The 60,948-nt window shown below is 33.3% G+C and overlaps 1 long non-coding RNA gene across 1 annotated transcript; it reads right to left on the bottom strand.

Annotated features, from left to right (window-relative positions):
- Positions 1-4,525: 4,525 nt before the first annotated feature.
- LOC129907053 (uncharacterized) lies at positions 4,526-10,521 on the bottom strand. Its single transcript, XR_008770947.1, has 5 exons — positions 9,882-10,521; positions 9,501-9,819; positions 9,237-9,444; positions 8,519-9,182; positions 4,526-8,461 (listed from the first exon to the last, which is right to left on the bottom strand). It is a non-coding gene; the product is annotated as an uncharacterized LOC129907053 (long non-coding RNA).
- Between the last annotated feature and the right edge of the window lie 50,427 nt (positions 10,522-60,948).

The following is a 60,948-nucleotide window of genomic DNA, read 5'->3' as shown; positions in this document are numbered from 1 at the left end:
ATATGAGAAAGTGGTCCAAAAAAGATGGTCCTCTGGGAAAGGTGGGTGTATCCGATGTGAAGTTGGCTAGGGATGGATTGAAGTTTTGTAACCATGATTCAAGCGTCTTACCGTTTAGGTTATGGGTGTGGTCCCCCCAATTGGTACTCCTAGCATTGAGGTCACCACCTATAATTGAACCATCAAATCTGTTGGAGAGGGCTTCAATAGCGTTGAGTTCTGAGGTAAATTGTGCAGGGGGGGTGTTCGAGGGGAAGTATACCGACCCTAGTAGAAGTGTTTTGGGTGAATTATCAATTTTCAGTTTGATGGTGACGAAAAGCGAAGGAAAATTTGTTGAGTGATAGTCCACCAGCTCGTATTCAATGTTATTTTTGATGAGCAGGGCTACCCCCTGGTGGTTGTCATTTCTTAAAGTGTGATAGTTTTGTATTTGTATTCTGTGTCTATTCGAGAAATGAGTTTCTTGAATAAACGCAAAAGAACAATTGCTAGCTTGGAGAATTTTTTGAAGTTCTATTCTCCGCGCTTGTGAAACTAAGGACGTAATGTTGAATTGTAGAATTTTTAACCACATCATTTGGAGCAGAAAAGGAGTTGGTTGACCAGGTCGAGGTACGCTATTCTTTTTTCCGCGAGGGAGCTGAAATTGTTTAGGTTAGACATGAACTTTTCAATATTCGAAATAAGTGTGTTCATGCCAATGCCAAAAAGGTCATTTGACAGTGACATGAATTGATCAATAGTGGATTGTCCTGTTTTTTTATTGGAGTAGTTCGGGAACATGGGTTCCACTCGGGGGGTGTTATTTTGGGTTGCTTTGAAATGGCTGGCATAAGAAATACCCGGTGCCACAGGGGCACCCCTGGAGATCGCGAGGGAGAGGCCTCTTGCGTCAGCTTTTTTAGCACTTGCTTCTTGCAGAAGGCGTTTTCTTCTGGAGTCATATTTTTTGTAGGACTCGCATCCTCTAAAGTTAGCTGGGTGGTCTGAGCCGCAGTTGACGCAAGTGGCCTTGCTCTCCCCCTTGTTCTCCACAGTGCAGGCGCCGGGCTGGTGGTTATTGGTGCATTTTACGCACCTGTATTGGTTTGCACAATTCTTTGCGAGATGGCCGAACTGTTGGCAGCGCCTGCACTGTAGGGCGCCCGTGTTTCCCTTTGGCTTCTCCCAGTGAACCCTGGTATTAAACAAATATTTGATTTTGAGGAGTTCCCCCATGCTGGTGCCTGGTGTTAACCGGACCAAAAAGAGATTATAGTTTATTTTCTTTTGCCTAGACCGAAGTGTTTCAAATATAGAAACCTTTTCCGCGAAAGGGACTCTCATTTTGAGCTCGTCCAAGATCTCGGATTCCAAATAATCTGAGGTGAGGCCCCTTAGGACCACGTTGGTGGTTCTGTCTTCCTTCAAAGTGAAGGAGTGTGCTTGGGCACTCTCTGTCTTTCTCATTAGATCCATAAGCTCCCTATGGACTTTTGCGTTATCGACGTACAGCCTACTGCTGTTCCCGCGATTCACTATCCTATACGCGAAGTTTACCGACTTTTCTCGGAAATCAAATAATAATTTTCTAGTGTCTACATTTTTCATTATAATTGGCGGACAGTACTTACTTGTATGTGGTATATCGCTAGGGATGCTTTCCTTTCCTAAGGTGTTGATTGGAGTATTGTTGGTACCGTCTTTGGTGCTTCCATCGGTGTTATTATTTTGTCCTGGGACATCTTCCTCCACGTTGCTGACTGCTGATTGTGATAATTGTCTCGTGATGTTGTGGTTGTGCGAGTTCTTTTTTAGCGTGTGGATTGTTATGTCCAGCAGGGGGGCGAATTGGTTTTGTGATGGAGCGCCAGTGTCCATGCCTTGGCGGGGTGATGGTGTTGCTGCCTTGTGCCTTTTATCCGGCATCTTCCATTCCTTTGTCAGGAGGTCGTCATCGATTTCGATTTGAAGGGCTCGGGTTGTGGCGCCATTGTTGGAGGTACCAGGATTTCCATCGTTTTGTTGCGAAGGTTGCTTTGGCGGGCGGCTGAGTACAACGAGTTGCTGCGCCACTTCCATCTCGATGGATTTGTTGATGGTGATTTTGGGCTGTTTTCGTTTTCTAATGTTAGAAGAGGTTTTGTTCATCTCTCCGGCTTGTGCCGTGTGGCATTTTTTGAACAAATAAATCAATTAAGATAGCAGGCAATTTAGATTGCTTTTGTTTTAAATATTTGATTATTTAAGTTTTTTGAGGGGTTTTTGTTTGGTTTTAAATGATTTTTATTTAGTTTTTCACAATAAAATTGCTGTGTTAAACACGTGTCTCAAAAAGCCGCCAAAAATCCAACTTCCATGAGAAAAAAGAAAGAAAATCAAAGTTGACATTTTGACACGTAACAACCGGTAGAAATGTGAACGGACCAACGGACCTTCAATAATTAAGAAACTACCTACCCTCTGAACACATCCCAAAATATCCCACTAGACTGGAAGTATGAAGCGACCCTCCTGGAAAGGAAGTTTCGAGAAGCAAAGACGAGAACCTTCGAAGACATTCTCGAATCTCGAAATTCTCAACATTCTCGAATCTCGAAATTCCGGTATAAAAGGGCAGCGTAGACATCGACCGGACTCAGTTTAATCTTGAAAGTGAAAGAGTACAGTACAAAGTGAAATAAAGTGTTGCGAATTGTTAGTAGTAAATAAAGTGATTTAAAAGTGTGTTTGTTTGAGCGAATAATAAAAGTAAATTGAGTTGAAATAAAGTGTGTTCTTATTTGAACGGAAATATAAGTGGAAATTAAATAAGTTTTATTGTGAACCCGGAATAAAACATTACAATATTTTTTTCCATGCCACCTGGCGAATTCCTTTTTTTCATATCCCGATAGCATGCTTTTCATTTTAGCTCATGTTATTTTTTCATGCAGTACTAAAATAAAAGCGGTTCGCACTATTTAATAGTGAACATTTTACAAATTTCACTTGGATTTGCAAAAGGGAAAGACCTTCTTTGAAGTATTTATTTCTTATATTGAAATTATTTTTAAGTTTTAAAATGTATTACAAAAATGAAACATGATTTGTTTGATTTTCAAGTCAAATTATAACGGTAACTACAGATTTTTACTACCATTTTTCTGTACAATGGGCTAAACGGGACAGCAAAATGCAGTCATAGTTGTTGTCGCATTTAACATGTAAATTGTTTAGCCCCGTCTGCTTTTTTGTCCAGTTTAACCAGGGCGTAGTGTTATTTTCTTCTTGCAGTCATTAGTTGTGTTTTTTGGCAAAGCAGTAGGATTCTCCAAATGTCAATATTAAAAAAAAGTTATTTGCACGTACCAAGATAAAGGAACAAATAAACAAAAATACTTCGTAAAATTCAATCCGCAGCTATACTTAGCTTCTATTCTTATCGGTAGTTGGGTCTTGTTTTTGTAATACGTGTAAACTTAAACTGCGGATACGGATAGCAATGCCAAAAAACACAGGTATTGATGAAATAGCTTTTTAGCATACATGTTTTTTAGTGTTGGATAGATCTTAAATCTGCGGTAAAAAAAATTAACATGAAAAGAAGCTTTTTGAATAAAACAGGTGGAGGGAGCATCAAAGATGTTCCAAATGACTTAAACGGTTTTGAGGAGCAAATTTTGGGTGTGATGGGAACCCATGCAGTGCACGGTGATTCAACGGCTGAAGAATCAGGCGTGGCTCCACTTGCTGTAAGTTTTTAAAAACTTTAATTTAATAAAAAGTAAATATTTTTTTTACAGGAATCTATGTTCTCCGTCGAGTTATTAGAAGATGACTTCTTAGTAGGCTTTTGTAGTTCGCGAACGCACTAGTTCAATGAACTAGTTCATCTTGGTAGACTAATGAACTTATTTCAATTACTTAGTTCAATTTAGTTCGCGATAAGCGAAAAAGATTTGTTTCAACAAACTAAATAGCAACCTAAAGCATTCGTAATATAACATTACAAAATAGCTTGCGCTCACCTTACATTACACAGGTCTACAAGATTTTTGGTGCCGAGACTAAGATATACTTTTCTTTAGGTTTTCGGTGTGCTGGATTCGAATCTGAAGTCAGAAATATCCTATCAGCTACCGTTTTTGAAATATTAGTGTTAGGAGATGTAAAAAAACTACTTTTGAGGTTATGCATGTGAAGAAATTTTTTTTTAATATAAATTATAACGGTTTCTATAAGAACTATTTTCCTTCTTTAAGTATCTTTTTAAATCTTTTCGATATCTATTTTATTGTTCGAGATATCGTCAGTTTTTTTGGCTTATTGTAATGTATCAAACAGATATCACGTTTTCATCTCCTTTTTGATAAAAACTCACTTACTTCATTTCAAAATATCTCTGGAAGTAAAAAAGATATTGCAAAAATTTAAACAGTTATTGAAAGAAGGAAAATAGTTCATATAGAAACCGTTATGGTCAAATTAAGGCATGACATCAAAAGTGGTAAAAAAAAACCTTTATTTTTGCATTTTCTAACGGTAATATTTCCAAAACGGGAGGTGATAGGATTTTCTTGACTTCAGAATCGAGTTCAGCACACCGAAAACCTATAGAAAAGTATATCTTAGTCTCGGCACCAAAAAAAAACAAATTAAATTTTGTTGACCAGTGTTATCATTTTTTTTTATATATTTTTTGGGCGAAAGGAAGTCTCATCTGTATAGGGAATTTTCAAATTTGGTCTTATACGGCGACAGCGCCCTTTTAACCCGAGAGACGTTTAAAGAAGGGGTGCAGAAACTAAAGTGCATATGAAATTGCATCCAATTCTTTGTTGATCGAAATCAGTTCTTCTGCTCTACCTCAAGATTTAGATGTAAAACAAAAGGTCGCTTGTGACATTATCAGCGTTTCTTCTTCAAGCACCCCTTACTCTTATTTCTGAGCAAGAACAAAAAACAAGTAGCATCTTGGTCCTTGCATTACTATGATTTCCATTTAATGAAAGCAAAACGTACTTCTTCTAGACTTTTATCAGAAAGCTCGACAAGTATATGAACGAAATTAAGAATTTTTATAGAAAATAAAAAATGTACATAATCTGTTATTTTTAGGTTGTATTTGTTTTATTATGTAGAATGCGTCAATTTTACATAAATTGGGATACAGTTTGTACAAACAAATTTTGTTTTTAATTCTAACAAAACCGGAGTGATTAAAATCAATTGAACTAAAATGAACTAGTTCAGAACTAGTTCATTAGCGTGATTTGGACTAAAGTGATCGATCACTCAAATGAACTAAAGTGCCCAACTCTACTTCTTAGAAGATATAACACTCGATGAGAGTAACTTGGAGGCACCACCAAAAGTACATATCTAAAGTTGAGCCAAAGTATCAAAACTTCTTAACCACCAAGTTCCTTAAAACCGAAGTCCACCGAAGCACCACCATCAGCTCGATTAAAGACTGGAATTGAAACAGCAAAGGAGATGCATGGTGCATTGGTAAAAGACATCAAACAAATACATACAAAAATCGCAACATGGAAAAAAAAATAGAAATCATTGAAAAGCAAAACAATGATTTGTTACAAAAAGTTGATTTATTAATTAATTTGTTCCGAACAGATGTTTAAATAAAAGATTTAAAACCAATATATATTTTTCATTAAATTTTTTTCGCGAAGTTTCGAGAATGGTCACTCTCTTCACCAAGTCCTTTAAATACAAATATTATATAGTGAATACAACTATCTTTAAACCCATAACAAATAATTTATTTACATATACTTACAATTGAACAATATTTGTTGAAAGACAAAAAAATTTTGATTTATACAAAAATAACGAAATATTTAATAGGAAAATTAACTCAAATATGTGCCCTTAATTATGAAAGTGGACTAAGTCACTCCTAAAAATGGCATCAAATCTAGCCTAAAAATAATTATTATTTAAGGGGTAAAGTTTATTTGAAAGCGAAATTGCAGCAAATAGACTTCTTTATTGCTCCTCTAGTGATTTCATAAAAGAAATTAATTAAATCGTTATAAGAAAATTATTATGTAAGTTTTTCTTCAAACAATGCAAAAAGTGACTTAGTCCACTTTCATAATCATAGGCACATATATAGTGTGTAGGGGAGATCGGGGCAGTTTTGAACACGGGGCACATTTGAACACTGCATATAAAATTTTAGCATATCAATCTTTTTTAGAAGTATTACGATATTTGAATTGAACCCGTCAACACGATTACCATAAATGTCAATGACTTTCCATCGTTATCTTGGCTGACTTTCAGATTTATAGGTGGAAGGTGATTTTTATAGTGGTTTTACATTATTTCAGTTTTTTAGTTGTAAGAGTTAAAAAAAAAATTGGTACGTAATTTTAAAACGCAATACAATTTTTGTTAATGGTTAATGAATTTTAAACTAATTGACGGTGAATTTTTGAATGAATATATTAATGTTAAATATTTATTCAACATTTTATGTCGTTCACACAGTTGGGGCAGTTTTGAACAAGTATGGTGGAGCACTTTTGAACATGTTCAAAACCGCTCCGAGCAGTTTGTATCAGACATTTTAAGGACACTTGAATGTGTTTTATTTAATAAATCGCAATGTTCTTATAAAAAAAAATAATGAAACTAGCATTTGTGGCCAAAATTAAAGAAAAAATGGGAATATGTACAACATAATTGAAGATTTAAAAAAATGCCTGAATTCTTCAAGTTCTGCTAGACTTTTATCGATGAGAACTCGATTATATACCGCTTAAGCGTTATAAAAATTAAAATCAAGCTACCTACACCAATTAATGCTCCTGGTACATGAAGAACATCCGCTTTGTTAACATTTAGATTTAATATTTAAATCTAAATGCGATTTAGATCGCAAATAAATCTATTTTACTCTGAGAAGCATAAATGGTATGAATACCATTTTTCTAAGATATATTTTAAATGAATTTTTCTTGGTTTTTGTTTTTCTTTTGAACTTATAAATGTGATAAACTGATAACTATAGTATACATTTTAATGTTATTTTTTCTGAGTTTTTATTATTTGTTGGTTAATTGGATATAATATAACAATCAATTTGGAGTTTTTGTATGTTCTTATTAAAAAAATAATAAAAAGTTAAGTATTATTTATTCATAACAACGAAACTAATACTGCTGGTCAAAAGTACCCATGTTCAAAACTGATCCATATATGGGGCACTTTTGAACATGAGCCTATATTTTTAAAACATCAAAATTCAATATAAATAATTTGTTTAACTAACCCAATGTTCTTTGAAATCGAAGTTCAATGTTACTGATCAATGTTAGTAAACTTTACAGATCAAGAAATTGAACATATTTCGTTCAAGCTTCGAGAGCAAAAAGTGTTCAAATGTGCCCCACTCTCCCTATCTATCAAAATTTTGTAATCAAAAAATTTTTGTCTCTCAACAAATATTGTTCAATAGTAAGTATTAATTAATTATATTTTATGGGTTTTAAGATAGTTGTATTCATTATATTATAATATTTGTATTTAAAGGACTTGATGAAGAGGATGACCTTTCTAGAAACACCGCCCAAAAAAATTCTATAAAAATTACCACATTAAATTGTTCAAGAATTTAAAATATTTTACGTTCCTATTTACTTTAGTATACCTAGTATTTATTTTATCATATGATTTAATTACTTACTTTATTTATTCTTTTCTCTTAATACAACATGCATTAAAAATGTATGTAAGAATTTTTCGTTTTCCTTTATATAATTTTAAATTTCACAACAACATTAATTCTGTGGCCACAACCAATAACCGCTTAAGTGAGCTAAGATAAAATTTTTTGAGAGGTCTTATGATGCTACCCAATGCTAAATCTACATCTTTTTAATTTTTTAACTATTGAAAACGATAGATTAAAACTATCTAGATCGAGTTAAGAAAAGATTGAGTTGTTTTTGAGGCAAATTTAAAAAATGCGGAGCATTATTGTAAAACCAAATTTTGTTTTTTTTTTCGACTTTAGCCGTTATTGATTGAGGCCACAGAATTATCCATTTAAATGGTTATATGTTTTTTTGTTAAACGATATATGTAAACCTAGAAATACTTCTTTTAATTCTCACGTATATTAACAGCCTCTCTTAGGAAAAGGTTTGGCTATTCAGGATCTCTTATATCTTCTTCTTTGTTGATAGGAATATCAAAAATAGAGTCATCGCTTATTCCGTGACCTCTTCTAAAGTTATGCAAAACACAAACAGCATTTATTATCGTTCCTGCATCCTGCGGCGATCTGAATAACGTGCGCTGAAGGCACCGGAACACTGACTTTATATTGCCATTCAAACGCTCGATGCAATTTCGTCCCTTTGCGTGTATTTTGTTGTAGTAAATTTCATCTCGGCTAGTTGCTGAGCGATATGGTGTCATTATCCATGGACGCAAAGGGTAACCAGAATCACCTTCAATTAAGATGCTGGAAATACACAAGATTAAGATTTAAGAAGTCTTTTACAACTAAGTCTTTAACAACCATGAATCGTGGTTGCGGCCGTTACTTTCATAACGTTGTTTCAGCAATGCATTTATCCTCGACGCTTCCCAAATGTAGGCGTCATGTGAAGCCCCACCAAACCTCGCAAATCCGCCCAGAATTTTCAGTTGGTAGTCGCATATATATTAGAAAAGAACAGATTAAAGTAAAAATTATTTTTATTCAAGTAATTTATTTAAAATTCCAACACCTCTGCTTAAAGGAATACTACTTTTTGAATAGAATTACTTATATGTTTAGAGGCGAGCTAGAAGAAATTTTATCTCGTTTCGAGTATAGATGTCTAAGTTGGTATTAAAAACAAATTGTCATTAAGAACGGAGTTTCATAAAGAATTTCCGAAATTTTCCACTACGGTCGTGTTTTGTGTAGAAAATCTATGCATCCTCTTTGAAACCATAATAAAAGTGATTGTGCTTCGACATGTGGACCAATCTTCGAAATTGATTATGATTTATCTATTAAGAATGCTAAAGATGTTAAATATTTGTTTATTGACATATTTTGCATCGTTTAAAAAGAAAATAAGCACAAAAGAGTAATTTTGGAAAAAAAACTTTGACCTCGGCAAGTATTCACTACAGCAAATGGTAATCAGCTTCAGGATCATTAGATACGGCCTTAGCACTGATGTGAATCAAATCTATAAGAAAACAATTAGTGTTTTTGCTACAAATTAAAAATCAATCCAATTTACATGTGAGAGTTGAAGGGGAATCGCTCCTCTAATTGCATCATCATAACATAGCAAAAAGAAAGGAATTATTTACATATCTGCGCAAACTCTGCAAGTAGTTTTTCATCCTTTCAAGTTTTAACTCCTTCATTGAGAGAAGTTTTCTCATTGCACATGGCAATGGAATTCATTACACAATGGATATGATCTTTTCGGTAAGTTTGTTTGCCTGCAAATAATCAGGGAATGTTTTCTCTTTGTATTTAAGGAATTCTTCACACTTACCATCTAAACCCATGCAATTTGTAAGGAATTTTATCAATATACGTTTCTCGACAATCGAGAGGTCTTCGTTGGTTGATGGTATTTCGTCGCCTTCTTCAGAGGAAGGAATATACCTATTTTGTTTTGTAAATGCAATTTCGTTGGTTGCGTGGTAATGTTGTTTGATAGGAATGATTGGAAGTTTTTCGGATTAAAGGAAGCCCAACAGTTGCCAAAGAAATCATTTGGATTGACATGAAGAAATGTTTTTGCAATACGACTTGCAGCAGCTGCTACTGCCAAAGTGCCAATCCGGAGATTCCTATATTGTTGTTTTTTGCTAAATGATAAAAATCGTGATTCGAGTGGGTTTTTGATATAAATTAAAAAATTGTTGCTTACCAGTTCCCAAAGCTGTTGGGTTTCCTTTAATGTACACATATGTACATATGTTTGTGTATTGTTATTATATATTTTATTTTTTCCACGTGCGTTGTCTTTCGAAGACGATTTGTGGCTGATACGACATGCACATGATGAAACCTACACTCCTTGGTTTAATCGCTTACTCTTTAACGCCCTTAGAACTTTTATAGGTACTCCATTCAGGGAAAAAAGTATTATTAGGATAAGCAAGGAGTTGATCTCGTATTATCCCTGTTCCATTGGGGGTGGTAGTTTACTCATGAGTAAATCTAGTACTACATACAATCAACACATGATCTGCTCGAGGAGATAGGGATGTGTAGTTGTTGTACTGGATTTCTACTCATGTACCACCTCCAATAGAGCAGCGCTAATGTGGGATCAACTCCTTGCTAATCCTAATAATACCTTTTTTCCTGAATGGAGTGTAAAAGGTTCCATAAAATGTTCTAAAGGCTTTCAAGAGTTAGCGATTAAACTTCAGCGACAAACAAATCATTGAGTGTAGGTACATACATCATGCCGTATCAGCCAAAAACCGACTTCGAAAGACGCACGTGAAAAAAAAAATAAAATATACAATAAATATACAAGTTTCAAGATAATATAACATAATTCTATTTAAAAAGTAGCGTATGTAGTTATACCTTTAAGCAGAGGCGTTGGAAAATGTATTTGATTTTTTAATTACATTAATAAAACTTACCAACTGAACGTTTTTTGAGTGATAATTTTTCCGGTTGAGGTAAGCACTTTCAATTTCTGCATTCGGCCTTTTGATGCGGATGTGGGTGCAATCCACCGCACCGATGGCTCCTGGAAATCCAGTTTCTTCAAAAACCTAAAACAAAATGTGCTAAGTATGGTTTTTAAACAAATGCAATATTTACCTTAGTTTAATGGCTTCGTTTTCTTCATCAGTTGGAAACTGGATCCACTTTGGCATCAATTTATTTTGTAGAACAGTGGACACCTCTTTTACTGATCGTGATACCATGGTTCGGCTAAGAGCAGCTGTAAAATCTTGCCCTACATCTCTTTGAAATGAACCCGTTGCAAAGAAATGCAGGGCGGTGCAAATCCTTAAAGGGATAGGCACAAAGGTTTTTCTCTGCCCTTTTGCCATATGAGGGCTCATTTCTTCGATTAGCTTAAAGGCACCGATAAACCGCACGAAATTGCTCATCCGGAATTTCGAACGGATCTTGAGCATCACGAAGACGCCGGCGCTCGATTCGCATAGCGTTTCGTCGAATGTACTCATCGTACATTACAATATGGTACATTTTTTTTATCACTGTTTTATGGTTATTTAACTATTAATTTATTAAAACACAACCAAATGTTTTAAAAATTAATATTTTTGAAATTTTAACAGAAATTTTTTGACATTTGGTTTCCTTTATTGAACTGGAATAAGAAATCTAGAGGGTGGCTTTTCACATCGAGATACAGATACAGTCTATTTTTCCAGATAGAGACACGGTTGGAATTTTTGTTTCACAATTTTTCGATGCGAAAAGTTCTCGACTAAGTTACTGCTCGCTTTCTTACGTTTCCCTACGTTTGTCAAAAATAGCGTACGTAGAAAAAGCGTCATTGTGAGAGATTACACAGATTTCGTATGGTTGAACTTTTGGCAGTTGTAAAATCGACCGCAAAGCGTGATTGTGTTTCTGCTTTGATGTATTTATTTTGACATTTCGTTTGAATGAATAGGGGGGTTCACATTAACCAACTTACCGGACAGACCAGCTGCCATTTGGTCTGATCTGATGCTGTTTTGATAATGGGTGCTTTCATAATTGCATGGTTGCTTTGTTTACATGCAGTCATTTGCGATCAGATTAATGTCAGAAAAACTATTTGCGCATGTATTTTACTTTGAATTTATGAACACTTTTTGTGATTTTCGTCATTTGTCAAAATTTTTAAGCTGCAATTTAGCCTCTTTTTCAAAATTAAGAATATATTATCTTAATTCCATCCTTTAAAAAAAAAAAACTTTTTTAAACATTTCTGTCAATGTTTACAAATTTATTATATCCAAGAAATTTGCGGCTATTTTTGTTATTTTGACTTGAACTTTGAATTTCCAATTAATATTTTGACATAATTGAGAAACAAAGAAAAGCTGTATCATCTTTTACGTCATGTTCCTTCTTTCTTTAAGTTTAAATTCATTGCGCATGAGAATTTTTTCATTTGCACATTTGCGCTGCAAATATTTGCGTTTTACATTTATGAGCACCTGACATTTGTCATTTGCATTAATGAAAGCTTTGCATTCGTCAGACTAGCGCAACCATGCATTTATGAAAGCGCCCAATGTGAACACGCATCCGACTGTCTGTCCGGTTTGCCGAATGGTTTTCAAAAAATTTTGATTTCTTGGTTGTCGGACGGACATGTTAGTCAATTGAACGACATATCTGTCTGGCAGACAGTGATAATCCATTCTCTTTAATTTGAGACAGAAAAGACAAAATATACATTAAAAATAAGCTGAAAAATGGGTTTTGATGAAAATTGTCTGATGAGTGTGAACGAAAAATATAATTCGGCCATCAGGCCAAATGACAATCGGTCTGTCCAGTAAGTTGGTCAATGTGAACCCCCCTAATTGTGAGGTTAGGTTTCATTGGAGTGTCCAGGAAAAAAAAGTATCACCTTAATGAATGATGATGAGCACATGAAATTTCACCACCTTAAAATAAGGTGATATCCGCTAAAAATAAGGTGATTCCACTTAAACTCAGTTAAATTTAATGTGAACTTCATCTTATTTTAATGTGAATGTTCATCTTAAAAAAAAAAAAACCGACCAAAAGTAAAAATTTTAAAATTATAGTCACACTTTAGCTTTACTTGCAGTTTATCATACCTACATATTTCCAACAGTGAGATAGCACAGTGGTAAGACACTGGCCTAGTAACCTAACAGTTGTAGATTTAATCCCTGGTGGCTGCCAGTTTTTTTTTTTAATTTGCGCATTCAAGAAATTAATGTGACTTATCACCTTAATTTAAGGCCATCTTAGCAAAAAACTATACAGAAATCCACTTAAATTAAGGTGCGATCCGCTTAATTCTATGTGGTACGCTGTTCGAGCTAAATTTTAGAAGAAATAAAATTCCCACACAATTTATCGATAATTTGTACGGGACTCATTTTATCTCGGCTAAAAAATTTCGATAATTTGTATGGGAGCTAAAATTTAGCGCGAGCAGCGTACCAGGCTTGGCTAACCAAAACGAAAAGTAAAAGAAACTTGCGTGTCATAAAATTTAAAAATAAAAAATAAAAAATAATTTATTATTTTCTTTGCAAAAACACAAAATATACATATTATGTGCATATTCCTTATGATTAAATTATGAACACAAAACTCCCATGTTTATAATTTTATTAAGTAAATAAATTTTGTTTACAGCAAAAAGACTTGCTGTATGAAATGTATGAAAAATTCCCACAAAATGTATTAAAATGACGTATGATAAATTTCTTTGAAACAGTATCATACAACATTGGAATACTTACAGTCAGAGATGGAAAAAATGCGATTTTTTTGATTTTCTACATTTGTTACGTCTGCTACATAAATGAGGTAGTAAACGTAGTTTAATGTAGTTAGCGTAGTTAAATGTAACAAACGTAGCGCTAGACGTCAAAATGTAGTTTGAAATGCCAATTTTACCACCAAATTGTCAAAGTGTTATTCAAACCGAAATACATAGCTGTGATAGTGTGAATTTGAATAGAATATTTGAAACCAGGTTGACTTGGGATGGTTTCTGTGAAAAGGTTTTACTTTACTAAACCTAATTCTCAAGAAAATACAGCAGCTGCCGTCCACTATTTTTCACTTGTTAATATTTTTGAAATTTAACGTTTTTTATATAGTTTTTACACGTAGCAAATGTAGGAAGTAAATGAAACAAATCAAGCGAGTAGTTTATTCGATTAACTACGCGTAGTTAACCGAGTAGATTACCTGACATAATCTACTCTGCCATCTCTGCTTACAGTCGATTCTCCGTTCATACACTGATGACAGTTCTTCATAACCCCTTCAAGCAAACGAGTCCGAATCGGATCCGAAGTGAGTCAGAGCTCGACTACGAAACGGGTCCCACGGCGGCTCGAATTGGTATCGAAATTATAATCACCGCGGAGCTGATTGCATATGTTGGTATTTTCACCACGATTTCTCCTTCGACCTTGTGTTCATACACAAAAAGTTGTAAATGTGTGAGTAAAATGGCGTGCCCAAATGGAGAAATCAAACAGAACTCCGTTTTCTTGCTTGAAGGGACATTTCTATGAAACAAAAATAATACATAGGAACTGTTAAAATCATACAATGTATGCAATGTATTATCTATGACATAGGCCCCAGGGCACTCTGAGTCCCCTTCAACCAAACTAGTCCGACCTCGGTCTGAAGTGAGTCCGAGCTCGACAACGAAACGGGCTCCATGGCAGCTCAAATAAGTATGGAAATTATAATCACCGCGGAGCCGATTGCATATGTGTTGGTGTGGTGAAAATCTTCACTCCGAGAAAACGAAGCCGAGTCGGAGCAGCGAAAACATTACAAAAAAAGGAAACAAAAAAGAAATGACGTTTCATATTTACTACCAAAAAAAGAACAAGATTTAGTTTTTGTTCACTAAAATTGTTTTATTTTATTTAACTTTCACAAACAAAATTTTTGGAACTATTTTCTGGATATATAGGCCAGCGGCAGGAGTCATTGATGTAATTCTACAAATTTTCTTTTTTCTCCGTTGAATGTTGTTCGTGGGTGGTGGTAGAAGATGATTTCCTACGAAAACACACAAAATAATTAATTAATAAAATTGCTGCGGAAGCACACTTAGGAACATTTCAGCGATGCATAAAAACACAAATAGACACGCCCACACGACTCGCCAGACTTACAAAAAGAAATAAAATGTTGTTCATTCAAAGCCTTCAATATAAAATGACACTTTGTTATTCTGTTCCCTCCCTTCAAGCAAGAAAATGGAGTTCTGTTTGATTTCTCCATTTGGACACTCCGTTTTATGCCGTGTGTGAATTGCGTTAAATAGTTAACCCCGTGTAAAATTTTTGACGCTATTGAGGTGAATACAAAAATTTCAGCTGTATGGTTTATTGTTTAATATTTTTCTCTGCCTTTTTTCTGCCTCTTTTCTGCCATGATACTCCTTTTTAATAAAAAAAAAAAACAAAACCATCTGCAAGAAAGATTTAACCAGGTCCCAGAGCCCATTAAATTTTTAACAGCTGAACATTTTTATTCACCTCAATAGTGTCGAAAATTTTACACGGGGTTTACTATATAACGCAATTCACACACGGCCTTACTCACACATAGACAACTTTTTGTGCATGAACACAAAAGTGAAGTAGAAACGTGTGGTGAAAAAAGTGCGAAGAGGAAAATTGACGAAGGAAAGACAAAAGCAACAGAATAACAAAGTGTCATATTCTTTTTTTAGCAAAGTCTGGCGTGTCGTGTGGTCGTGTCTATTTATTTTTTTAATTATTATAAATAATTTATGAAAGTTTTAATCCAAAAAAGGTATGCATCTCTGAAATGTTCCTAAGTGTGCTTCCGCAGCAATTTTATTAATTAATAATTTTGTGTGTTTTCTTCTAAAGCCTGACGCTACCACCACCCACGAACAACATTCAACAGAGAAAAAAAGAAAATTTGTAGAATTACATCAATGACTCCTGCCGCGAGCCTGTATCTCTAGAAAATAGTTCCAAAAATTTTGTTTGTGAAAGTTAAATAAAATAAAACAATTTTAGTGAAAAAAAAAATAAATATAGTTGTTTTTTAAGGTCGGAAATGTGAAACGTCATTCCTTTTTTGGTTCCTTTTTCTGGTAGGTTTTTGCTGCTCCGACTCGGGTACGACTTCAGCTCCGTTTTATCGGAGTGGAGATATTCACCACACCAATGCATATGCAATCGGCTCGGCGGTGATTATAATTTCCATACTAATTTGAGCCAGTGTGAAATCCGTTTCGTTGTCGAGCTCGGACTCACTTCGGAGCCGATTCTGACCGAGGTCGGACTGGTTTGCTTGAAGAGCTTTGTCTTTCTTTCGTCAATTTTACTTTTAGCACTTTTCACCACACGTTTCAACACGTGGGGTTCGCCGGGTTGACCTCAGGAAACGTCGGCAGGCCTCCCTGTTTTGAATGTTGTCGTTGCATTTGTCTTCTCCATGAGTTCTTAGGCCTGCCTCTTCTTCGCAATTGTTTTTGAGCTTCGTATGCAATCGCCTTTTGAACTGGGTTCTCAGGGTTTCTTCTTTTTAAATGACAGTACCAGCTTAAATGGTTATGCTGCATTTTATCCAAAATGGTATTTTTGACGTCAAGGCTTCCTCGGGTTTTGTTGCTTCTGATTCGATCAAGTTTTGTTACTCCTGCTGTCATGCGAAGCATCTTCATCTCAGCTGCTGTCAATTTACTCTCATAAGTTCTGTAAATTGTCCAACATATTGAACCCTATGTAAGTGCTGGACGAACAACTGCAGTATAGAGCTTTCCTTTCAGTTTAGGGAGCATTTTTCGGTCACAGAAGATGGCAGAGTTTCGCGCCACTTCATCCACACTACACTTATTCGGTGGTTGATGTCGTCATCACAAGATGCCTTGTTGTTGATCATAGATCCAAGATATATGATCTTTTCACACTTGGGTAGGATTGTTCCATTCAAATAGATGTCCAGAATAGGGCCGTCTGGATCAGAAAATGGACAGCCTAAAAATATTCTGTCTTTTTCGCGCTAATGCGGTATCCACTTCCCTCCAGAACGTCCACCCATACATCAATTGCTCGTAGCAAGGATGTTGGATCTTCACTTATGATGGCTCCATTATCAGCAAAGAATAACTGATTCACTTTCGGATCCGTCACTTTTCCTTCAAGCAGAAAGTCAAGGACTGTGATAAAGAGCAGAGGACTTAGGACGCTTCCCTTCGGTGACTCCTGCGGGGCATTTTCCCTTCGTTTTTAGTTTCTCGTCCATGATCATCCGCACGTAGGTTTCTGGAACCCCTCGCTGTCTCAAGGACACCCATATCAGATCTTGTGGTTGTCTATCGAATGCCTTTTCGAAATCAACTAGCACAATATGCAAATCCCTTGAGGAATCACGGTGTTTTTCCATTCGGATTCTTAAACTCAGTTTTTCATCTGTGGTTGATTTACCCAAGACAAACCCGCACAGGTCATCAGACCAGTCTCCCATCTTCTTCCAGAACTCAGAGGGTATTTCGTCTGGACCAATCGCTTTTCCTTTCCTGGAGTTTTTCACCGCCACGCTAACTTCTTCGACTGTAAGGTCGGGTACTTCTTCTAAATTAGGTTCAGCTGTTAGAAAGTATATCCTGGGAAATTGCTCATTTAGGAGTTCATCACAATACTGTCGCCACCTGTGAAGAATATTGTCGTCATTCACAAATAGTAGGCCTTGAGCATCGTTAATGAACTTTGATGAGCGGCAATTTTGAAGATGGCTGCACCCTTGTTCAGCTTAGCATGTCGCATTTCCTGGAGAGCCTGGTTTCCATCAGCAGCTGGATCAGATATTTCCCCAAGCTTGTGATACATGCTTTCCGTACTATCTGCTTAGTGCTGGGCGAATTTCTTTTTTGCTTCCTTCTTGTAGCGTTTGTAGTTTCATTTGGACCAAGCTTGGAAAGCGGTCTTTTTCCTTAATATTTTTTTTTTTTTTTTTTATAATGAGCGCGCACTAAAGGGGTTTTGGGTACCCTTATTATGTATATATACACAGTACGAGCTTTAGGAAAAGAGGAAGGGATGTAAAAGGAGATACCGATGCACATTGGTTTTAAAGTTCTGAACATTAAAATGGGAGGGAAAAACAGAGGCGGGTAATACATTCCACATTCTAGTAGTACGACTAAAGAAAGAATCTCTGTATTTGACGGTACGTCCGAAGTTGGGCTCAAGTGTAAACTGATGGGCATTCCTTGAAGTACGAGTATTACGGTTGAATTGTTTAAGGGGAGGAATGCAGCTAGCTATTTCATTAGAACATTTTTTAAAAAAGTACCTATAAAATAAGGACAGGCATGATACATTCCGGCGGTGCTCAAGAGGTGGGATTGTATCAGTACCTATCACCTATCATTTTAAAAGCTCTGTTTTGAATTCTATCCAAATAACTCAAGTGGGTCTTAGGAGCACCTGCCCAGATATGGGAATTATACTCGAGCTTTGGACGAATATATGCTTTATAGATTATAGCCAGATCAGAAGGGGTGAAATATTTCTTACATCTTCGGAGGAAACCTAAGCATTTCGCAGAGTTTTTGGCTACATCGAATATGTGCTCATTCCACAAAAGGTGGTTTGTAATGGACATACCTAGAATCGAAAGCTGATCAGTTTCCTCGATGCAAGTACCACTCATGGATAGTGGCAAAGGGGGAAGGTTTCGTTTTAAAGATAGTAAGCAGCATTGTGTTTTAGAAGCATTAAATTCTACGCGGTTTCTTATTCCCCATTGGACAATGCATTCAAGATCAGAATTTAATGAGCTTATCATATTTTGCCGTTGGAGTTCCACATCCGAAGGACATGGGTGTGAATCATCAAACGAATATGAAAAGCTGAGGCTACTATCATCTGCGAAACAATTTAATGGATTAGAAGTTTCAGAGAGCAAATCATTAATGAAAATGAGAAAGAGAGTCGGAGACAAAACGGAGCCCTGGGGCACACCAGCGTTTATATTATGGGTTTCAGACTTGAATCCATCCAAAACGACTTGAATTGAACGGTTCGAAAGGTAATTTCTAATCCAACGAAGAAGAGATTCATCAATACCGAATGCAAGCATTTTCGATAAGAGAGCTTGATGTCAAACTCTATCAAATGCCTTTGAAATATCAAGCGCAACAATCTTACTTTCTCCAAAACGATGTAAAGATTTGTTCCACTGATCGGTGAGATAAACCATCAAATCACCAGTGGATCTATTGCTACGAAAGCCATACTGCCGGTCATTAAGAAGCTTCCGTTCTTCAAGATATTTCTTAAGCTGGAAATTAATCAGCGTTTCCATGACCTTGGAAAGAAGGGACGTAAGTGCAATCGGACGATAGTTCGAGGGTGAAGAAGATTCGCCTTTTTTAGGGACAGGCTGGACAAATGCTGTTCTCCATCCACTCGGAAAGAGACCTGTAGATTAGGACAGATGGAAAAGCTTACGCAGTGGTTTTGCCAGCGTAGAAGAACACCTCTTCAGAACTATGGGAGGGATACTATCCGGGCCAGCGGATTTGTGTATGTCAAGGTCTTTAAGAACTCTTGCCACTGCACGAGTACGAAAAAAGATAGGTCCCATAAAACTATTTACTCGCTCAAGTGAAGGGGGAGTCATGACACTTTCTGTTAACGTTGAATTGGCAGCGAACTGCCTGACGAGAAGGTTGGCTTTCTCAAGAGAACTAACAAAAGGAGTGTCGTTGTAAACGAGCGTTGGAACCGAAGATGTTGTAGAGTTTCGAATATTTTTCACAAATGACCAAAAATTTTTACTACCTGTGGGACACTGTAGTATTTTTTGTCTTAATTTTTGCTCATGCAAAAATTTTATTCGTCGAATATGGGCGTTGCTGGCCTTTCTAGCTTGTTTAAATCTTATCTGATTTTCCTCAGTGGGGTTGGCTTTATAATGACGGAACATTACCTCTTTTTCCCTGATAACCTCTTTACAGCTCGAATCAAACCACGAATTCTCTTTTGGTTTGATTGTTTTAGCCCTATTCAGGATAAAATGTCTCATTCCGGAGAGAATTAAGTTTGTGATCATATCTGTACTGGAATCAACGTCACTATCGAGGAAACATAGCGACCAGTTAAAGTTTTTGAAAAAAGCGTTGAGACCCTCCGAGTTGGCTTTCTCATATTGCCAAACAGTTCTCTTAGGAGTTTTTTCTTTAACTGGATTTTTTTGACAAGAGAAATTCGCAGATATGACACAATGATCTGATGTGCCTAGAGGCAATAATACACTTACAGTGTATTTATCAGGGTCAGAGGTAAGAAACAAGTCTAGAGTATTTTCAGCCCGACCAGCAACGTCCGAAATTCGAGTCGGCTCGTTAACTAGTTGAGTTAAGTGGTTTAACTCAGCAAAAATCTCAACATACCTTCCTTCGGGTGTTGTCTGGCCCGAAAAGCGAAGCCAAGAAGAATTGTGTACATTGAAATCGCCCGTAATGACGATTTCAGTGCGAGGGTGAAGGGTAACAATCCTTTGAATGGAGTCGGATAGAGCATCAAATTCATTAGAAGTTGAATTACTATCCAGATTTGGACTTCGATAAATGAAACATGTCGTCGCCTCAATAAAATAATGTCGTATGTTACATTCGGCTACTTTTGGGAAAACGCAATCAAAGTTCAGAATTTTTTTTCTCGAAAACTGTACGGTGAATTTTTTTAAAAATATCATGGTATATACAGAAAACATTTGCCTATTGAATTGCGTTAGAATTATTTCAATATTCCAATCCAGAAACAAATAATAGTCAATTTTGTCCAATATGCCGTTGTCGTATGTAACGTTTTCACAGAAAAAATTTGTTAGTCAAACACATACGACAAATTCATGACACATCCCTTCAAGCAAACAGGTCCGACCTCGGTCCGAATCCGCTCCGCCTGGGGCGGAGCTGAGTCCGACTTCGGATCAGAAACTGGTCCGAAGGCGGCTCAAATTAGTATGGAAATTATAATCACCGCGAAGTCGATTGGATATGTATTGGTGTGGTGAAAATCTCCATTCCGAGAAAATGGAGCCGAAGGCGGACGTGAGTCGGAGCAGCGAAAACCTACCAGAAAGAGGAATAAAAAAGGGATGAAGTATCGCATTTGCGACCAAAAAAAGAACAAGATTTATTTTTTTTTTTTCACTGAAACTGTTTTATTTTTTATTTAATTTTGGCAAACGAAATTTTCACAATATAAAATACAATACATTTTTTTCATTTTATTTTATTTGTTGTTGCTGCTGTTGTTGGTGTTTTTTTAGATGCCCAATCGCATGTTTCACCTTCTGCCTTTTTCTTCATCATTAGAGATTACATCTACAACACAAGCAGAAACACATCACTTTAATCCAAACATTTTGAGCGATATATACAACATACCTTTTTTTGTTTCCATATTGTTAATAGTTTGATATAATTGTTTATAATTATACTTATATTTTATTAACAACGACACGAGACACGACGCGACTAAACACTTCAAAAAAAAAATATCAAAATGACGCTTTTGCTCTTCCCTTCAAGCAAACAGGTCCGACCTCGGTCCGAATCCGCTCCGCCTGAGGCGGAGCTGAGTCCAACTTCGGATCAGAAACTGGTCCGAAGGCGGCTCAAATTAGTATGGAAATTATAATCACCGCGAAGTCGATTGCATATGTATTGGTGTGGTGAAAATCTCCATTCCGAGAAAACGGAGCCGAAGGCGGACCTGAGCCGGAGCAGCGAAAACCTACCAGAAAGAGGAATAAGAAAGGGATGACATTTCGCATTTGCGACCAAAAAAAGAACAAGATTTATTTTTTTTTCACTGAAACTGTTTTATTTTTTATTTTATTTTGGCAAACGAAATTTTCACAATAAATACAATATAAAATACAATACATTTTTTTTCATTTTATTTCATTTGATGCTGCTGCTGTTGTTGGTGTTTTTTTAGATACCCAATCGCATGTTTCACCTTCTAGATTTTTCTTCATCATTAGAGATTACATCTACAACACAAGAAGAAACAACATTTTAACCCAAACACTTTGAGCGATATATACAACATACCTTTTTTTGTTTCCATATTGTTTATAATTTGATATTGTTTATAATTATACTAATATTATAATAACAACGACACGAGACACGACGCGACGCGACTATACACTTCAACGAAACATAACAAAATGACGCTTTTGCTCTTGTTGGCTATGTCTGTTTCACTTTTTTTTCCATTTCTCACTTTCCACCACGATTCTCGTTCGACTTTGTGTTCATACACAAAAAGTTGCAAGTGTGTGAGTGCAACCCCCCTTTTCTCGGTCGGAGGTCGGACTGTCTTTTCTGGACTCCGTTTTCTTGCTTGAAGGGTTGTTGGCTATGTCTGTCTACTTTTTTTTCCTTTTCTCAGTTTTCACCACGATTCTCTTATGTGTTCATACACAAAAAGTTGCAAGTGTGTGAGTGCAACCCCGCTTTTCTCGGTCGGAGGTCGGACTGTCTTTTCTGGACTCCGTTTTCTTGCTTGAAGGGATACGACAAAAAATAAACAAAGTTTAATCCTACACTTGTTTACGACATACGACATTTTCGATGCGAAAAAAAAGCACATAGAACAAGGTTTTTTTCTTTTTAAACGGTTTACGTTAATTTATTATTTTAAAATAGAGCAACTTAACTCTTAATTCTTAAAATATATTTTTTTTTGTTTAAACAAAAGAAAAAAACTTAAAATAAAATTTAAATCACAGAAAAAGTATTATTTTTATGCCATTCCATTCGCATTTTTAGGACATTTTCATGTTATTATCCAGTCTATCTCGTTGAAGAAGCAATCTTTTTTCTTGAAACTTGGTAGGTCTTAAGGGCACATTATAAAGTTGAAGTTCTAGAAGTTTCAAGAAAAACGAATTCAAAATAGCTAAATTATTAACAGACAAAGACGGTAACGGAGAAGATTTGTACGCGTCTTCTCCGTTACCGCTTTATCTGTGAATAATTTGGCTACGTTAAATTAGTTTTTCGTGAAACTTCTAGAACATCAACTTTATCATGAGCCTTTAACACCTACCAAGTTTCAAGAAAAAAGGTTGCTTCTTCAACGAGATAGACTGAAAACAAAGTCAATGTTTGTGTCTTCTCCGTGTGGAATGGCCGTTCTTAAAATACCTATACTTTATTTTGTCCAAACAGAAAAAAACTTAAATCACATTTAATTCATAGAAAAAATAAAACATTTTTATGTTATTTTTGAACAATTTTTAGAATTAGAATGGTAGATTCCGATCGTTGGGTTGATTATTTTTAGATGTGGATGGAGTATAGACATAAGAATATCATGTGCAGCTTCATAAAAATTTCGGAGGGCCGAGTTTTCATTTTGATTTTCTAACTAGTACGTGGGATCGCCGTTATCTTCATTGTCTACTGAAAAGTCCTTGTCACTGGATTCAGAGCACTCATTGGGCGAACCTAATGGATCGACATCGAGGAATTCAATATTTCGTTGCTCATGCTAAATAAAATAAAATCATAAAACCACTTTTTAAGCATTTAGTATGCATTATCATATTACGCATAAAGCACCTCCGATAAACTTGGCGCAGGTGACTCGTCAGCCCTGCTCGACATCTTGATTGCGACTGAAATTACACTCGTCTGTGTATTTCCTTATGGGACATACGACAAACGTTTACCGAAATTCCAGTAAAATATTGTCGTATGTGTAGCAAAAATAGCACATACTACAATTATTTACCGAACGAAGAAAACACAGATTTTGTATGAAAAAATTGTAGTATGTGATAATTTTTGTCGTATGTGCACGTTTTCAGTGCACTTACGACAAATAGATACTGAAAATGTTTGTTAACCTACACATACGACAAAATGCATACTGATTATCTCGGAAACGAAGGCAGATATCGAAAAACGGATTTCACAGAATGAAAGAGAAAAAATCAATTAGCAAAACTGCATTCAAATCTCAAAACCTCAATTTTGCACATACGACAATATTTTATTGAGGCGACGATGTATGGATGATGCGCTTGTTAATTGTAAATTTGAACCACATGAAGTTAAAATTAGTGTTAATGCACTGACCGTATTGTGGTTGAAGTTGATAGGCAACATCATTTCGAATATAAATGGCGAGACCGTGGTGAGAAAAGAATAATGGCACCAAGCAATACCCATTAAGATTGAATTCAGAACATTCTGAATTTTCACTTATCTGGGTCTCACCTAGTGCCAAAACAGCTGGCCTGTTTTGCACAGTATAAATGTACACATCGCAAAAATTCGATCTAAGCCCACGAATGTTGGCATAGTCGACCCTGAAATTACCTACCATTTAAATACACTAAAACTTCAAAAAACCTTATCCGACAATTACCTATATTGAATGTCTTACATAAATTCCAATTTGAGCTTCAACAAAACAAATTGTCACTAGTGTTATGCCTTAGTGACAATTTGTATCGATCCGCCCCTGGTTATTTATTAACACATACAATAATCTGTCTGGAGACGAACTGATAACGATTGCGGCATTATGAGAAGAAGCTCCACTCACAATACCACAATCATTAAGCTAATTCGACTGCGAGAATGATGGGGGAAGGAAAAGAAGGAAAACTCGTTATGCACATGCACTGAAGACTATTATTTAGAGGCGCGAGACTTTTTTTTTGTGATTTGGCGATGCTACGGTTGTTGTTGTTATTGTATTTGCATTTTGTTTGGTATTATATTATTTGGTTAGGGACGGTGAACTATTGTTTGTTTGTTTTTTTTTTTTTTCTTATTGCGGGAGAGGTACTGAGTGTTGTTGTTGTTTGTTATTGCACTTTTTATGAATATATTTTATATGCACACCGCGAGGTTATTTTTTTTTTTGGTTTAATTTATGTATTTATATTTTTGATTTAAATGGGCTATTGTTTTTTTTTTTATTTTTTTTATAATTATTTGTTGTAAACAGAATAAAAACAAAAATGACAGGAACTATGTAAAAAATAATTAAAAACACAACGAGAACACTCTTTTCCGACGGGACGAGACTTTCACACGTGCGTTGCCGATGGGAGGCAAATCGGCACCAAAATATCACTGATTTGACTTCATCGCTCCACCACCATGTTTATTTTTCCCGTTAGCAGTTTCCTTTAGATGTTCCTAACAGTGACCTCGCCTTCACCAAGCAAGTTCTTTGCAGAGAGTCAGACATATTTTGTACTCTGCACTCTTCATATTGTACTCTGCTGATGGTTCCGCACAGATAATTTCTCATAATAGAAATGAATGCATCGCCTTTTTCTCTGTCCAGGTTGTTCCACTTGATTACCCGATAGCTTGTCTTTGTTTGTTTGCCGCCTTCGTCTCCATTAAAAATTCTATCAGTAGGAGACGGTGTTGCTGGGTGATCGCTTCATAAAACTAGATACAAGATGGTAGTCGATCAGTGTTTCATTTCCACCGCTGCTAACTGATAAGGTGTCGGCTTTGTTTAATGAACATGGTATTTAACACTATAAGACCATGTGACTGGGCTTTGTTTCCAGTGTTTCGCCACTTGGTTTCTTGAACGCACAAGATGTCCACTCGCCTCCTCTTTATCATCTCTTCTAATTCACAGCTTAGGCCGTTCATACTACCCACGCTCCAACTCGCGACTCTTAATTTTCTTCTCACCTCGTGCATTACTTTGCTAGCCCCCGGAATCCGTATAACTCTGACCCGATTATTGCTTATCGGTCCAGGATCAGTACTGTCCGTAGCATCGATACTGCCTGGTGGGGTAGTTCCGAAAATTTCGCAAAACGTTTTCGCATTTTTTTGTCTGCACTGGCATGCTACCATTTGTGTAATTTGATCGTAATTTGGTGTGTGGCGCTAGGCTCACCTTGATGTTATTTTGCCTAGATGTGATTTGTAACTTATAGACCTGTGCTCTGAATATGTCGGAGTAGCTCATATAAGGGGTTCACCAAGTAGTTCGGCCTAACTGGAACTGCTGACGCTACCGTTGATTCTTTAAATGAATTCTTCCGCTACCGTCAATTGTTGTGAGTGCCTTGGTTGGAACACTCCTTCTTCCGGCCCTCGTCCTTGTCTGTGGTGGTCTGAAGCACATTAGTTCCGTTTTGCTGGTATTGATCTTCAATCACCATCTAAGGTAGTAGTTCCAGAGATTTTTAGACGTGCTCCTGCACTCTACCGACTGCTATCTCTGGCGATGTGGATGTTGTGTAAGTGATGGAGTCATCTGCATACAGTTTGGTCCTTGTGTCTGGCGAGTTTTCGAGTTGATTTGCGGTGAAAATGTTGAAGAGAAAAGGGTCTTACCTTGACCCTTGCGGGACTCCGGCCTTAATGGGTCGTAGTCCTGACTTGTCGCTGGAAACGTGTTCAAAGAAGAGACGATTAGTAAGAAAATTTTTGATAATTTTTACCAGATATCCTGGAAAGTCAAATTGCATTAGCTTATAGATGAGCCCATTGATCCAGACGCTGTCAAATGCCTTCTCGATGTCTATCAGGCATGCTACGATGGTTTCCTCATGGTTCAATCCCACGGTGATGTTGCTGTGAAGTCCAAGTAGAGGATGAATTGTTGGGTGCTTGCCCTTGAATCCATACTAGAGATGGGTAGTTCCGGAGCCAAATAGTTCCTGTAACTAGTTCTTCACTCAGACACAGTTCCACTAGTTCCACAAAATGAATTTAAACATGTCTATCGTTCCGACTATGTAGCCACGGACATAAAACAAGAGGAACGAGAGCCATCTGAACTTAAGATCTGAATTTTCAGAGGCTCTGATTGGTCAGATGTCATACAAAGTTAGGGGGCATTTAGTTAAATTTTTTGACATTTAGTTACGATTTTCAGGTTTATCTGAAATTTCAGATGGGTGTGTTTGTGTTGGTGAAGTTGGTAAATGTACCAAATGTGCTACACCAAAATTGAACTTTCTGATTTTAATACAAGTTATAAATGGATTTGTTTATATTTCTTTTGTGTTTGGACATTTGTTGAGATGTTATTGTTATTTGTTGATATGATATTGCACTACATTTGTAATTAATATAATTTTGTGTTCCCCCACCGCATACTTATGTGCAAAAATGGAATAATGAAAATAAATGAGGAAATAAAAAAACTTAATGAAGTTTTGGAACAAAGCAAAATTAAACGTACATAACGTCGGTCTCATAAGGAAACCTCGTAACTCCACCTTTTTTCGAAAATGACTTTTGAATGCCACTTTTTAGAAAATATGTAAGCGGAGCTACCCAGAAAAATTGAAGTCATTCCGAAAACTCTAAAAAGACTTAGGCCGTGCGTGAATTGCGTTAAATAGTTAACACCGTTGGTCCGTTCTTTTATTGAATATAGTTAACTATTGTTGTTATGTCAAAAAAATCGTTGTATTTGTTTTTGTTAGATTTTGTTAGAAAATTTCAACTTTGATTTAGGAACGACTAATGTTACATTTTGTTGATCTGTCAAAAGAAAATTTTTTGAGAGTAATTTTATGAATGAATAAACAAGAAAGAATTAATTTGGTACTGAAATAATTCTTTTTAATTGAATTCTAAGCAAATTGAAACAAAAATATGCATTCAAAAATTTCAAATATGGAAACAAACAAGAAATTCTCTTCTCACATCATCCCCTCTCTTCCTCATTTAGTTGTGTTTGACAGATTAACATTGAAACTCAAGTCCAGGAGCTGAGTTGGAAAAAGTAACAAAATGTAACTTCAACACTGGATTTAGGAACGAAGCTGTGACGTCACGATGTTACACTTTGTAACTTTTTTCTCATTTAGGAACGATGAAAGTTAACTATTGTTAACAATAGTTAACATCGTCGAATAAAAGAACGCACCACGTGTACAATTTTTGACACTATTGAGGTGAATAAAAAATTTTCAGCTGTTAAAAATTTATTGGGCTCTGGGACCGGGTTAAATTTGAGTTAAATTGTTTTTGCAGATTATTTTGTTTTGTTTTTTTTTATTAAAAAGAAGTTTCATGGCAGAAAAGAGGCAGAGAAAAATATTAAACAATAAGCCATAAAGCTGAAATTTTTTTGTTCACCTCAATAGTGTCTAAAATTTTTCATGGTGTTAACTATTTAACGCAATTTACACACGGCCTTAAATTCAAATTTTGTAAAGCACTTTACTCCCCAACTTTTCTGTTAATTCTCTACTCTATTGTCTCTCTTGTAAAATTTTGATTTTGGGAGTTACGAGGTTTTCTTATGAGGCCGACGATAATTTGATAGCAGAAAGGGATTTTATGAATCCAACAAAATAATTCTCCGCTGAAGAACTATAATTATTATTGTAATGCAAAAAATTTCTCTGATACACAGAAAACTCAAATGCCATCCACAACAGCAACATGAAAACAAGTATCTTTTTTATTTCAAAAATAAATAGGTATACACTCCAGAAATCTTTAATGAAAATATAGAATTTCAAACCAGTTTTCGTCCACAAACACCATATCCATATAAATATCTATGTATACCTACATCCATTTGCATGCCACCCCGCACGCATGAGTGCGATCTCATAAGTCAGCTATTACATGAAGCCTCAAGAGGCGCGCCTCTTTTCAAAACCAATGAGTGCAAAAGAGAAAGAAGATAAAACAAAAAATTATCCGACCGGAGAGTCGTGGGCCAAAATTCCGAGACTCTTTTTTGACGTTTCTTTTTCCACTCTTTCTTTTTTCAACATTCCCTTTCATTTCTTTTTGCTTCTTGGTGGAATACAACAACAACAATACTGAAATCAAAAAAGAAATGTCAAATTTGAGTCTTTGACTCAAGAGGCATCGTGTAATAGTACGCGCCTCACAGAATGATAATCAAAAGAAAATTCAAAAAAAGAGTCGCGCCTCTTGAGGCTTCATGTAATAGCCGACTAAAGAGACAGTGAATGAAAACCAACATCCTGAGAGGAATTAACCAGAGAATTCGATGGCGAGAGAACAAAACACATTCACTAATACACACAAATGTTTTTACTTGAGATCTGACGTCGCTGCAAAAGGGAACCCAGTCTTAAGAGTGGGTGTCCCCGAATGACGAACTCAGACTTCATGTAAATGAGTTTGTGTGTATTAGTGACCTTTCTTCGCCATACATCTCTCAAGTTCAACGTCATCTCAACTCAGTTCTCTCTCGGTATCTTTACTTGCATTCTCTTTCCCTTTCTAGAGAACCAAAGTCATAAAATTAAAGTCTATTTAGGTAGAAAAAACAAATCAGCATCAAGGAAATAGCAAAAAAAAGGGTTGCAAGCCTTGCAAGTGTATATTGCGGTTTTGCTTTGCGCAACCGAATTCACTTGTGTTTTCGTTTTCCGTTGGTTTTACTCTATGTGCAAGAGTCATGGTAGGTATATTTATGAAGAAAAAAATGGTATGATATTCAGTGTTGAATTTTTCTATCTTTCTGCGCATCTATGTACCTACATCACCTTGGTATTCTATATAACTTTTGCAAGTATTCGTAGGCGCAGGAATCTGATCGACTTTTTTTTTCTGTGTTATGGTATTCAGTGATGATATTTATTTTAGTAGTTTAAAAACAAATTTTTTCAACATTTTTTTTTTGGCAAATAAAACGTTTATTTTTTAAAACTATTAGGTACATATTTGTTTATTTATTTGAATGTTTTTAACTTTTTCTTTCGAATTTGTACATAGATTTATATATTATATTATTAGTTGATATTATTGTTATTCATATACAGGGTGTCCCAAAAGTAATGGATCAAACGAAATATGCTGATAGGCCAACTTTAGGGCTCTCAGAATTTGGTAACTTGTTCATCCCAAATCCTTACGGTTTTCAATTTAATGCAGTTTTTGTGAATTATCGAAAAATCTCGACTTTGCAACAGTATTTTGCTTCCTCCGGTCATAATTGATTTTTGTTTTTTACAATTCTTTCACTAAAACATTGCCTAATAATAAGAAATAATTATTTAATCCAAATTTTTTTTTATTTCATACGCCATTTTGCTGCAAATTATGTAACTGTTCCATATTTTATAAAAACTCAATTTCTTACTTTTATTTGAGAGGAACATCCCGAAAAAAAATTGTATGGTGTGATACCTACTGGTTTATTATTTTAAAAACTTGCCGTGTTATTGCACTTTTCAAAAATGTATAGGGGAAAGGTGCGAACAGTGAGACAGTGCAAACAGTGAGACAATCCATTTTTCTCTTTTCTGAAAATAAGCACAGTAACGCTAGTTTGGGTCAAAACGTTTATTTCCCCGTCTGCGTCTTTTAATTTTGTCCCGACTAAATTAAAGCTGTCCTTTTTCCTACACCGTAAAATATCAACCAAAATCAGGTGAAAGTAGTTTTTGGAGTGTTATAAAAGGAGTGTATAACACAAAAAAATCTGGTTAGTGGACAGAACTTTTTTTACATATGTATTATATTTATATGTTCTTTCATAAAAAAATATCATGTAATTAGAATTCCTTCTCGTTTTTTCTAATTTTATATTTTTCCGAAAAATGACAAAAAGTGAACAGTGAGACATTTTGTAAAAGCAAACAGTGAGACATAGATTTTTTAAAAAGCAAACAGTGAGACATATAAATTTAAAAAAAAATTTATTATTTTAGCATGACTTCAATATAATTTCGAAGTGTTTTTTCTTTCATTTTTTTGGGCTTTTTGTTATTTTTATTTGAAAAAATGGGTTAAAGTAACATAAATTAATTAATTATGTACTTGTCAATTAACTAATTATTTGACATTTTCGTAAATTTATTTTTCATCTAAGAATGTCTCACTGATCGCAACCCTTGCAAACAGTGAGACGTTTTGACTTTTTCTACATTTTAGTCCAATGTGATGCTCTCATTCATTCTTTAACTACAAGATTTTTTGCAACATTAAGATAAAATGTGTCTTAAACTGTCTTCAAAGTTTTGTTAAGCTATCTTGAAAACATTCTAAGATATACAAATTTGAAAAAAAGGTGTCTCACTGTCCGCCACCTTCCCCTACAAATTTCCAAAGTTCAAATTAGAACGAAAGATATTACAATTTTAATGCAAAAAAACAGGGGTTTTCAGAGCAAAATAACAAACAAAAATCGAGGCTTTTATTCAAAAAGAAATAAACAAACAACAGTTACAGTCGAGGAAATGTGTTTATTTTTCTTTGTTATTTTTCTCTGAAAAGGCCCGTTTTGTTGCATTAAAATTGTAATATCTTTTGTTCTAACTTCAAGTTTGGAAACTTTTATACATTTTTGAAAAGTACAATAACACGGCAAGTTTTTAAAATAATTAACCTGTGTCACACCATACAAATTTTTTGCAGTGTGTTGCTCTGAAAAAAAATTAAGTAATTGAGTTTTTATAAAACATGGAACTGTTACATAATTTGCAGCAAAATGGCGTATGAAATAAAAAATATTTTGATTAAATAATTATTTCTTATTATTAGGCAATGTTTTAGTGAAAGAATTGTAAAAAACAAAAATCAATTATGACCGGAGGAAGCAAAATACTGTTGCAAAGTCGAGCAGATTTTTCGATAATTCACAAAAACTGCATTAAATTGAAAACCGTAAGGATTTGGGATGAACAAGTTACTAAATTCTGAGAGCCTTAAAGTTGGCCTATCAGCATATTTCGTTTGATCCATTACTTTTGGGACACCCTGTATATATGTATATTTTTCTCTTCAATTAAGTTAGATAAAATAAATAAATAAATATTTTTTTGTTTTTACATACGAAATTATAATAATAATTTTTTGGATTTTAATTAGTTTTGGTATAAAAACAATACATTTTATTTCATTATTAACCCCTTGTAGCCCCATGTGACATATCTGTTACAAACCAACAAAGGTCCCACAAAAGTTGCAAAAACTATATTTTTCTTCTTTTGAAGCTTATAACATATTTTTTAGATATTGCTTTATCGATATAGTACATCATATTTTCAATAAATTACACCAATAGTTTTTAACTGGCAGTTAAAGTTGAAAGTTCGGCTTTTTTTGAAAACAAGCAAATTAGTGTAAAAACAACGAAATTCAGAAAAAATATTTTTTCTGCATAAAGTAACGGGGTTTTATTTTTGGATTTTAGGAATCCGCCTAAAAATAAATATTAGAAAGTTTTTTGCTTCAATTTTTGCATTTATCTACAAAAATAAATTATTTAAACTTATTTTTTCACTCCTTAAATTTCGAAATAACTAAGTAAATAATAAAGATATTGAATTTTTAAAAAATACGTGTTTTATTATAGCTAAAGGCTAGTCGATTGACATTATTAATTTTAAAATTTCCGATGTTGGGTTACAAGGGGTTAAAAGTAGGTACAAGATACTCAATAGTTTATTTAGAAAGGTGATAAACATAACAAATTCCTTATAACTAAAAAAACAAAAAACAATTTAAATGTTAGACTGCTTTAGATATAATATTACTGAATATTGAAAATTAATTTGAAGGTATGGAACGAAAAAAAAAATAGTGTTACAGATTTAGAAAAATACACATAGTTTTGAAAAGTAATAATATTCTAATAGAAAGTAGATCGTTTGCTGTTATATTACGTATTCCATACCCTCATACTTCTTGGAATCCGTGGATCACATAATTCCAATAAAAAATGATTATTATAAAAATTTAGTAGTTTGTTTTTTATTTTGTCCTCACCAAATTGAGTCGTCTTTTTGTATTTTTATATAAACAAAATCACATGATGTCCATACACCAAAAAAACAATGGGATCGTTTTGTAATGTGCAGTTGTCCTTGCACTTGATAAAAATAATCGTCGTTTTTTTTTAGTACAAAAGTATCTCCGCTTTTCTGAAGATATTTTAGTTTTTTCTTTTCAACTGCATCGCTTATAGTCAAGTTTTTGACTGATGATGGGCATTTGACTTCACAGATGCCATCTTCGCCTACTAAGCGAAGTTTTTGACTGGTCATATTTCTCATAAGTTTGTTTTGAAAAATTATACAAATGAGGTAATTGAGAAGCAGAATAGTTGTGCGCGATTTCACAGAAAAAGACAATTTCATCTATAAAGTCAAATTCGAAAATTTAGATTTTTGTATTGGGCAGGTTCAGAAACGTTAGGGACTAAATATTTAGGTAATTTCTCGGCCTCTGATTGGTCAACTGTCAAAAAAAATCCTTCCAATTTAGGTAATTTTATTGGAAAGCTAACTGGAAAATTAGGCAAGAAAATTTTACCTAACAAATCTAGGAAAGTTTTTTTTGTCAACATGACAGCTGATTGTTTTCAATTACAGAATTTCATTAGCAAAATTGAATTTATTTGTGTGAAAAACGAATTAAAAGTGCATTATCGGTTATAATAAATCATATTTATTTATTAAAGTAAAGTTAAATTCGGTGTTTGTCCCATGCGGTCTCAATTAAATTTCGAAATTTGACAATAACATCATACCCAAACTAATTTAGTCAATTAACGCAAATTTCCGTTCAGAAAATGACGTTGCCTAAACATTTAGTCCTTAATATTTCCTGAACGTGCCCATTATAATGCGAATAACATTACAGACTGCCTGTCTTTCCAAATTTTGTTTTCATAGAAAAAAATATATACATACAGTTGCTCAGAAGAATACCTAACATGCAACATCATAAATTTATGAAAGAGATAAATAAACCAGTTTAAAAAAAAAAAAACAAGAATACAAAAAAAAACTCGTTTATCCTATTCCATATACCTACCACGCAACACCAGATACCATACATTGCAAACGTGCGAGAGATCCATTTCCTGTATCCTCTCATTTTCGCGAAAAAAATACAACAACACTTTGCAGGTGACGTGAAATAACGCCCTACGAAATAAGACCCCATTTGAAATGCGGCTTTATTTCCATGGAAAAACCGAAATAACGCCCGACGGGCCTTATTTCAGTTGCAATATAGAAATAAGACCCCATTCGAGATAGAAATAAGGCCGCATTTCTGGAGGAAGCGAAATCTTGCTTCGTGTTCATAGTACCTATAAGTGATAAGTGAGAAGAATATGGGAGGGGGATGCGGCTTTCTTATGGGACATTACTTCACTAAGAGTAGGAAATAATTTCACTTTTTTTGGGAATTTAGTTCTCGCTGAATGTAAGAACAACAATTTTTTTTTTTTTGAACGAAATTCATTTTTGGGTGAAGTGGGAGGTGGAAAATAATTTTTCTTTTTAGTACTGTATCTTATTAGATGAGGTGTCTTTGGCACATATTTTTTTACAAAAGTCTGCACTGAAAAATGAAAATGGGAAATCGCGGGTCTTCACAAAGTTTTTGCTTTCTTTTTTTCTAGTACAAACTTTTAAGAAATAAGTAAAATCAAGAATACATTTAGGAAATTCAAAATAAATAAAATTGAGTTATATACTTACTCGTAGTAACATAAGTAGATTCAATTTAATTCCAATGTTCAAATGCGAAGCGGAAAAAAATTTTTCTAAACCGAATTTTAATGCGAAGCGGAAAAAATTTTTGCCCACGTGAGGATCAATTTTGAGGTGTGAAAATTAAAAATTCGCGCGAATTTTTAATTTTCACACCTCAAAATTGATCCTCACGTGGGCAAAAATTTTTTCCGCTTCGCATTAAAATTCGGGTTAGAAAAATTTTTTTCCGCTTCGCATTTGAACATTGGAATTAAATTGAATCTACTTAACTGTTGTCCAAAATGACTTATCTCGTTGCAAAAATCATAACTTTTGAACGGATTGAGGTAGCGGTACAGTTTTTTTTTTAATTTGAAGGAAATTTCCAGGGCTGTTACACCAATGAATTTCAAGAAAATTGTTTTACAGGGTGTTTAGGAATCATCGGCCGAAAACCGATTTTCTTAAAAAAAAAAATATTTAAATTAAAATTGGTATGCCATTTTGTAGAAATCACTAATTCACATCTAAAAAAAGTTCAGATTACACTTTTCCATGAAATTACGATTATAGAGAATGCCAAAAAAGTTGGTTCCCTAAGTCCGTCTGTCTGTCTGTCTGTATAAGGATCTACAGCCTAAACGGATGGACCGATTGACTTCAAATTTGGTATGTAGCATTTTTTGGAGACCCTCCAGAGGGGTTTTTGGAATTAATTTTTTTGGGCCAAAAATAACGGTACTTGTCATACACCAATTTCAGTAAAGCTGTAATTGCTCAAAAACGGCTCCAACGATTTTGTTTAAAAAAATCAAATATAAGTTTGAAAACAAGGTCTATCTTCAAATGAAAAAAATTTTTTTGGAAAATCATTATTAACGGTACCTGCCATAGAACGGTTTTTTTTAAATCCGATATTCTCCGAAACGGCTTATTCGATTTTAACGAAACTTTTTTTCAAGAAGCACTTATATAACTCAAATATAGGCCAAAAATAAAATTTCAAAAAAAATAATTTTTGGATTTTTAAAAAAATTTTGAAATTTTTTTTTGAAAAATAAAATTTTCGAAAACGCGACATTGTATTTTTTTGAAATTTTGTTTTTAGATGCGGATTAGTGATTTCTACAAAATGGCATACCAATTTTAATTTAAACATTTTTTTTAAAGAAAATCTGTTCCTTCTGCCTTCATTTTTTTTCAAAGTACAAAATCTCGGCAGTGCGCAAGCATGCGCAGCTAAATATTTTTATTTTGGATCAACAATTGATTGGTACACATACCCTATTCGGCTTAATGCATGGAACCGAATGGATTTTTTACGGTACCTGCCATAAAACCGTTTTTTTTCAAATCCGATATTCTCCGAAACGGCTTATTCGACTTCAACGAAACTGTTTGTGAAGAAGCACTTATATAACTCAAATATAAGCCAAAAATAAAATTTAAAAAAAAATAAATTTTGGATTTTTAAAAAAATTTTGAAATTTTTTTTTGAAAAATAAAATTTTCGAAAACGGGACATTGTATTTTTTTGAAATTTTGTTTTTAAATGTGGATTAGTGATTTCTACAAAATGGCATACCAATTTTAATTTAAACTTTTTTTTTAAAGAAAATCTGTTTTTGGCCGATGATTCCGAGACACCCTGTGAAATAATTTTATTGAAATTCATTGGTATAACAGCCCTATAAATGTCCTTCAAATAAAAAAAAATTGTACCGCTAACTCAATCCGTTCAAAAGTTATGATTTTTGCAACGAGATAAGTCATTTTGGACAACCGTGCGACGTTATGTTACTACGAGTAAGTATATAACTCAATTTTATTTATTTTGAATTTCCTAAATGTATTTTTGTTCTTCAAGTTGAAGGGAGAAATATTTTGACACACATTTGGATAAACTTATTTCCCACCATAAATGATGGAATATAACGGAAAAGTAGAATTATTAAGCACAACAGATAAAATTTTTAAGTTAGTTCCCTGCACCGATTCAAGGTGGGTGTTGGGTTGGGTGTGAGCATATTTTCTTCAAAATTTTAAAGTTTCTAGGAAACTAAAAGAAATATTGAATTCACTCAACCTAGCCTCCACCCAAATCCTATAATATGCCCTAGGAAGGGGGAAGGGGATTGTAGGGGGCTGCATCCCCGCTTATTCATCTGACGTTTATACGCTCTGAACTTCAAATAACATTTAAATTTCTTTTTAAAGAATGAAGTTTGGAAGTTCAGATGTTCTTGTTTTCTACTTCCAAGTAGAAAAAACGAAATAAGGCCCGCAAGCATTGTCAGGGCCTTATTTCCATTACAAATGGAAATAAGGGCCGATGCGGCCTTATTTCGTAGGGCGTTATTTCACGTCACCCACTTTGCATGCACTTAGCCTGGCGCCAATCCTTTTTTATGGAAAAACCTATGTACAAACAATATGTAGAATGCAGATACCTAAGTTCATCTTATTCTTTATACCACCAAACAACCACTCGACAGAGCGAGTGCGAGAGATCATGTAGAAACAAAATAGAATATAATAAAGAGAGAGATACAACTAGCGCCAGCGGAATTTGTTTGAACTACAAGTTCCAATACATACGCATTCCATGAATTTCTGAGGAAAAAAATGGAAAGTAGACTCTTTTTCAAAAATTAATTGTAAGAAAACTATTATAGCAATTCTTATTTTCTAACTTGATATTGATAGAAAAAATAATGAAAAAAAATAAAAAAAATATAACAAAAAATCTAAAAATTTTGGTTTCATAGTACAGTTTATTGTTTTTGGGACTACTTAAAAAGCGATTGGAGGGTTACAAAATAATATTTTCCAACAAAATATAGCTTTACTCCATAGTCCATAAACTAAGCTTTTAAATAAAATAAAAATCAAAATCATACTTTGAAAAACAAAGAAATTAAACCACTTTTTTTTTAAAAGGTTAAGAAAAAATGACTTTTTAGTATTTTTTTGTTGTTTAAGACCTTAAAACTTAATATAAATTTCTTAAACTAATCAATGTGTTAGTATTTGAGTTGAGGTACTTATTTCTTTTTATTTCGATGAATTTTATCAATAATTGCAGAAGTTATACATGTTCAAACATTGTAACATAAGGAAAAATAGCTTCAGTTTCGATTAATTTTTTTCTATGAAAAATACATTTTTAGTTTCAAAATAGTTTTACTCCGTAGTTTGATTCAACCTCAATCCAAAATAGAAATAAAAAAAATAAAAATTTTAGTCTAACTAAGAAACAAACCAATGTCTTTCAGGTCGTTCTAAAAGAACGAAAATTTTATCATGTTTTGTTCTCTCTTAATTACAAGTGCACAAATTTGGAAATTGTGGGGATGAAGATATTTAGCCTTGTTTATTATCTAAAAATTAAAATTTATTTCATTCAATTATCTTTAAAAATGTAAAAGTTATTCACCGATTTGTAAACGATAACCCGATTTTTACGTGGTCCTTAAGGCTGAGTGGACCACGTAAAAATCGGGTTATCGTTTACAAATCGGTGAATAACTTTTACATTTTTAAAGATAATTGAATGAAATAAATTTTAATTTTTAGATAATAAACAAGGCTAAATATCTTCATCCCCACAATTTCCAAATCTGTGCACTTGTAATTAAGAGAGAACAAAACATGATAAAATTTTCGTTGACTAAAATTTTTATTTTTTTTATTTCTATTTTGGATTGAGGTTGAATCAAACTACGGAGTAAAACTATTTTGAAAAACTAAAAATGTATTTAGCATAGAAAAAAATTAATCGTAACTGAAGCTATTTTTCCTTATGTTACAATGTTTGAACATGTGTAACTTCTGCAATTATTGATAAAATTCATCGAAATAAAAAGAAATAAGTACCTCAACTCAAATACTCACACATTGATTAGTTTAAGAAATTTATATTAAGTTTTAAGGTCTTAAACAACAAAAAAATGTTAAAAAGTCACTTTTTCTTAACTTTTTTTTAAAAAAAGTGGCTTAATTTCTTTGTTTTTCAAAGTATGATTTTGATTTTTATTTAATTAAAAGCTTAGTTTATGGACTATGGAGTAAAGCTATATTTTGTTGGAAAATATTATTTTGTAACCCTCCAATCGCTTTTTAAGAAGTCCCAAAAACAATAAACTGTACTATGAAACCAGAATTTTTAGATTTTTTGTTATATTTTTTTTATTTATTTTCATTATTTTTTCTATCAATATCAAGTTAGAAAACAAGAATTGCTATAATAGTTTTCTTACAATTATTTTTTGAAAAAGAGTATACTTTCCATTTTTTTCCTCAGAAATTCATGGAATGCGTATGTATTGGAATTTGTAGTTCAAACAAATTCCGCTGGCGCTAGTTGTATCTCTCTCTTTATTATCTTCTATTTTGTTTCTACATGATCTCTCGCACTCACTCTGTGGAGTGGTTGTTTGGTGGTATAAAGAATAAGATGAACTTAGTAATCTGCATTCTACATATTGTTTGTACATAAGTTTTTCCATGAAAAGGATTGGCGCCAGGCAAGCTCATCGCGCATGCAAAGTGTTGTATTTTTTTCGCGAATATGAGAGGATACAGGAAATGGATCTCTCGCACGTTCGCAATATATGGTATCTGGTGTTGCGTGGTAGGTATATGGAATAGGATAAACGAGTTTTTTTTTTGTATTCTTATTTTTTTTTTTTTAAACTTGTTTATTTTTTTATTTTTTATTTTTTTATTTTTTTTTTATAACTAACAGTTTAATAAAACCAATTATAAGATGCATTAAAATTCAATAAATTAAGCACAGTCAATTTAATGGAAAAAAAAAATAATAATAATTGAAAATATTATTCAAATAATAAACTAAGGAAAAAATTTATCTAAGCATAATACTTATAATTTGTACAAAAAGAATTTTCATTAAATACATATGTTTACTTCATATTGATTTTTATAAAAGTAACTTTTTTTTTTTTTTTTTTTTTTTAATAAGAAAAAATGAGAAATTAAATATGAAAAAATTAATTGCGAGAAAGTAAAAAAGGAAAAATAAAGCAAAGGCAAACTAAAAGTGGAGAAATGATGTCGAGGAAGAATGACGTGGTACAATTCTCAATAACTGGGATTTAACATTAATATCACTTACACCAATGTCAAATACATCAAACTAGAAAAAGTAGCGATTGTGATAAACTTGCATTCTTAAGATTGGTGACTTTAAGTATATATTAGTACGAGCGCGAGGTGGTAAAAATGATTGCAGCGGCTGTCTACTAGGTCGAGATGAAAAGCGTATATATATTTCATTTGTCAGTAAAGACGATCGCACTTTTCCTACAATTATTTGTCTTAAATATGTTTCCATTAATATTAATCGGCGTTGAGATAGAGCATAAATTTCAAAAAGATCTAATCTATCCTCATAGCTGCTGTGATTGCGATATAATTTGTATTGTAAATAGCTGGTGAATTTCCGTTGCACAGATTCTATAGACAGTGAGTGGGTACTATATATGGGAGACCATACATCTGCCCCGTATTCTAGGATACTTCTGCACAACAAGTTGAAGAGTTGGATGAAGGTTTCCGATTTTTTAAAATGTTTACCCACTCTAAAAATGAAACCCATGGCTTTTGATGATTTTTTAACGATAAAATCATAGTGGGGTTTAAAAAGGAATTTTGAGTCAAATAATATTCCTAAGTCTTTGTGTTCAGATACTCTTTTCAAATAGTTTGTATTGATGGCATAATCGAATTTAATTGTATTCAGTTTTCTAGAGTAGGTCATTATTGAACATTTGCTTATGTTGAGATGTAAATTATTTTTGAGACACCATTCAAATAAAGTATTTAGATCTCTTTGAAGCACAACGCAATCCCTTACATTATTTATTGTTTGAAAAATTTTTAAATCATCAGCGTAGGCTAGGGAAGTAGATATTATATTAGTGGTTATATCATTAATATAAATGTTAAATAAAATTGGGCCCAAAATTGACCCTTGTGGAACCCCTGAAGTTGGAAAGAATGGCCTTGATGAACATTTATTTAAAACAACAGTATTTTCTCTATACGTTAGATAAGTTTCGAACCACATCACAAGATTTTTGTGAAATCCAAACTTACGTAACTTAATCATCATTGTGGTGTGACTTATTTTATCGAAGGCTTTAGAAAAGTCGGTGTAAATTACATCAACTTGTTTGCATTTGTCTAATGCGTCAGCTACGATATGCGAAAACGATGCAAGATTTGACACCGTTGATCGACCACTAACGAATCCATGCTGACAGTCATTTAAGTACGGGAGAATATTGGGAGTCAAAGAATTATAGGCACATTTTTCAAAAATAAGGGATAAAGCATTTAAGATGGACACTGGGCGATAATTTTGCACGTCTGATGGATTACCTACCATTCTTCTGAATCGGGGTAATAAATGCAGGTTTAAGACATGATGGGAATAATTTGTTTTTCAAAGACATGTTGAAGAGCATACATAGAGGTTTTGCTAAAGATGGCTCACACTTCTTATAAAAAATGTTAGGAATACTGTCTGGGCCAGAGTTTTTGGCTACATCTAAGCTTTTAAGAACGTTAGTAACATTATCTTCAGTTAATACAGGGACCTGAATTATTGTTTGTTCATTTGATTGATTATTGAGGTCATCTAGCATTTGTGAGTTTGTAGAAGAATTAATCCTATTTTCGTGACCTTTTTTCAATCAAAATTATGATCCTTAGTGGGCTGTAGGTCTGTCTTGGTAATTTTAATATATTTCGTCGACGTTTCGGGCGTGATTACACCCTTCTTCAGGACTCTAAAAAATTTTATTCTAAAAATACTAAACAAATTAAAATTAAAATCTATACTTACAATATTTTAAAATAACAAATTTTAAGATGTTTCTTAAAATTTGTGGTGGTTAGTTTTCTGGTAGGTATAGGTATCTCTTTTATATTTTTGTAAATATTTCAAAATTCAAAAATTGAAGCCTTGAAAAAGACGTTTCAATTAATCGAATTTCAAAATAATGAAATCTAAATTTCACATTTGATAAGAAAATCAAAATTTGACTTTCAAAATCAAAAACGATCTTCAGAAATCAGGTCAAATATAAAATTTAGCCTAAAATATTTCTATGAACAAACTGGCTATATATACTGCTTAGTCCTTCGCAATCTGATCGCCTATTAACAGTATTATTAGTATTTAAAATATGCAACATTTCCAATAACATAAGTTTACTATAGTGTTTTTCTGTCTGTAAAATGTCAACATTGTTAAAGTCTGGCCTATGTCCTTCATCTATACAATGTAAAGCTAATGCTGTTTTTTGTGAATGTCCGCTATTTATGTCTGATCTGTGACCAGCTAAACGATTTTTTAGCTTTTGCATAGAAGTTCCTACATAAACGGAAGGACAATGGTTTATTCCGTCACCTAAGCATTTTATCTTATAGAAATAAAGACAATGTTCGTTTAGCTTTTAAATCGTCAAATATCTTAAGAAGTTCATTGTTTTCAAATTTAAAAGGTGAATTTTCGAAAAGTGAAAGATCAAATATTGTCTATAAGATAAAATGCTTAGGTGACGGAATAAACCATTGTCCTTCCGTTTATGTAGGAACTTCTATGCAAAAGCTAAAAAATCGTTTAGCTGGTCACAGATCAGACATAAATAGCGGACATTCACAAAAAACAGCATTAGCTTTACATTGTGTAGATGAAGGACATAGGCCAGACTTTAACAATGTTGACATTTTACAGACAGAAAAACACTATAGTAAACGTATGTTATTGGAAATGTTGCATATTTTAAATACTAATAATACTGTTAATAGGCGATCAGATTGCGAAGGACTAAGCAGTATATATAAGCCAGTTTGTTCATAGAAATATTTTAGGCTAAATTTTATATTTGACCTGATTTCTGAAGATCGTTTTTGATTTTGAAAGTCAAATTTTGATTTTCTTATCAAATGTGAAATTTAGATTTCATTATTTTGAAATTCGATTAATTGAAACGTCTTTTTCAAGGCTTCAATTTTTGAATGTTGAAATATTTACAAAAATATAAAAGAGATACCTATACCTACCAGAAAACTAACCACCACAAATTTTAAGAAACATCTTAAAATTTGTTATTTTAAAATATTGTAAGAATAGATTTTAATTTTAATTTGTTTAGTATTTTTAGAATAAAATTTTTTAGAGTCCTGAAGAAGGGTGTAATCATGCCCGAAACGTCGACGAAATATATTAAAATTACCAAGACAGACCTACAGCCCACTTAGGGCCATTTTTTTCACTCGGAGTTGAACAAAACTTGAGAATTTTTATATTGAAAATTCTCAAGTTATGTTCAACTCCGAGTGAAAAAAATGGCCCTTAGGATCATAATTTTGTTTGTAGAAGAGCTATAGCTTCGTTTAAAGAAAGAGGCAAAAGCTTCAGTTGCATTTTCATTTGTATTATAGACTTCATTATCGAGTGATAGAACGTTAGGAATTTTATTTGATTTTCTTAATTCTTTTGAGTAGGACCAGAAAACTTTGACATTAAATTTTAAATTCGATTCGATATCATTCAGGTATTTCTGATAACATGAACTTACCTGTTTTTTGACCAATTTGCGCAAATACTTAAAAGTGGTTATATCTTCTTGCCTTTTATATTTTCGAATTTTATGCAGTATTTTAGCTTTTTCTCTTATTGAATTTATTAGGTTTAAAGAATACCATTTCGGGTATAATGCGTTGCAAGGTCTGCGAAAAGGAACGTGTAAATTTATTCCACCCATAACTTTGTTAGTAAAAAAATCGAATGCAGAATTCGTGCCTAGTGTATGAAGATCAGACCAATTCACATTGCTTAGAAAAGAATTTAAGGCCTCAAAGTTAGCATAAAAAAAATTTCGCTGTGTAATTACTGATTCTCTCATAAATCTAGCTATTTGAAATTTGCACGTAATAAGGAGTGGTGGATGGTATACGTCAATTTTTGAGAGAACTTCGTTACACAAGGAAACCTCTATGTTAGAAGAGAGCATTGATGAAAAAACTAGGTCTAAAAGTCTATCATCACAGTTTTTAATTGCATTAAACTGCGAAAAACCACAAAACGATGTTGAGGCTATTTATCTCGTTCATAAATTTATGATGTTGCATGTTAGGTATTCTTCTGAGCAACTGTATGGATATTTTTTTTCTATGAAAAAAAAATTTGGAAATTTGGTCTGTAATGTTATTCGCATTATAATAAAAAAAATCTAAATTTTCGAATTCGATCTTATAGATGAAATTGTCTCATTCTGTGAAATCGCGCACAACTATTCTGCTTCTCAATTACTTCATTTGTATAATTTTTCAAAACAAACTTATGGAAATATGACCAGTCAAAAACTTTAAAATGCTTTTTTTTTAAATAGGCGGTAGGAGGTATATACTATATCTAGTTATTTTGTTTTTGTGTGCCAAATGTAAAAATCAAAGTACGAAAATGCGGATTTTTTATTGATGATGAGTTTCACTACCTTGGAGCAACACCTGACGGCTTAGTAGGCGAAGATGGCATCTGTGAAGTCAAATGCCCATCATCAATCAAAAACTTGACTATAAGCGATGCAGTTGAAAAGAAAAAACTAAAATATCTTCAGAAAAGCGGAGATACTTTTTTCCTAAAAAAAACGACGATTATTTTTATCAAGTGCAAGGACAACTGCACATTACAAAACGATCCCATTGTTTTTTTGGTGTATGGACATCATGCGATTTTGTTTATATAAAAATACATAAAGACGACTCATTTTGGGAAGACAAAATAAAAAACAAACTACTTTTTTTTTTTTTTTTTTTTTTTTTGACGGGAGGAAATCTTCAAAAGACACTTGGCAGTATTCGACACCAAGTAGTGTGGGACTCTTAACCACTAAAACCACCTCTTTATCAGGACCAATCTTGAGAGATCGACATCAGATTTTTCTTTCTTAACTTTGTAAAATCACTTTGGGGGAAGTTTAAACTTTTAATACTTTCCCATGTTTTTTTAGACCATAAGCTCATGAGGCTTGGTTCTTCTTAATCTCCGAACATGGTTTCTTGTATTCAAGACGGACACCATTTCAGAATTGGTATGACATTGCAGTCTCTGATTATGGGATACAGCGTATTTTTTAACAACTTCTGTAACCGTTTCTATTTGTAAGTCACGATGTAGATCGCTATTTCTTATGTACCAGGGTGCATTAACTATTCCACGAAGGACTTTGTTTTGGAATTTTTGGATGATTTCGGTATTTGTTTTCTTTGTACAGCCCCATAATTGGATACCATAGGTCCAAACAGGCTTTAGTACTTGATTATACAGCATTATTTTGTTTTGGGTTGATAAATCAGAGTTGTTACCAAGTAACCAGTACATTTTTCTATATTTCAAGTTTAGTTCTTCGCTTTTCTTTTTGATGTGCTCTTTCCACTTTAGCTTTGCATCCAAAGTCATTCCAAGGTATTTGGCCGTATTGGCGTAAGGTACAGCTTGATTATTAATGAATATTGGAATATTGTTTATCTTTTTATTTGTAAAGTTTATATGTGAAGATTTTGTTTCATTGAGTTTGATACGCCATTTTTCGGTCCAATCTCTGACTGTGTCGACGGCATATTGCAGCTTTACTGCTCCCCTAGAGACACATTTGTCGGGTACCAAAATTGCGGTATCATCTGCAAAAGTAGCCATTATGGTGTGATTCCCAACTGGGATATCCCTTGTGTATAGTAAATACAGGGTAGGACCTAGGACACTTCCTTGTGGTACACCGGCTTCTATTTTCTTCAATTCCGAATATTCTTGATCGTACCTTACTCTAAACAATCGGTCTGAGATGTACGATTTTAATATTTCATAGTACTGTCTGGGAAGATCCCTTTGCAGTTTGTACTCAAGTCCCTCATGCCAAACCTTGTCAAAGGCTTGAGCAACATCTAAGAAAATAGCTGAACAGACTTGTTTTTCTTCTAATGCTTTTTCTATTACATCCGTTATTCTATGAACTTGGTCTATCGTGGAATGTTTATTTCTAAAGCCAAACTGATGATTTGGGATTAACCTTCTTTCTTCTATAATTTTGCTAAGTCTCTTCAGAAGCAGTTTTTCAAAAACTTTTGCCATAATTGGTATAAGCGATATTGGTCTGTAAGACGTCACTTCTGTAGGTGGCTTACCTTGCTTGGGTATGACAAAAACTTCAGCAATTTTCCAATGGTGTGGGACATACCGTTGCTTAAGGCATGTTTTTATTATATATTGGAGTTTTATGAAGGCTTTCAAAGGCATTTCTTTCATAACCTGAGCAGTAATAAGATCGTAACCTGGTGATTTTTTATTTGATAGTTGATGTAAACACATACTTTTTACTTCTTTTAATCTTACAATTGGTATTTCACTTTCATCTATCTTATCAACAAGCTGTAAGCTATTTTCAGCCGCGTTTGTTGGGTATGGCTTAAAAACATTCGCAAGATGCTCCGCGAAAAGGTTAGCTTTTTCTTTTGGGTTACCGATCCATTTCCCATCTTGAGATTTCAAGGGAGAGTTTAGTAACTGCGGTCTTTTCAGGCACTTGGCTGCTTTCCATAGCGAAAAATCGGTTGAAGCATCAGTCGTTAAATTCTTTAGGAATGTACTGAGTGAATCATTTTTGAATTTATAAATTTGTTTTTTAAGATTGTTGCTTATACGGTTAAACGTTGTTTTATCATCTGGAAATCTAGTATTTTGCCATTTTCTTCGAGCTCTTCTTTTCTCTATTATCAACTCTCTTATCTCTAAAGGATATTTTATTTCACTTTGTCTTCTATTAGAAAATGTTGGAGTACTTTCTTCAGCGGCCTGTTGCACATCAGCAATAAATTGTTCCACTTCATGGTCAATTTGCTCGATTGTATCCATGGGAGATCTTAAATTTATAAAACTTAAAAGCCTTTCTCTAAAATCACTCCAGTTTGTTTTCTTATTTACAAGCTTTGGATTACTTTTTTCTATTACTTCCGATTCACTTAGTGATAGAATCACTGGAGTATGATCTGATGACAAGTCATAATTACCTTCGACACTAATGTGATTTCGTTTGATTCCTTTAGCTACGAAAAAGTCAATAAGGTCTGGTATTTTGTTAGTATCGGAAGGCCAGTAAGTAGGCGACCTGGAGGAATAGAATTCGCAACTGTATTTACGGCCTGCTTGGAAAAGTCTTTTGCCTTTAGTTGATATAAGTCTTGAACCCCAATGGGTGTGTTTCGCATTGAAGTCTCCACCAACAAGAAAGTTATGCCCAAGAAGATTTAATAGATCTGTATAGTCATCTTCTGTCGGGGAGCGCCTTGGTGGGCAGTATATAGCTGCTATCTTAAACTCTTTCTTTTTCATACCAATACTAATAGTTGTTACTTGCATATTTTCATTAGTAAGCTTGGTTTCTTCATAATGTTTTAAGCATTCTTTTATAAGAATCGCCGATCCACCTCTTGCCTTGTCAGCTGGATGTGGAGCGTGGTAACATGAATAGTTTTCTATTACATTATCTAGACTTTGTCCATTGGAGAAGTGAGTTTCGGACACCAGGCAAATATCTATATGTTCTAGATCTAAAAAGATTTTTAATTCGGATAAGTGTTGTAAAAGACCGTTTGCATTCCATGTAGCGATTTTAAGTGTTCTGTCCATCATTGTTTTTTAAGAGCGACTTTTTCGCTTAACTGTTTGATATTCAAATCCTGTTTATCAATTCTTTGAAGAATGAGGTGTAGCATTTCTTTTATGGAAGTCTCTTCATTCTTCCGCACATTTTTAACAATCTGAGAATAGGCTTTATTTTCATCGCTTTTACTTTGAACAGCTTTTTTAGGCGGTTCATTCTTAGTATTGTTTTCAGCAGTTAAATCGGTATTTACTACGTTTCTGGGTTTTTTTGGCAACTGGGCAGCCTCTATAGCTTGCCGGGTGATTACCCTGGCAGTTCACACATTTTGCTTTCTGATCTTTGCTCATCGGACAATTTTTAGTTGCATGTTTTCCTTCGCACTTTACACAAGCAAACTCGCGGTTGCAGTATTTTTGGGTATGACCAAAAGCTTGGCAACGTTTGCACTGCGGAACAACTTTAGATTTTCGGAGCGGTTCAATTTTAACAGCTATGCCCAAGATTGATCTTACTTTATAAATCTCCTCGATACTTTGTTTACTGTCAAAAGTTAGCATGAATAAAGGTAGTAACCTCTTACTTGTCGTCGATTCTCCAGAGGAGTTTTTAATTGTCTCGTTCTTAAATAGATTGACTGCATCAAGGGCTTGAAAGCCTTTTTCTACAAGATCATCCACTACTTCCTCGGGAGAGCACGATGAATGAAGACCTCTGGCTACTACTTTTGTTCGCCTTGTAGCTTTGTTCTCGTATGAGTGCCATTGAATTTTGTGTTTGCTCAGTTCTTCAGTGACAGATCTATACTCGTCGGCTTCTTCGACTATGACTTTCCAGTTGTCTTTGTTGTACGATGTGAATTTGCAAGCTTTTTTAGTACATTTTTCTATTATTGTCTTGAGATCTCCAAAAATTGGAAATCCTGAGATCATAATTGGTGGTGGTGTAATTTTTTTGCTGCCTTTAGCGTGAGATTTTGATTTAGCATCAGCTACCGCATTATTCACTTTTTTAGTTTCTGTAATCAACTCTTTATTATTTACAGCTTCAGAGCTTTTCTGATTTCTTAAACAAATCTCGGGACTACCTGTTGCTTTACGTTTCTTTGTGATACGCTTATTTTTCTTTTTCTCAGTTTCGAACAAGAGTTCTTCTTCATCAGTTTGATATTCAGGTTCCATATATCTTGGACTTAACTGAAGCGTGGACTCTGCATCTTTCTTGCTAATCAAGGAAACTTTCTCTTCGAGTTTTTTCACTTGCAGCTGAAGACTTTGAACTAGAACTTCAAGTTGTTTTCTTGCCGCTATTTCAATTTGCCATTCATCATAGTAGTTTTTTGATTGGTCTTTCTCTTTTTCTTCGATGGAACTCTGTTGATCTGTGATGTCGATCTGTTCATTGATCTTGGTTCCTTTTTCGCTGATGTTTTTAACATCTGTAGTATTGTTTGAGGTTGTCGATGATGTAACCCCTGAAGTTAATTTGTTTGGGGGAGTTCTTTGCATCTTTGAACTCCGTCTCTCAATATTTATAAGCAATAATTGGTCCTCCCCAGAATCCATAGGACCGACCTCTAAAGAGAGTGGATTTACCAGTTTAACTGGATTGCCACCTGGGGTATTTAATCTATTCGTTTTGTTCATTGCCATAATTTTTTTTTTAACTGTGTTTTCGTACCATAAATAGGTCAGTTACTTCTATCCATAGTTTATATTCAGCCGCCCCACAGGGTACAGACGCTGACCAGTGTGCCGCACAATATGTGTCAGACGCTCTTGGATTTAATTGTGAGCTGGTGCATTCAGAGCGATATTTCTGTTCTTTTGCTCCTAGTTCCTGAAAAGATAACTCAGGTGACTCAGCTCGTGGATCGAAAGGATCCAACGCTCGTCGTTAGTTGGATATCCAGCGGGCACCGCGAGGAGGTGACGATGCGATTTTGCCACGCCAAAACAAACTACTAAATTTTTATAATAATCATTTTCTATTGGAATTATGTGATCCACGGATTCCAAGAAGTATGAGGGTATAGAATACGTAATATAACAGCAAACGATCCACTTTCTATTAGAAAATTATTACTTTTCAAAACTATGCGTTTTTTTCTAAATCTGTAACACTATTTTCTTTTTTCGTTCCATACCTTCAAATTAATTTTCAATATTCAGGAGTGTTGCCAGATAATTTTAGAGGCAAGGAGCCGAATTTTAGAAGTCTTGGAGCCAAAAATCGCCAATTTCAAAAATTTGTTCATAAAAACTCATAATAATGCATTTTGTACCATTTTTTTTTTGTTTTTTTTAATCATTTTTTTTTCAACTTCAAATTAAATTAGATATATGATAACATAAACAAAAAATTAAAAAAAGATAAAAAGAAATAATACTCTGTATTAAATTTATCAGACTTCGAGTTATATGACGTGTTCAGAATAATAACACGGTGTAACACTCAAAAAATACGCGGGCGGAGACCTATCAGGTTTTGTAGAGCTAGTCGCACTGAATACGAAACGGTATTTGAAAATCCCCTAACACCCCCAAAATCTGGAGTTACGGGCAAAAAACGGTTTTTTGGACCTTCACCCATTGAAAAAATTCTAGCTTCGACAATTTTTTACCCATTTTCGATTTTTTTACAGTTTCTGATAGAAGATAAATATAGCGTTTTAACAATGTATAAAACATGTAACTCGGTTAAACCACTTAGAATTTATAAGATGTCAAAGTTCAAAAATGCAATTTTTTTTGTCATTTGCCCAACTTCGGCATCAATTTAAAGTATATGTTTTCAAAACAACATGCTATTTAAAAAATATATTCTAAAACTATATCTATTTCCCAATCGATCGAGGTATTTTTTATGAAAATCACTTCAAAATTAGCTTAGAAAAAAAATTTTTCGATTTCAACCCAGATACAGAAATTCGAACTTTTAGGTATAGAACAAAAATGTTGTTTCGGCACGTAGTAAGATAAGTTGGGCGCCAGGATTTGATTAAAGGTTTTTGTAGAGGAGCTCAATACAAACATTTTTTTTCTTTGGGAGGGGGGTCTATCTCCCCCCGTTTAGGTGGGAGGGGCATTTTTCTAAAAAAAATTATCAAAATAAAAAAAAAATTATTAAAAAACAACGGCAACACTTACAGTAATAAATGATACCATTTCCAAAAGGCAAAATTGTGCATTTGGTTCTAATTTCTAAATCAATATAATATTACCAATAGTTTTTGAAATAATCGATTTCAAAGTTAAAAATAGGCGAAAAAAAATTTGTAAAAACTCATTTTATACTATTTTTGTCCAGACTGTGAATTTTAGTAAATAAATTACTTAGACAGAAAACTGCCTCAATTAATTCCTTATCGAACAGTGAAAACTATATGTTTCTATGTCTTCTAGTTTTTGAGAAAATTGAAAAATAAAAACAAATAAAAACAAAAAATATTTTGAAAAAAGAAAAATCTGATAAAATAATTTTTCAATTTTCTCAAAAACTAGAAGACATAGAAACATATAGTTTTCACTGTTCGATAAGGAATTAATTGAGGCAGTTTTCTGTCTAAGTAATTTATTTACTAAAACTATTTTTTTTCGCCTATTTTTAACTTTGAAATCGATTATTTCAAAAACTATTGGTAATATTATATTGATTTAGAAATTAGAACCAAATGCACAATTTTGCCTTTTGGAAATGGTATCATTTATTACTGTAAGTGTTGCCGTTGTTTTTTAATAATTTTTTTTTATTTCGATAATTTTTTTTAGAAAAATGCCCCTCCCACCTAAACGGTGGGAGATAGACCCCCCTCCCAAAGAAAAAAAATGTTTGTATTGAGCTCCTCTACAAAAACCTTTAATCAAATCCTGGCGCCCAACTTATCTTACTACGTGCCGAAACAACATTTTTGTTCTATACCTAAAAGTTCGAATTTCTGTATCTGGGTTGAAATCGAAAAATTTTTTTTTCTAAGCTAATTTTGAAGTGATTTTCATAAAAAATACCTCGAATAATTGGGAAATAGATATAGTTTTAGAATATATTTTTTAAATAGCATGTTGTTTTGAAAACATATACTTTAAATTGATGCCGAAGTTGGGCAAATGACAAAAAAAATTGAATTTTTGAACTTTGACATCTTATAAATTCTAAGTGGTTTAACCGAGTTACATGTTTTATACATTGTTAAAAAGGTTTATTTATCTTCTATCAGAAACTGTAAAAAAATCGAAAATGGGTAAAAAATTGTCGAAGCTAGAATTTTTTCAATGGGTGAAGGTCCAAAAAACCGTTTTTTGCCCGTAACTCCAGATTTTGGGGGTGTTAGGGGATTTTCAAATACCGTTTCGTATTCAGTGCGACTAGCTCTACAAAACCTGATAGGTCTCCGCCCGCGTATATTTTAAAACCTCATTTTTGTAACACCGTGTAATAGGTCAAGTCCTTTAGAAATTTGTGCATTATTCTGAACTTTCAGAAAGGGACTTTTGAAATAAATGTTACATAGATCGATAGCTCTGTCTCCAAAATGTCTTTCTTTTATTTTATTTGACATAAAACGAAACCCTTAATTTTTAAGACCTTAAAACATCCAACCTAAAGAGAAGTGGACTTGACCCATTATAATTCTGACTGCCTCATATATGAATGAAAATGAAAGTAGGTTCTAATTCGAAGAAGTTTAGTTCTATGTACTTCGAAGACTTAAGGCGTGATCATAATAATCAAGTTCTTTTATTATAAAAGTGTTTAATTTTGTAGGAGCCAAAAATCGCCAAATTGAAAACTTAAGGAGCCAATTTTTGATAAATCGGAAATCAGAATTTGAAGGAGCCGGAGAAAACTTGAAGGAGCCGGTTTGGCTATAAATAGCCGGTCCTGGCAACACTGATTCAGGAATAATATATCTAAAGCAGTCTAACATTTAAATTGTTTTTTGTTTTTTTAGTTATAAGGAATTTGTTATGTTTATCACCTTTCTAAATAAACTATTGAGTATCTTGTACCTACTTTTAATAATGAAATAAAATGTATTGTTTTTAAACCAAAACTAATTAATTTTATATTATTATAATTATTATTATAATTTCGTATGTAAAAACAAAAAATATTTATTTTATCTAACTTAATTGAAGAGAAAAATATACATATATACCTATATGAATAACAATAATATCAATTAATAATATTAAATTAATTTATTTCTTACACATTGTAAGTTTTAAAAAATATATTTATTTGAAATTAAACGAACAAGGGTTGCTTACGACTATCTTAGCACTCAACTTAAAACTCAACTTAAGACTGAAACACATTTCAAGTATTTTCTTTTATCTAACTTTATGGTGGGAGATGGTGATCTCATCAACTGGAATCTGGAACACTGCATCCCAGGGGTATTGATTGCCTGCATGATCGTGATCGTACTTGTTTGGTTATAGTTATGCATTGCATCATTGACCGGATGCTCTATTGATAAGATGTTTACTTTATTGTTGGGAGTTTTAGCAGGCTTTATTCATTGATTGAACTATTTTTAATTTGACGTTTGGGGTATATGTAAACATCGGACCTTAACTCCCCTCCTTCTTTAGGAAGAACGCCCCGTTCTTCAGTTAGATCTGCTATTTTTTTCATAATATTGTTAAAACGGATTTCCTGTTGATTTTGCAATTGTATTTGATTTGGTGATCTCATCTTCAAATAATAGATGACGCATAAGGCTGTGGCTATAATGATGATCATTAATGTAAATGACGTAATGATAGGACTATTGACGGCTTCGTCTTGTAAAAATTCAATCAAATTTATGTTTTCAAATTTAAGTTCTTCATTCAATGATTCGAAATAGTTTTCTATTTCATATTTATCTATGGTGTACGTTTTTAAATAATTTTGTACTTCGTATGTTGGATTCTCGTAAACTACTCCATCTATTGTTGTATAGTTTTCGAATGTAATTAGGTATACTCCATTTATTGTTGTGTTGTCGACCACATGTTCTCCGGATATTAAAATTGAACCATCTTTAATTACTTCTAAGTTAACATTTTTTTCTTTTATCTTATTGCATTTAGCTTTCTGATTATTTAACAAATTTGATAAACAAGTATTATTCAAATTTAATTTACAAAAATTGTATCTTAATTCTATTTTACATTGATTCACATTTATGTAATCCTTGTTACATTTAGCAATTTCCTTATTTATTATTAATTTTCCATCTGTTTGGCTTATGGCCCTTGCTTCGTAAAGCTTACAGTTTTTGTTTACAATTGGGTATTTTATTAGAATAACAATTACATCTTTATTTTGAATTATTTTAAATTTAGATATGTACAAGTTAACAAACAATTTAATTAAAATTAAAACGTAAACATCCAACAGTCATCCTCATCACATATTGATATCCAATCCATATCGATAAACAACTTTAAAAGAATACAAACAGTCAGCACATCACCAATTGCCATACGTCAGCACATCCACCATACGTCGGAGTATCCAGAGCGCCACCAACGATGCAGTTCAGATAAGAAATCAAGAAATGTCAATGTAGGCTAAGATAGGATTAAGATTCAAATATAAAATTAGTTCTAAGAGGAAAGTCAAATAAAGAGGTTCATCCTCAAAAAAATATATTTTTTTAGTAAAATCAATTAATATAAATTTAACTGGCGCCCGAGCAGTAGGGACAGCAGTAGGGAAAAAAGTCCTTAAGAAGCACGTAACAATGTGAAAAAGTTTTTTTATTATCATAACCTGATCGTGTTATTTTTTTTTTAAAAGTCCTCAAGAAGTGCATAAAAAAAAAAGTGAATCAGAAAAATAAAATTAAAAAAAGTCCCATAATCCTTAAAGAACTCTAAGTGGAGAAACACCAAACAAAGGGCCCCTCAGTATTCAAAGGAAAAACAGGAAGCTTAAATAGCTAGCCGCTCCACTGAACCAGTTGCATCCAAGATGATATTAATTATTATATTGTAAGTTTATAACATTTTCAAAGTGAACAATTAGAAATTAAGAAATTGAAAAAAAAGAGAAACAAAAATGTTTAACTAATAATAAAAAAAAAAAAAAAAAAAAAGAAACTACTGTAATCGAAACATAGCAAAAAAAATATAGAAGTGAAATTATAAATTAAAAATTGGGCGAAAATAATTAAACTTAAATTTCAAAATAAAATTGTATGTCAAAAGAAGACATTAAGAATATTACCAAATTAATTAGAAACATGACGCTCGACGATAATAAATCCTCTTCCTCCTCCAATCCATCAAACTCTTTAACACCCGACATGATTAAACAAATAAGTGAAATAGTTATAGACACGGTTAAAAAAATTAACAATCCTTTTAATGATACTAATGAGGTAGAATTACCGATTGATTTTGCTGGTAACACAAACGACATAGACAAAGTACCAGACATAGTTAAATGCCTAAGAGAATTTTCAGGCAAAGCTGGGGAATTTAATTCCTGGCGAAAAACTGTAGACAGAATATTTACAATGTACGACAGCCTTAAAGGCACTTCCAAATATTACGCCATAATTCATATGGTTAGACATAAAATAACCGGGGAAGCAGACACAGCTTTAGAATCGTATAGAACACCCTGAGATTGGGCCAAAATTAAAAAATGCTTAATGATGCACTATTCTGATAAGCGCGATATAGGTACACTAAAGTACCAGATGACGAGCCTTGCTCAACGTAATCAGTCAATTACTGATTTTTATCAACAGGTTTATCAACACCTTTCGTTGATACTGGACAAAATTGCATGCTTAGAATTAAGCGATGATTCATTATGGGCCATGACTAATTCATACCGTGACAAAGCCCTCGATACTTTTATCCGAGGATTAAATGGAGACCTACCACGACTTTTGAGTATTCGTGAACCGACTTCATTACCCCAAGCACTACATATGTGCCTCAAACTTGACAATATGACTTTTAGAATGAACTATGCACATAACAGTCAAGCAAATTTTAAACGCATTAATAACACATTACCACCTCCAACGCCTCCACGGCCGAATAATAACAAATTTTATCTCGAACTAACACACATTCCTCAAATACAGAGACGAAACTTTCCACAAGGTCAAAATTTTTACCAATACCGACTACCTCAACAGTATAGACAATTTCACGCACCAAATAATTTTCCGCTTCCTCCGAAGCCACAACAACAACCTAAACCTGAGCCAATGGAATTAGGTTCCTCTACACAATCTCGTAACATAAACTACCAAAACAGACCAATTTTCAAACCAAACTATCAACAAAACTATCAACAAAACTATCAACCAAACTATCGACCAAACTATCGACCAAACTATTAACAGCCAATTAATACACAAAAAAGACAAGCATCTCAACAACCGCAAGTTCCAAATAAATTCCAACGTACTTTTTTTACTTATACAAATAATGTTTTAAATGAACATGAGAACCCACCTTCGGAAACTTATGATCCAAATCATCTTTTTACAGACAATTCTTTCGATGATAAATTTGAAGAAGATATTCCTTTAGTACAAGGAGAAAATATCGAACATTCTAATGAACTCGATAATATTAATTTTTTAGATTAAACCGCTCTTCGATCCCATATTTCCAATGTACAACGAAGGGCGGAACAAAATTTAAATTTCTACTAGATACAGGTTCTAATAAAAATTATGTTAAATCATGTTATATTCGTACACCTATTAAAAATGAGGAAGATTTTTACACATATTCGATCGGAGGAAAAGTTAAAGTTACACACCACGCAGATTTAGATATTTTTGGACCACAAATAGGAAAATTGAAATTTTTTATTCTGCAAGGACTAGAAACATTTGATGGCATTGTCGGAAACGACAGCCTTAAGGATCTAAGCGCAATTATTTATACGAAACAGAATTATTTTATTCTTAAAAATGAATACAAATTTAATCTTCATCAATTAGAAGCACAAGAAGTTCACAAACTTGATATAAGATGCTCTCACTTGACTCCAATTCAAAATAATCGATTAAAAGAAATGATTAGATCATGTCCAAATTTATTTTCTGATCCAGATGAGAAACTAACATTTACAACTAATGTTAAAGGAGAAATCAGAACAACTTCTGATGATCCTGTTTATACTAAAACATACCCATATCCAGGGTTCGAACTTCAGTTTCAAAATTTCGAAGCAAATTTGAAAAAAAAGTGAAGTAGATCCAAAATTTCGGAAGTAGATTCCAACATTAAACTTTCAGAACATTTATTTCCAAAAATTTATTTAAAAAAAATTATTTTTCAACAAAATTATTTTTTTTTTTACTTTTTTATAATGATCTTTTCCAAAAGATGTAACGGTGCTAAAGGGTAAAACGGTTAATTCAGCATAATCTAACAAATTTTTGGTCCGGAATTCTTCAAAATCAGTCAAAATTACTTTGACAACCTTTATTTCTATCTTGAATTCGAAGAATAATTGACCTCCATTCATATTTTGAGATACAAGAAGCCAAAATTATAAAACTCGACAAATACCTTATCCAATCAAGCAGAAGATGCCTACAGAACCTGACCAACCACCCTAACCCAATAATAGGAAGAATCATGAACCAGCCAAGACATCCTAACCAGCGGAACTTAGAAGCTAAGGAACTTTTGGATGAGGATTTGATATCAACCAACGACGAAGAGAACATTCATTCTACGCTGATCCTGGGTCAGCTCACTATCGTGGCTGAAAGCCTCACCTCTCCCTAATCCAACCTTCACAATGACAACCGGACCTGAACAACCTGAGTTAAGAAGCTGCCAACAGAATTAAAATTTTAAACAAATACAATGACAATTAACTGTAAATTTAGTTAAAAAAAAAAACAATGTAAAAACGTTAGGCCCCTTTTGTGCCAACATAATACTAATATAATCAATGTAAATTTTAAGATAACTAGCTTTAAGCAAATTGTATATATATATAATTACTGTTCAATAAAAATATCGTTAAATCGTTAAAAAAAAATCTTTTGAGATATCAGTTGAGCTTTATTTCTTAATGCCTCGACCAGATTTAAAATTGAAGTTAAATCCCTTTCTCTAAATTTATTACTTGAAAAATATTTTTCAATTAAGAAATAGAAGTAGATCCTGAAAAAGAGAAGTAGGGAAGTAGATTTTATTTTTTGCCCAAAATCGAAGTAAATCTACTTCGATCGAAGTAAAGTCCGAACCCTGCCCATATCCCATGGCACTTAAAAACGAAATTGAGAAACAAATCAATGAACTCCTACGTGACGGAATTATTCGTCCGTCAAAATCACCATACAACTCTCCAGTATGGATAGTAAGCAAAAAAACAGATGCCTCGGGAATAAAAAAATATAGAATGGTAATAGATTACCGGAAATTAAATACCGTCACAATACCAGATCGGTACCCTATACCTGAAATTAATGAAGTCCTATACAATTTAGGAAAAAACAAATATTTCACTCTTTTAGATTTAAAGAGTGGATTCCATCAAATTCCACTTAAAGAATCAGATTGGGAAAAAACTGCTTTTTCAATAAACAACGGAAAGTACGAGTTTACTCGTCTTCCTTTTGGATTAAAAAATTCACCCTAAATTTTCCAACGCACATTAGATGATATTCTACGTCAACACATTGGTCGACGATGTTATGTGTACATTGACGACATTATTATTTTCGGTAAAACCGAAGAAGAACATTTTCAAAATATACAGATTATATTTATAACACTAGAAGACGCGAACTTAAAAGTTCAACTTGACAAGTGTGAATTTCTAAAAACAGAAGTCGAATTCTTAGGATTCGTCGTTTATCAAGAAGGATTTAAAACTAATCCTAAAAAAGTAAAAGCAATTGTGAAATTACCACCCCCAAAAACTCTTAAAGATCTAAGATCTTTTCTCGGTATGTCAGGATACTACCGAAGATTCATAAGGGACTACGCTAAAATTGCCAAGCCCCTGACATCCCTTCTAAGAGGGGAGGATGGACGATCGTCCAAACAAGTTTCAAAAAATAAAATAATTAACTTTAACAATGAAGCAAGAAATGCATGGCTCGAAATAAAAAATGCATTAGTTTCTGAAGAACTACTATTGTCTTATCCCGACTTTAATAAAAGCTTTGAATTAAGAACAGATGCCTCCAATTTTGCATTGGGAGCGGTATTGTCACAGGACAATAAACCAATTACATTTCTATCCCGAACCCTTAATGAGACTGAAGAGTCTTATGCCCCTAACGAAAAGGAAATGCTTGCCATTATTTGGGCACTTACTTCTCTCAGGATGTTCCTTTACGGATCAAAGAGAGTAATAATTGTTACAGATCATCAACCTCTGACACATGCACTAAGTAACAAAAACGCAAATTCAAAAATGAAACGCTGGAAAGCGATACTAGAAGAATATAATTATAAGCTGGTTTATAAACCAGGTACCTCCAATGTAGTTGCAGATTCGTTATCTCGCCTTTTACACTTACCACCACAGAACATAGTGATGAAAGTTCATCGCAAAATTGAATACCAATTGTTGAGGCTCCTATTAATGTTTTCAAGAGTCAAATATTCCTTATACTTGCTGAAACCAGTTCTTACCAGTTCAAGATAAATTTTCCAGGTTACCACCAACACTTTATAAAAGAACCTGAATTCAACAAAGAAAACCTTACCTCTCTATTAAAAAAATACCTTAATCCTTCTGTTATTAATGGTATAAAAACCGAAGAAAGAATAATGGGCCTCATACAGGAAATACATCCACTTCATTTTAAAAATTATAAAGTTAGATTCACTCAAAAGCAAATCGAAGACATCTACAACGAACAAGAGAACTTAATTATAGAAACCCACAACAGAGCTCATAGAAATCCACAAGAAAACCGTTTACAAATTTTAGAAAAATACTATTTTCCTGGTATGGCAGGCAAAATAAAAAGAATTATAAAAATATGCTCAGTATGTAAACAAAATAAATATGAAAGACATCCAAATAATCCTGAGTTAAACAAAACTCCTATACCAAATTTTCCTGGACACACAGTCCATATTGATATCTACTCTACGGAGAAAAAACTAGTTTTAACAGCCCTCGATAAGTTTACAAAATATGCACAAACAAAAATAATAAAAAGTAAAGCTATAGAAGACGTGAGACGACCACTAAGAGATATAATATTTTTCTTTGGTGTTCCAAAATCTATCGTAATTGACAATGAGCGATCTTTAAATTCAGCATCAATAATGTTCATGTTAAAAGATGAACTAAAAATAAATGTTTATACAACACCCCCATACAGAAGTGAAGCAAACGGACAAATTGAAAGGTTTCACTCAACCCTTTCCGAGATAATGAAGTGTATTAAAGAAGATGTTACTCATAGAGACTTTGAAGAACTTTTAGAAAAATCAGTTAATGAATATAATCATACTATTCATTCTACAACGGGTAAAAAACCGGTGGACCTATTCTTCGGACGTAACGTGGAATTCGGACCTGACGATTACGAAAGAACTCGACAAAATAATTTACAAAAACTTTTACAAAAGCAAACAGTTGACCTAAAACAACATAACAAGAAAAGACACAAAATAAAACAATATTTACCTGGACAAGTAATTTACGTCAAACAGAACAAACGATTAGGAACTAAACTATCAAAAAAATTTAAAGAAGAGATAGTAAAAGAAAACAGAAATACGACAGTCATTACAGAATCTGGAAAAGTGGTTTATAAGAGCCATATACGCAACTAAAATAAGAAATTAATTTTCTCTCTTTCAGATCAATCATCTCCATAATTAGAGGTGAAAGTCAAATTTTGGACTATACAAATTCACAATTGATAACTCTAAAACTAGGAACAGCAAAATTACAAACAGGAACTTTTCGACTTATTCATACTATAGACTTAAATATGTATCAACAACTGATAGACGAATTACAATCAGTAGTCAAACAAAATATAAGTACTAACGACGCACTTTACCCCTACTTATCACATGAAATTTTACTTATCCAAAATCACCTTACTAGATTAAGACCTATTATAAGAACTAAACGCTCACTTGATTTTATAGGGAGCACATGGAAATGGATTGCAGGTAATCCAGACCATGATGATTTCAAGATTATTAGTAATAAGATAAATAATATTTTAAAAAACAATAATGAACAAGTAATAATAAATAAATTATCTTTTGAAAAAATTAATCACATAACTAAAGTAACAAATAAAATTTTGAGGAAATTAAAAAATAGTGAATTTGAAAAAAAAGAGTTAGTAACAAGTATTAAATACAAAATTGAAATATTAAAAGAAGAAATTATAAATATTGATTATGCTATTCATTGGGCCAGGGCCGGAGTTGTAAACTCTTTTATTTTAACAGATATGGAAATTAATGTTACAAATGAAATATTAAAGAAGGAAAATATGCCCTATATTAGTATTGAAGAAGCACTTCAATTCGGTAATGTAAAAATTGCTTCAAACTTTTCAACAATAATTTATATCTTAAGTTTACCTACAACAAATATTGAAATATGTGAAATCATTTTATTAAAATCTGTAAAGAACAATAATTTTATAAACAAAATTCCATACGACCTTATCTTGAAATGTAAAAAAAAATTATTTGGCATAAAATCAAAATGTAAAGAATATTACAATCTTTCAATTTGTAATTATAAAAATACCATTGACATTTCTAATTCAACTTGTATACCAAAACTATTAAAAAGTCAACAATCTTTCTGCACCAGAATAAACAACCAGCACATACCTACAGTCGAGGAAATTTCTCCTGATATCTTACTTTTGAACCAATATAATGGTAGCATACTAATTGATAACGAAATAACAAATTTAACGGGAACCTTCATTATCAAACATCACAACTCTACTATAACAGTAGATGACGAAACGTAAATTTCAAATGAAATTTCTATAACAAAACCATTACCTGCAATAATGCAGCCCTTGTCTCATAAAGGACAATTTGAGGAAGTCCTTTCGATCGAAATGATTAAAGAGCTTCAGTTAAAAAGCATTAACAC

The sequence above is a fragment of the Episyrphus balteatus genome, chromosome 1, assembly GCF_945859705.1.
Source record: "Episyrphus balteatus chromosome 1, idEpiBalt1.1, whole genome shotgun sequence".
Lineage (NCBI taxonomy): Eukaryota > Metazoa > Arthropoda > Insecta > Diptera > Syrphidae > Episyrphus > Episyrphus balteatus.
Note: the sequence above shows the minus strand (reverse complement) of the source record. Positions and strands in the feature narration are given on the sequence as shown.